Below are 72,089 nucleotides of genomic sequence, written 5' to 3'. Positions count from 1 at the left end.
TTACGAATAACACACAAAAATATCAAACAAAATTACTTGCTGAAAATGCCTTGTAACGCGTTTCTATCTTAAAAAAAATTAAGTTAAAGAAAAAACGAATTGCAAGTAAATATTGTACTTAGGAAATATGAAACTTCATGTTGTGATGGTATTATTTTATGTTTGATTATTTTACTGGATGTACTTAACGTAGATATCACGTGGTTTTAGGGAAAGTGCCAGGAAATTTGAAATAATTGAATCCAGCGCTAAGTGAAGGTTTTATGTCAAATTAAAATCATAATTTTTTTCTAAATTGGTGCCAATAATATGTACACGGTATCACAGTGAATGTTTATCTTCCCACAATATCTTATAACATGTGTTCAAGAGTCCGTCCAACTCGTTATAGCATATACCATTAGGTTATAATTCGAAACACTAAATCGTCCTTTGATAAACGTTTCTATATCTCGTTAAATATATTCTCATTAAGGAAAATCTACCATCAACAGGTTATGTTCTGTATGTACCCATAAACAGGAAATAATCCACAAGTGGAAAATGATATACGTGTAAGTGCTTCCTAATTTGATATAAACTATCCAAAAAAAAATTGAAATAATTTAAAGCCGCAAATACAATTAATGAAAATATACTAATTCATCAATATGTTGGATACCTAGTCCTGATGAATGTTACAAATGTTTAAAAAAAAAAATCCAATTCACAAAAGCGGACAAAGTTTTAAAAAGGGGTATATAATAAGGAACCTCAAAGTACGTCTCCCTGTCTATTAAGCTGTCTGTTAGCATTTTATATTATCTACAATACCCACATCGTTATTCTTTACAGGGTACACGATACGATAGGATACACGCACGATACGATAGGATAAACGCACGATACGATAGGATACACGCACGATAGGACAGGATACACGCACGATAGGATAAACGCAAAACACGATAAACGCAAAATACGATAAACGCAAAACACGATAGACCTGATAAACGATCTTCACGATAGGATAAACGCAAAATCTGATAGGATTGTTTCAAAATGCGAAACTTTTTTTGACAAGACGAAAAGTTGCATTTTTGATATACTGTAGTATGATAATTTTAATTACATACAAAGCCGCAAATCGAAATTATAAAACATTTTAAATTTATCATGATAAAACATTTGAAGTAATTATGCTTTGTAAAAAATACGTTTTTTGTCAATAAAATTGATCGTCATACAATTCAAACTGTAATTATTTTAAGATTAATTCCACTCCATGATGGAAATTAGGCGATTTTTTGTGTAATTATACAAATATCGAATTTCCTTCGAATCGTTAAATTTGAATTTTGAGTCCGTAGACAAGCGAAGTTTTACACCCAAGTGCAATAAATTCACGAAACGCTATAAATATATTCATTATTTTAACAAATAAAACCTTATGAAATTCATAACAAACATTGATTATTTTTACGGAAAAACATGTAAAAAAAAAAATGAAATATTTGGATTCAATATCTTTTGCCAGAAGTCTGCGAAGTATCCAAAATCGCCTTTAATAGTTTGTATTTAACAATTCAAATCTTCAGAAAAAAAAATACAAGTCATAATTTAGTGGGGAAAAATTATTGTTATAATTATTTAAGGTTAATGCTTTCTCCTCCAAGTTTTTAGGAATTTAATTTATATTTTATATAAATTAATTAATTTTTTTACGTTTTAAAATTGCTGAAATTGCCAGTTGCATTGAGACAGACCTTGCACTGGACTGTGATTAATTAATCTCTCCTATATATAAATATATATGTCACACATATCCCGTGCACATAGAAATTATTTATATATTCCAAGTACATACATTGTATATGTATATATGAGGAAGGAGATCGGCGAAAGAAATCGAATTTAACAAAATTAATAAACGTCACTAGATCTGTCATCATCTCTTATCCGAAAAAATATCGCATTTCCATTCTTTTGTATTTATTTTGGTATTTTTAATGTTATAGGCCTGCAAGATTAAGCTAGAAGGGAGCATGCAGTCGTATAAATTAAAAAAAAAATGTTACAGTGTACATGTACTAACATGAGTAGTATACAGTAGTAATATAATGCTTATATAATATTGTCCCTCGACAATAATAATGTCTTTAGCCATTTTTGTTTGCTTTTCAAAACATTTCTTTTTAGACCCCCCCCCCCCCCCGGCCGCCCCCAAAGAAATGATACTGCTTAGCGTGCTTGTGTTATAAGCATTTACAATAACAGAATTTGTATCTACTATAGATACTTGTAAACTAAGCTTACAATGTATGTGAATATATTTATTTGGTACTTAAACTTTGTATTAAATAAATAACATTGAATGGTTACGTACACTTTTTTACAACATATTAGAACACACACAAAAAATAAATAATGAATCAATTTCCACAATTTGACAAGTGGATTTTCGGATTGAATAATTGTCAATTATTGCTATTACATTTTGTAATTAGTGTTACAAAACTTATCTTATATAGGACGACATCGGCAAAATTGGACAAAACTTTGTAAATTATGAAAGTCATAACCCCCCCCCCCCCAAAAAAAAAATCCGATTCAAAAAGCCAATATATATATATATATATATATATATATATATATATATATATATATATATATATATATATATATATATATATATATATATATATATATATATATATATATATATATAAAATAAATAAATAGATAAACAAATAAATAAATAAATAAAAATATATATTGACTTCTTCAGTATAGTCACGTATTATATGCAATCGATAAACACGAATAAAATGAAATACAAGGTATTTACCAGTCTTGTGTATCACCGCAGAACCGGGCGATTTTTTTTTTTCATGTATGTTTGAGACGCCTTTACATGTAACAACGACAGACAACACAGAAATCCCTAAGATCCAGAAGTACCGCAAGCGCAGCTTTTTTTATTTGATCACACCAATCATGTTTATGACTGTAAACCTATAAAAATTACATAAGAAATATACAAATTAACTAAATCAACGGAGTTTGGAGGACAAACCTCGCCTATATTTTATTTGATTCAATTATTCAATTTTTAATCTGTAACGGACATGTACATTTACCAATTTTCTAAGTATAAAATCTTTAATTGTTAATTAAGTGTTGTTCATACAAATTATGAACAATATCCAGAAGATAAATACATGCATCTCATTGAAACCCAGTAGCGTTCAAGGTAAATACTTGACACCAGGTGAGAGCTGGAGTTCAGGTATGTCTACGTTGAATACACACGGGCCGGTCATGTAAGGGGGGGGGGGGGAGGGGGGTTCTCGACTTGACAAAACAGTGTACTGATTAGACAGGTAGGTGTCAGTTCTCTTGTCACGGGAGCGCTTCCACCTATCACTAAGTTACGGTATATATTACTTCATTTCCGCGCCGAAGTGGTAAGATGTATAATAAAAATTTGAGTGGTTTTGTTCATATATTTATTTATTTTTTTACATTTTCTAAATTCAGTAGTTAAATATGAATGGCAAACATATATAATATATACTTATCAGATGATGAATTGAATGGAGCATGTTCATTTATAATAAATTGTCATTAAACTTGTAGATACATCAGAGAAACGAATGAATAAAAATAATAATACAAAGGAACAACAAAACTTGCGCGCATAGACAAAATTTACGTCTCCGTTATTGATAAAAAGGATAGACTTAATAAAGATGCTGATATTTTTTTTATTCATAATTTATTTTTTGCACACATACCTAATGTTTTATGTTTCTATAATTATCAAAACAAAGTTCATAAAGGTCTTGCTTTTTTGACTCTGACTGTGTAAAGGGATTATAATATTTCTATCTTTGACAAAAATATTTCTTACATATCGACAAATTAAAAAAAAAATAACGACTCAAATAGTAGATCGATTATTTCATTTACAAAAATAGAATTTGACTTTCGATTTATGCTCTCTGCTTGGTCACGGTACTTGACGTTTATTTATTTATTTATTTATTTTCTTTATAAAATATACCAGAGTTAGAGTATTAATTTCTCTTTCTGTTCAACAGTTAGATTAATCCTAAATAAATTAACAAAACGAAAGATGAACTCGAGATATCTCGGGTGTTTCTTTTCAAGGAAAAGATAAAAAGCGAGGGTTTCCGAATGCACACGATAAACGCAAAACACGATACACGATAGAACCTGATAAACGATCTTCACGATAAACGCAAAACCTGATAAACGGAAACACGGTAGAAAACGCAAAACCTGATAAACGGAAAACACTATACGATAGGATACGATAGGATACACGCACGATACGACAGGATACACGCACGATACGATAGGATAAACGCACGATAGGACACGATAGAATTGTAAAGAATAACGATGCGGGTACTGTATCTATCTATCTATCTATCTATCTATCTATCTATCTATCTATCTATAGATATAGATATACTAGATGAAATCCCGCGCAAGCGCGGGGAATTTGCAGGTATGTTAAGGCTTCCCGTAGAATATCGCAGTGTACTCTGTGCCTTCACTTCTCTGAACTACATATGTATGACGTCATAATTAAAAATGACGTCAAGTCACTGCAAACTTGAGCTGTTCTGATGGGGAGAGTGTCATAAACTTTACACCTTATTTTCAGTCTGCATATAAAATTTCTGAAAGCTATTGTAAAATAAACGTGTTTTAATCGTATTTTTAAATCTTGTATGTCAGAATATATTAAAATACTTTGCTTTATTACTCTTGTTTAAAATTCAGCGAATTCAAAATATATACGAAAAATATACGTTTGACATTTACCCTTTTTAACGCCCAAGGAAAGAGGTAGATTTTGTAACATATATAAAAGAGCCTGGCGCAGGTGATTAATGAAGATTTATTTGAAATCTTTTGTGGAAATCTGAAAGAAGAGTTTCCCCTCTAACTGAATCTTGCTTGGGAAAAATGTGTGATGGCTCTATTTTAATACAGATGACGATATTGAGTGGAAAATACCCTCAAATTTGTCGGTATGTTGAATTAATTGCGAAATATTTTGTACCCAGGTAATAGTATAACTTTTCGCAAGCACATTTCGGGTTCACAAGGATACGACGAGTTTATTTATATGACAAAAAATTAATAATAATTCTGTTAATCAGCTGCGCCGAAGCGATTAATGTGAATCCTTTTTTAATATAATTGACGGCTTTCTGAATTTCTGAATATACATGATAGACCGGACGCAATCCATAGCGCTCCGGATTTCTTTGTTCACAACTGTTTACAAACTCCAAATTAAACATGTAACATTGTAAATATTTAGTGTTTGGTAGTTTAGTAGTAGTGCTAGTTGTTTTTGCTTCTCTATTTCCTTTGTTTTTATGACTTCTTAACTTTTTTTCTTTGTCCTGAGGAAGGGACAGGTCGTCCCGAAAATTTGACAATTATTATTGTCGTTGGTCATTTTTAGTGCTTTATATATATATATATATATATATATATATATATATATATATATATATATATATATATATATATATATATATATATATATATATATATATATATATATATATATATATATATATATATATTACCGCCTTTGTATGTCGATGCATGAAGTTTTTATGTTGATTAAAACAGAACATGCCCTTACAAATGTGGCTAACATTCATAAACTAAACTAGGTTTAATAATAGGATATACAGAAACTGTTTTATGTTTGATGTGCATACCCTAACAAACGAAAATACTATAGCAAACTATAGTTAACTATAGTTAACTATAGTATCTAGTATCAAAGAAAAAACTTTGGCACTTGTATTTACTCAAGTAAAAACTTTGGAACTTTCATTTACTATAGTGAAAGCTTTGGAACTTTGATTTAATATAGTAAACACTCTGGAACTTTGATTTTCTATAGTTTAAAAAATGGAACTTCTGATTAATTATAATGAAAACTTTGGAACTTTGATTAACTATAGTAAAAACTTTGAAACTTTATTTTACTATAGTAAAAACTTTGATATTTTGATTTACTGTAGTAAAACCCGTGTAATTATGTTTTGATTCCAATTCTTGACATTTAATGATATTTCAAAAATGCATGAAGCTTCAGAGAATGTTTTATAAACCCGATCCCTCCCCTAAAAGAATTAATGTGCAAGAAATGACATTTAATGTAAGGTTGTTTCTCGCACCGATAGATAAGCAACATTTATTTAAATGTATTTAAATCAATGCAGATGTAATGTAATTCTTTTGTTTGAGAAAAGAAAATTAATATACTATAAAATAAAATTTGTGTCATTTAGAACCAAAATACTTGCTCTGTCAACATCAGTAAACATGTATTTTTTAATTTATTAATGTAAATATTGCATTTGACTTCACTAATTTGTAAATTTAAATTAAAATGTACAACAACCCCCATCCAACCCCACCTCCAGCCCCCCAAAAAACGGTTAAATGAGCAAAGAATTATTAAAATACTTTTAAAAAGTTGATAAACTATTGGAAAACTTTGGAACTTTGATAAAGTATAGTGAATCATTAAAACTTTGATTTACTACAGTGAAAGCTTTGGAACTTTGATTTACAATTGTAAAAACTTTGGAACTTTGATTAAATATAGTGAAAGCTTTGGAACTTTGATTTAAGGAAGAGATTGCAAGGGTACATGAAAAAAATCCGCTCTATGAATTTTTCTCATTTTTACATATAATTTGCCTTACGTTAATGGTATCATAATATGAAAATTTCAACCATGGTCATCAGGGTTATAAGGAAGATATGGTTGCCATGGTAACCACCGTTTTTCAATGTTTTGATATTTATATAGTGAAATTTTAAGTATGCCATACAGGTATCAAAATTGAAATAAATTAAATAATTTTCACCAGATATTAAATAATATGCTTTATATTCATCGCAAATAAAAGTTGTATCGGAAACTATTGATAGATGTATTAATGCCACAGTTGCTTTGGGGAGTAATCATTGTAAATTTGCAGTAATATTTTCACCCCAAGAGCAGTTTTCAACGTCTTGACAAAAAATTGCCAAATGAATTTCCTAAAATTAATTTATTTTGTAACAATTATTATAAGTGACTTATGGTTAAAATATGAAGTGGGGTCATCGCATTCTTTTTTAAGCTACGTGCATTTCAATACCCCCCTTCCTAAAATATTAAAAGATTTCATAAATTTGAATCTGATGGTTTGTTGCTGAACCTTTAATATGCATAATCTGTTAAAAAACTATAGAAAATACGTATAGATTAATAAATATTTTTTCCAGAAAATCTTGTGGTGGTTGCTCAATTTATACGTAGGGCAGAATGATATAAGTATCATGTACACAAAAAACAACAATATACGTATTTTTTTTTATTTCCCCATCTCCAAAATATTCATTCCGTTATTATATCAATATAAGTATATACATTCTAAACCAGTGCACAGTGGTCTAAGGGCCAAATTGTTCATGCTCTGAACACTCATCGAGTTCTCTGCACTGTGACTTGGTATCGGAAGGGGGGGGGGGGGGGCAGTCACTTGAACACATTCGAATAGGTTATTTCAGAGAACTTGTACCTGCAATATATACCGTATATAAAAATCCTAGCTATTATCTTGTTTGACAAATTTTAGTGATTTGCTATTTAATATTTACATTTGCAAATATTTTTCCTTCAGATTCATTGCAAGTTAGAAAACAATATTCGTTTTCTCATGAACTAGGTAAGCCTACATATCTCCATTGTGACGTCATAATGCCACACTTGACGTCAAAACTATAGTGCAAACTGTTTTGTTTCCAAAATAATCGTAGAATGACATTTATAAATTTGCGCTTCATGCTCACGCGGTTCATGAAATATGCTGAGGTGAAGCGTCCTTGTTCATGTCCTCGTGAACTTTAAAAAAAAATTTAATTCATTTTTCAAATATATTCCCGTGAGCATGATGAGTTGAAATGTTTTTTTTTTTTTTTTTTTTTATAAATGTATATGCTCAAAATAATTTTCTCTCTCTGGTGCTCTGGTACACCTGGTACCTCCGTAGTACCTCGATTGTCAGAATTAACCTCTCTTAGTTTCGTCTGTCATTCTTACAAGCGTATTTTTTGCTAGATTTGTGAAAACTTGCAAAAAGAAACTTTTCTTTTCTGTCCGAAGAAGTGTGTTAATTTAAGTTTCCATTTTTCACCAAATACGACGCATAAAACATTTTACCATAACAAATGTTTACGCAATAATGTGCCGACGATTCAATGTTTACATGGTCGATGTAAGAGTTAAAAATCCTAGAGAAGATCTCACAGAGGAAAACAATTTCCTCTGAGATATTTTTAAAAATACGTTCATGTCCAGCATGCGACCTCAAACTGGTCTATACACGTTTATGTGAAAATCGCATTCGTTTATCTGTCCATCCATATAGGCCTATATTCATTATAATCACTGAGAAAATCACGACGTCTGAAGCTTCTAGGAAATGAATATCTATTCATAGATGTAGATCCTATCGGAAAGAAACCGATCTCAAATAAAATTCCAAAATTTTAAATAAAACTAGAGGACATAAAGATCCAGATATGAATTAAATTTATTCATGAAATAGATATCAGTGTTCAGAACTACGACAAAAGGTAGACGTGTCAAAAAAAAAAAAAAAAAAATCACAGGGATAAAAAAAATCTGCGTACGCTCACCAACACTCTGCAACATCACATATTTATCTTATTCTTTCTCTGTTTTATATTGGCACGAAGATCTTTTGTCATGGGCATAATCATAATCACGCTCCTTATTCAGCTGTTATTCCGGAAATGGTTACCGTAAATCTTCTTTTTTTAAACATCACATGAGTCGATCACGTGACGCCTTGCAATCGCTTCCTTAATATAGTGAAAACTTTGAAACTTTGGTTTACTATAGTAAAAACTTTGAAACTTTGATTTACTATAGTTAAACTATAGTAAACTGTAGTTATTTATAGTTAACTATTGTATTTTGTTAGGGTAGGCAGATTACAATTTTGCAAAAGCATAACATTATCTGACTTGCATGTATAGTTACTTTTATATCCTACATAAATTCTATTTCTTCTTCTCATCAAACTTAATCATTCCTTAAAAATTTTAATTTGTTTCGCTAAAAGCAATTTAAATAACATTCAATAACAATACATTTCTTTTACTTCTCCTACGAAACTCAAACAAATGGGAGTGCCTTCAAGCGCAGTTTAATACATGAAGGATGAAATACATTCATCAACTGCAGAAAACAATGAAAATTGCTTTATGCATTAACATTGAGTAAAATAAGCGTTTCGTAACTTTGTATATCTTTTATACAAGAAGACATCAATTCCTCCCAAAAGAACTGGAATTCGTGTCAACTTATCAAAACAACGAAATATTTCGTTGGAAATGAATTAAAGAATAAGTCTAACAGATTTTCCAAAGAAAAAAATCGTCTTAGTTAGAATTTTAATATCAAATTTTATCTACCTCTTTTACCATTTTAAAATGGTATACATGCAACAAAAAAAAAAAAAAAAAACAAAACAAAACAAAAAAGAAACAAAACATGATCATGCTCAGCTTTATTTATGTGTTTTGAATAAGCTATTTTACAATGAAAATGATTAACTTTCATGTAAATGATATATTTTTAGTATTCAGTTAACAAAAATCACATATTAGTCTTAGACATCCAAGGTTGAGGGGAAATTAATGTCAACATTCTCATACATCGTGCTGGTTCTGTGATAATTGACAGTTGTGTCGGTACCATTTGTGTCAGTCCTATTTCGCCGGTCATGGATGTAAACAACGACGTGAGCACACATTAACAAAATGTCCACACAGCCTAACGTCTTTATAAGGACAAGGAGAAAATCATTTACACAGGAAGTCTGTGAGCCTCTGACGAGAACATCTGTAGAAGCCTCTGATACAGAAACAGTATTATTGTCAATTAAACTGCTGTCCGTTACGTCGCTAATCGAAGAAATAGTTCTGCCAACTAAAGCTAAAATAAGCATGGTAAAGAAAAATAACAAATATTTATTCTTTTCTTAATTGCAATATTATGATTCTTTGTTACTTTCATGCAAATGAGAGAGAGAAAGAGAGAGAGAGAGAGGGAGGGAGAGGGAGGAATTTACTAAAAATTCCTATATATAAACTTAAAAATGATAATTACTTGATAAAAAATACTTTTACATATACGTAAAGGAAATTCTTCTATACTGAAAAGGTTGCGTCCATCCCAGTTATCAGATTTATTTTGGAATTACACAAGGAAAAGTAACTTCCACAACGCTTCATTCGCTCTAATTTTCAAAGAAAGTCATCCAAAAATACTTACATCTGAATTTTTTTTTATTTACTGAATACCGTTCACTGTAGCTCAGTCGGTAGAGCGCTCGCTCCGTGATCGGGAGGTTGTGAGTTCAAATCTCGGCCGCAACTGACCTAAGTTGATAGAAAATAGGTAAGAACTGTTCCTTCGCCTTGCGCTAGGCACTTTGAAGTGAAAGTTGCGGGTCCCTCGGATGAGACCTTAAAAACCGAGGCCCCGTGTCACGGCAGGCGTTGGCACGATAAAGATCCCTCACTGCTCAATGGCCCTGAGTGCCGAGTAAAGGTCAAAATTTGAAGCCCTTCACCGGTATATGGTGACGTCTCTATATGAGGGAAAAATTATCGAATGGGACGTAAAACAATCAATCAATATTTACTGAATACTTTCTCCTTTATTTCTTTTGAAAACATCGTCCCTTTATCAATCCATTAAACGCTAGACTGGTTAGAAACGGTTTATCATAGCTAAGCGTATGAATTTTTTTTAAGCAGTGCGATCTTCCATCAGTGAAACTTACCATTACGTACAGATCAATTATATAATATTTTACGTAGTTAAACTACTTTATAGGATGAGTAGCTGCTGAGAAAACTGCCACCCAAATTTGTTTTGTATGTTACGGACAGATAAACAGGTTGTTGATATTGGATTTGTACAAAAATGCATCCCACAGACACACAGACAGAAAGCTAGACGGACGGACAGACAGACAGAACACAAGGGTAAAACAGTGTACCCCCTCTCCTTCGGAGCGGGGGTAAAATAAACTCTGTATTAGTACATAAGCTGACAGTACCGACCAGACACAACCTTACACCAGAGCAAACCCGAAAAGCGAGTCCCGGGTTCGCTTTGCGCTCGCAGAGTTGGTGAATAGAGTGAATTACTGGAAAATAGTTGTGTTCTTTGAAAAATAACGTAACAATGTTTTATAAATTGAATACATATTTAAAATTGATACATATTAAAAAAAATTTACATCGGCTTCACGAAGAGTGCTTGAGGCTAGATTGAGCTTTTTTCGGAAATACTTGTAATTTTGCTGAAAATGCGTACTATAGCTAAAAATTCCCACTTCGCTTAAATTCTTTAACAAATAAAAAATAATGTTAGGAAGACCAGAATCAGCTCTCAGCACTTTTCAAAATATGCATGATATAAGCAATTGATATTCCATATTTCAGCTCAAATAGTCTAGTCTATCCCCTTGCACTTTGGAGGTTAATCAGGAATACACTTACCGTGTAAGCGATATTCTCATATTCTCTGTCGCTGTGCAGCTCCATAGCATATATTGATAATCTACATAATTGTTTTAAATACATTATTTCCTTTTAATTTTATTGATTAGATTTAAACAATGGCAATGGTTTTTATAATTATTTAAGTATTTTTGTAATTATTAAACCAATGGATCCACTCCTCTGGATCACTTGTACTGCGTCAAGTCAAGGGTGGTGACGTCATTTATGGCACAAGATTTGCTTCTAATAACTCGGCAGTATTGTTATCAAATGTTGAGTTTTTAAATGCTTTAAAAGATTGATGAACAAAATGAATGCAAGTTGTTATTTACGCATCATCAAGTGGTTAAATAATTTTTTGTCGCTTGTTAAATTATTAATGAGGTCATAATGAAACTTCCCATACGGTGCATCACAAATGTGAACTCAGGTCTTCCTTAACGTAGCTGAGTTTTTTTTTTTTAGTTTTCAACTTAGTTTTAGTTGCTTCCCCTTTTGCATGGATAATAGCCTTAGTGTCACTAAGTTTGCTCTGAATGAATTTTACCCAGAACTATTTTGAAAATGAGTACCATTCCCATTGAAATATCTTCCATTTGTCTTTTTTAGCCGTTGGCATGTTTTAACTAGTCTTATTATTCCACCATAAATTTTACATTCAATGGTTTAGATTTAGTTCACAAACACATGCTACATGCAATTCGAATACTTTTGAGTTGTATAGAGAAAGTGTTCAACACAAATATTTGAAGTGAAATTCTATTTTTGAATTGCCTTACCAGTGGTTACATCTCTACAACCAGTTGAAACGTCACACAAGTGTCTCTCACAGTCACATTCTAATTGACACCCTACTCCATATGAAGGATACGGACAAGACTGACTACAGTCTATTCCTTTGTATCCCGGCAAACATTCTGCAATTAATACTGCATGAATTAAGCTAAAACGATTCTGGTATATTGCAGACACCTTTTTACCTGTTTATAGTACGCTATATGTTTTTCTTTATACATCAAGAAAATATATTAAGCAGGTCTGAATTTCTCGAGGTTCCTCGGAATATAAATCATATACGGTACCAATTTTGATGCACCAGATGCGCATTTCGACAAATTGTGTCTCTTCAGTGATGCTCAAGCCGAAATCCAAAATATTTAAATAAAAAAGGACTTGGAAGAGCTGACAAAAGCTGCCAAAGATTAGAGACAAATACGTTGAAGGATCAGAGCTATGCATGAGGTAGATAATCCTTAAATTTGAAAGTCTTGTTCTTTCAAACGATATGAACGAATAAAAAAAAGGTTCATATAAGAGGGACACTTCTCACTTTTGTTGGAAGGAATGAAATGACACTTTATGTATACTGGTGATTATTTTTCATAAACAATACTAATTAAAAAGCATAGGAAGTTGATTTCCTTAATGGAAAACAAGTGATATATGCTTTATTATAAGATGAACATGCAAATAAGATTTTTGCTAATAAGCTCATCTAATTTCCTCTAGACAAGTTCTTCAAATGAAAGATGCGTGTACAGGAAACTACGGTTTAACATATGAAAGTAACAAATCAAAGACTACACCTTACAATAACTTGCATAAGGCGAATGATAAATTCCTATATTGTATCTACAAGTACAGAAAAGATAATTATTAGACTTACTTTCACATTTTTCAGTTTTGATGTTCCACTTGTAATTTGAACAACAGCCCCTGTAAACATATTATATATATATATATATATATATATATATATATATATATATATATATATATATATATATATATATATATATATATATATATATATATATATATATATATATATATATATATATATATATATATATAAATGTCTAAATGTCTACTATTTAACGTCAGCAAGTTAAACACTTAAAAACACTTAATATTTATATTTTTGATTATGAATTTTAAACAAAATTATGAATATAGATTTTTTTTAAACAGATGAACTTAAAACATAAAGCATACTTACTTTTCACATCTTGGTATTTCTGTTGACCATGAACAAAGAATGGTAAATGTAATATTAATAAATATTTTTATGATGGACATTGACTTAAGCTTCATCGAGTCTAATACTGTTTACACCAATACATGCTTTTATCAAACAGCGAGATATATATATATTTTTAATTGCCTGATTTCCTGATTTAGATTTCCTTTTCCGCTTGTGCAATGGGAAACATAATTGATGACCCAAAATTTAATACTATGTACACATGATAATCGAGCAGCAATGTCTCTCAGTGTGATGATAGACTAGATAATTTAAATATCCAGAGCCATCTGTAGTACTGAAAAGTAAAACTAAAAATAAATTGTGTCTTATTGTTAGTTAACAATGTCAAGTCTGTGGTGATTGATAGTATACAATAACTGTGATATATTTCAATAATATACCTGCACTGTATGTATTCTATGCTCTCTCTCTCTCTTTCTCTCTCTTGGCCATAAATAAAAAAAAATTAAACCTTAAATGTATCCCCAGCATCTTGTTCAGGAATATTTCCAAAAAAAGAAAGTAAGTCAATCTCATATACTTAGTATATTTTCAAATACATGCGTTTTTCAACTAGAAAAATCCGAATAACCAAGCATAAGTATCCCTAACAAAAAATACTATACTTAACTATAGTTTACTATAGTTAACTATAGCTTACCATAGTTAACTTTAGTTAACTATAGTGATAACTTTGACACTATGAAAACTTTGATTTACTATAGTGATAACTTTGACACTTTGATTTACTATAGTGATAACTTCGACACTTTGATTTACTAAAGTGATAACTATGAAAACTTTGATTTACTATAGTGATCACTATGAAAACTTTGATTTACTATGGTGAAAACTTTGATTTACTATAGTGATAACTTTGAAAACTTTGATTTACTATAGTGATAACTATGACACTATAGTGATCACTTTGAAAACTTTGATTTATCATAGTGATCACTTTGATTCACTATAGTTAACTATAGTTAACTATAGTAAACTATAGTTAACTATAGTATTTTTTTGTTAGGGATATGCGAGCTGTTCCTGCACTGCTAGGAAGCAGGTTCCACAGGTCGAGAGTTCAATCACGGGTTGGGCGGGAGTGAGTATCCTTGTAAAGTGAATTTCTTTGAACTTTAAATTTAACACCTTCAGGGGACATTAAAGGACTGAGGAAATTCTGCTTGGTCATACACACAATCTAACTTTCATCCATATTTTTGCAATTATTGGTGTCAGTTTAGTATAGTATCAGGAAACTCTTAAGCTTTGAAACTGGAAAACGGTACTTGATTTATAGTGTCATTGAAAGATTTAAAACTGTACACATTTATATTCCTGATATTTTACGGTGGCGGTACTGTGGTGTTGTGGAGCAAAGGGATGCGACTGTGGCGGGGCCGCCACCTTAAACGGCCGATGGAGAACTCTGTAATTTTGCCGATCTCTTTGTTGTAAGGGGTTATACTGGCGTTACCACAGTAAACATGAAGTTTGACCACCTTTATTAGACTAGGGCCTACCTCTATCATAGATGATTCTTCCTTATTAGCCATTTTTCCATTTAAGAGTGATAAATTCATACATAAGAAAATAAGATTGTCCAAAGTTTGAATTGATTTCTCCTACGTAAGTAAGTAGTTTTTTTGTTGATATTTGAGAGAAAATCTATATTGTACGTTTCATTATAACCTTAGACCCTAGAAATAACTAGAAATGGACCCTGCAACACCTAACAATTACATACCAATGGTATTTTCTGTTTCATGTGAAGTTCGCAAAGATACATCAAACATGTTTCCACAAGACCAAATTCTGTTATTAGCTTTCATGTTTTACAGCTGCTGTACTTTATCTGGCTGGGTCAACATTAATATGTACTTTATTAAGAATAATACGATTGATTGATTGATTGTTATTCTTTCACACTGAGTCGGCAATATCCCAGCCATATTTCGGCAGAAGAATAATACAGAAAATACACAGCTGATAGAATAATTACGGAAAATACACAACTGATAGAGAACACAAGGTTTGTTTAAAAAACAAAATACACCTCATTTTCTTACGTACAATATAAATTTAAACGCAGCAAATCTGAGCACATATTCCACTTGAATAAGAAGTTAATACAAGTTAGAATTCATCTATATCTATTGTCATGAAGGCTGTTCTTTTTTCTCAGCTCTATCGAATGAAGATGCACAACGACAACTGACATAAATGTACAATAATTAGGAACAATAAGCATTTTTTAAGCTATAATTGAAGGATATTATAAATTTACACGAAACATAAATTATTCTAGTTTCACAACACACAGAGATTCAAAAATTGCACCATTTTTCTACACATTTGCTATATTTAATGTACTTGTTCAATGAAAGGTATTAACAGATTACTTAAACTTACATCATCAAGAGATTTTAAAGTTGTATAATTTCCTTCACTTATATAAGTGCATGTACAAGGGGCCCAAGGGTATGATACAATGAGTATGATACAACAATGCAAAGGGACTCTAGAATGACAATTTCATAATTACATAATAAAGTATAATAAATTGATAAAAGAAGATATATATAAGTAAGAGAAATAACCTGGGATCATTTAAATACGTAATCTAGTAACAGAAGTATATATAGTGTTGACTATACTCTCATTTGTAATCATAACAAAATACAATAACATTTGAGCATGAAACACAACATACACTTAAAGGTGCTTGGACACAGATTTGAAGTTAATATTTTCTCAAATTTCATGACTTATATGTACATTGCTAGAGCATTTCATACTAAAATATAATAAAAATCTTATTTCATATCAAAGTTATTAAAACTTTGAATTTCTGGACGCGTTGGATTGACACATCCTTGTGCTTTCACATATTTTAATTTTATTCTTAATACTTAAGAAAAGTGGCAACTTTGTTGTGTATTAATGAAAAATATTAAAACTATAACCCAGAAAATTCAGAGTAGAAATGTTCAAAAGCAAAACCCATTCGCAGTATTGTAAGTCCGTGCTCAGTGGTGTGTGCAGAGTTTAACAATTGAACACACCCGGTGAATCGTAAACATTAACAATAACAGAGCTCGTGCCCAGTTTACAAAAACAGTTCACGTTTCACGGGTGTGTTCAATTTGTTAAACTCTGTACACATCACAGAGCAAGGACTGACAATACTGATGAGTTGGTTTTGCTTTCGAACATTTCTACTATGAATTTTCTGGATTACACATATGATAAATAGGGTTAACCCCTAACACCAGAATCCCTTACTCTGGACCCGTGAATTTCACGATTTTGAAAGAAGCACCCTTAATCATCAGGACCATTACTTAGTTTATCTGCTTAATACCAAGAGTTTTAAGATTTTCTAGAGTCTAGAAGAATTTCAGAGAATTAATGCATTTTCTCTATTAGCTACAAATCAGTAGCTGGTCGGAAAATATTAGGATGGACAACAGGGAGCTACAATGCCACTTATTTAAACAGGTGTACATTTACTGCACACAAAAAGTAGACTGACCGTTTCTCGATGTATTTCTATGTATATTTAAACTAAAATATAACTAAATGTCCGTTGCTAACATATTATTTTACCAATTCCAAAACAAAATATTCCCCATTACCATTGTTAATAGCTCTCCTGAGTGTGATATTGTGAGTTTTGAAAAATTTCGCCTACATTAGTTCTGCCATTTTGCCTAGTATTTGGTATAACTGCTTCGTGCACAAGATATAGAGGTCTAATATTTTTTAATCGAGTTTTTTTGTGCAATTGAGATAACAATAAGAAGAAATAAATCCAGAATTGAGCGCACTTTTTTGTGCGCTATAAATCTAAAGCTCTTTTTTTCCTTTTGGTGGTACATGTACTGTAGCTCTCTGGTCATTTTTTTTCTTTCGGAAAGCTACAGATCTGCAGCTATTTCGCTACATGATCAACAGACATTTCCATGAATACAAGAGTCCCTGACCCAGGGTGCCATGAATTTAACAACTCTGGAAGAGACACCCTTGCTTATGTAGAGGAAGTGTAACCGATTGAGACACTATCATTATATGATAAATAGCTCCCACCTTAAAAGTCTTACCTTGGTTTCAAGAATTTCAGTTTTGATACCTATTATATTCATGCCAACAGTTTGATCATCTGATGTCAAGGAATAAATACGTTTTTGGTAGATTGCATTGAATTTAATGGTTTTGGTACCATCCCTTGGGATAGAAGAGGGGAAAGGGGTTGGGGGGTTGGGGTTGGAACATTTTTGCATTCCTTCGCACCAAAAAACTGGGTACCAAAATTGGAGGATCAGTAGTTCCAGATAAAAAGCTGATATGTTCACATGTTAACGCATGGTGCTCAAAAGGACGACAACGCACAAAAATACATAACAAAAGACCCACATAAAAATTATCAGTATGACTTTTATCTTTTATAACTTTTATCTTTTTTAAAGTTTGTAAGATAACAAAATGATATCCTCATACTTTTGAAGTACACAGTACCTTCCAGGAGAAATATATGCATCTTTAATACATTGATTAATTGATGCAATCAAGTCATTTTAAAAATTTGTATTTCTTTTGTGAATCTCCGTTGTTTTTCAAACACCATAAGTATCCTTGCACAAAATTCTTTAAGTTGTTCATCAGCATGTCTTCTTTCTGTAAAAGAAACACAGGCATAGATACATTATCAATTCCAGTTTGATCCAGGTGTGAATTGACATGCCTAGAAACCTTAACCTGTTCAATGGTGGTCAATTCGATTTTTAAAGAATGAATTCATTTTCACTATATGACTGGTAGAGCCCCATCCTTTATCCAGAACCCCTCACCCTGTAACAGTGAATTTTACAATTTTGGTATACGGCTCAATGCTCATTATACATGTATTCATCATAACAGTTTGACTGCTTGATTTCCAGGACTAAAAGGCTGTCTAAGACTTGGACATGTATCACCAGAAAATACATATTCAATGCTTATTCGACACAATAGCACCTATATCTCTTTGAACAATAGTTTATGCCGATATTTAAATAGGTAGATATAAGGCTTTATAAAACTTTTATTTTTAATGTGGGCATAGAATTGAACGATTTTAAATAATTTTCAATACTTATTCATAAATATCGAAAACAATCGGAAATGATTTTCCAATGTTAAATACTTTTTTTCTCTATTTTTAAAACTCGGCATTCGTACTGAAATTCGTAGAAGCCCATAATGCATTGCAACTCTTTTAACTATTTGGTCAGTCGGTAAAGTAGACAGGTAGCTTATTTAAGGAGAGATTCTTGTCTGGTTTCTGTCTAGATGAAATATTCAAAGTATATTTGCTTATATGTCTTATATATTTAGATGTAAGGGATTTAAAAGATCATATTTTTTCCCTCATCACAATTGTACAACTTTCAATAGAAAAGGTAAACTGAGTTTGAAATCTAGCAGTGACTATATATTTGGCGGAATGGCGGCGTATGAAAATATCTCCTTTTCAAAATTACCATAGAACAATAAATTTAGGTAAAATTTTTAAACAATCTAAGACATATAGATGATTTAAAATGAAATTAAAATTAATAATATTGGACTAAAGTATTAAAATATATCAAATAAATATGATTTTCTTAACAAACTACAATTTTGTAAGCTTTTAAAAGCTTCCAAACTAAGTACAGATTTGAGCAGAAAATCCATAAAAAGTTTTTTTCTCTCTTAGTAAACGGTAAATACTTTTAATTTTTGTATCACTTTGTATCTTTATATGACTACGTTACCATATGTGAAAATAAGAAAAATTTAAATATACGAAGCATATAAAATTAACTAATATATCCTAAAATCTGGGGAAAATAAAGAAAATTCGCTTATTCGGATTAGCCAACATCTATTTTAGTTAAATTATTTATGTCAATTTGGTAGTATCATCTAATAGACCCTTTATAGTTATATTATTTTATGCAAAAAGAAAACCATTTAATCTTTTGAAATAGAAGTAGGCATGGTATGATTGGCAACAGTATTTTTTTATTCTTAAGGTCAAGGAAAAAGATAATGACCTTGACCTGATCTTGGTTTAAAATAAAATGGTCAAATTTAATCTAATTGATACCATCACTGAATGATAATGTCTTCTTGAATCTATGAAAGTTTCATTTTATTTATTTTTAAATACAGGAAATATGAGAAGAACCCCTCCTTAACATGCAAAACTTAATGCTGATGTCAGAAAATCTAGTGGTCTTGAACTGCTTAAACTTAATTAATTATTCATGCTAACTAATATAATTCAGATGAACACACTTACCTGAATTTTCAATTTTATGCAAGGGTTTCTTTTTCTTTTCTACTGTGTCTGAAAAAGGTGTTAAAAAAGGCCCATTGGCCACAACGCTCACAAAAGTTACTTAAGTCTTGCTGTTCGTCGTCAGATTTCTTTTATATATTCCCATGTAAAAAATTTATCCATTGTTGTTGCCCTACCTCAGAGTACAGGTCAAAACTTGAACAATTTAGAATTTACACTTCATCTGGAAGCTTTCAGCTAAGTTTCCTCTTTTCATGTCTTTGCTGTTCTTGAGAAGATTTTTAATGTTTTTTCTTTAATATATTTATTTCAATGTTAAACTTTGATTTTTCGATAATAGTCCCATCTTATCCCCGAGGATCATAATTTGAACAATTTACAATCTATCTACATGTATTTCTGGAAGCTTTCAAATAAGTTTCATCTTTCCTAGTCCCGAGGTTTCTTCAGATTTTTTTTTCAGATATTTCATTTATATTTCAATGTATATCTTTGATTATTTATTGTGGCCCCACCTTAATCCCAGGGGACATGGTTTGAACAATTTACACTTCCTCAGGAAGCTTCCACGGAGGTTTCAACTTTTCTGGTCCGTTGGTTCTTGAGAAGATTTTAAATAAAACATTGTGCTAATCAAATGTCCAGATCTTACGCCCCAGCGTCATTATTTGAACAATTTAGAATCTACACTTCCTCAGGAAGCTTACACACAAGTTTCACCTCTTCTAGCCAAATGATTCTTGATATGATTTTTAAAATATTTTTCTCATTTATATTTCTTATACATTTCAATAAAAACTCTCATCCCCTACTGTGGCCCTGTCCTAACCCAGGGGTCATGATTTGAAAAATTTAGAATCTGCACTTTCTCATGAAGCTTCTACTTAAAGTTTCACATTTTCTGGCCCAGTGGGTTTTGATGTCGCGCTGCTCACGCATCGCTAATCAAATAGAGCGCTGTGTGAATTAGTGCCATGTGTGAAAGATTTGTTTTATCACGTGATGTTTCTAATTTTAGCTTACTAGCTGACCAGGTATACGAGTGCGACCAGTGGACCAATGACAAACCGCTATTTGATAATTACATGTAATATGTATGTATTCTAACTTCGTGTACTATATTAGCGCTTATCCCCCCAAATGAAATATTTATTAGCTTCTACCTTTATGTGTGAGACGTAAGAGGTCCAACCCTACATGTAACGTTTGAAGTCACCGAGTTTCACGACGCGTTGATAATTATCTTTATTCTATCATAACACTGGGTACCTGGTAAGATTTATTTCTAATGATGTAAATACTTTTTAAATGAATTTCCATTATACGTAAAAGATTTTTATTGGCAGCGACGTGAATTTTCATGTTATATATTTTGTAACTTTGCTAAATGGACCATATATGTCTCTTGTTAATGTGTCTGTGTTGTGTTTTTTCATGTTTTCTAGGTTTTATTTGTTATCCTCATTAAAACTTCTGAAAACGAGAACTGAATCCAGCGTTATTTTCTTTAATGATGACTCTGTGACATTGGGAAGACTTAAAGTTTTCCTATACATTTCAATCTAAAACATTGATAACTTCTTGTGACCCCATCTTAGCCCCGGAGGTCATAATTTGAACAATTTATAACCAGCACTTCCTCGGAATGCTTACACATAAGTTTCAACTTTTGCGTCCCAGTCATTCTTGAAACTTTTAGTGACCCTATATATCCTATTTTGCCTTTTTTTATTATCTCCCCTTGGAAGCAAACTTGGTCCTTCATTTGAATCCCCTTTACCTACGGATGCTATGTGCCAACTTTGGTTAAAATTGGCCAAATGGTTCTTAAGAAGAAGTCGAAAATGTGAAAAGTTTACAGACGGATATACAATCATGTATAGGCGGACGCCGGACAACGAGTGATCAGAAATGTTCACTTGAGCTTTTAGCTCATGTGAGTTAAAAACTGTAGCATACAAGTCAAATTTGAAATTATTTTATTAAATCAGAAAATCTTAAATATCAAATACAGTAAAAGTAGATTTCGTTTAAATTGTGACCATCTATTTCGGCAGTATTTTGCCATATTATCTTAATTAAAAGTGAAAGTGACCTATTAATTATGTGCACCTTCTATCCAAGATGTGTCAGCTGACAAGGTCTGATTGTTCTAGACCTCATAGTACTAAAGTTATAAGCTGGGTATGAAAGAGCTAACGGACAAATGGAGAAAATATAGACAGAAATAAACGCCAAACAATAATACATCCCGTATAAAGACAAGCATACAACAAAGAGAGAAAATGTGATTTTTGTATGAACTATCATAAAAATTCTTGTATAATTCCGTTATTCAATTGACTTTTCCAGTTACATTATTTAGAGTGATTAACTATCATAGGTGAATAGCGAAAGTGAATAACTTCTTTCAGTAGAAATTAATAAATTGACAGAAGGGTACAGAATTTCAAAATCTGATAAAAACATGTTTTCTTATTTTAACTTTATATGCTTTGTTTTCCTTGTAGATGCCCAGGAGCAGAGAAGATTTGAAAATAAAATCCATTTTCACTATAGATTTAATAAAAAAACATCCTAATACCAGAGCCATTAACCCAGGTGCCAAGATATTCACAATTGTTGAAGAGGAACCTTGTTCCTCATAACCATGCACTAATTATGTTTCCTTAATAACAATGGACAGAGAAGAAGAATTTCAAAGAAATAATGCTTTTCTACTATATATTCAAGAGCCTCACCCTAACACCAAAACCCCTGAACCCCGGGGTTATGAATTTCAAACTTTTTGAAAAGGAATCCTTGCTCATCATGACCATGCAGTTAGTTTTTCTGTTAAATATCCAGGTGCAGTGAAGAAGATTTTCAAAAATGAAGGAAAAATAATAACGCATTACCACTAAATATTCAATAGACCCCCCCCCCCTCCCAACATAAACCCCTGACCCTAAGGACATAAATCTTAAAATTTTGGAAGAGGCATCCTTGCTCATTATAACTATATTCATGGTTTATCTACTAAATACCTAGGAGCAGAAAAGAAGATTTTCATGGAAATAATGCAATATCACTATATAATCAATAAAGCCCTGCAAAACCCCTCACCCCGAGGCCACAAATTTCATAATTTTGGAAGAGGCACACTTGATCATCATAACCATACAACTAGTTTATCTGCTTTATGTACAGAGGAGAGAAGATTTTCAAAGAACTAATGCATTTTCAGTATATGATCAATAGAGCCGCGCCCTAACACCAGAACCCCTGACCAAGGGTTCAAGATATTCACACTTTTTTCACACTTTTTGAAGAGGTGCCCTTGTTCATTATAAGTATAAACTTGGTTTAGCTGCCAAATAACTAGGAACAGGAAAGAAGATTTTCAAGGAAATGATGCATTTTTACTTTATAATCAATTAAGCCCCCCTCCTGCAGAACCCCTCATCCTGGGGCCACAAATTCACAATTTTAGAAGTACTCTTGATCATCATAACCATGCACCTAGTTTATCTGCTTTATATACGGGGGAGAGAAGATTTTCAAAGAATTAATGAATTTTCGCTATAAGATCAATAGAGACCCGCCCTTACACCAGAACATCTAACTCAGGGGCCAAGATATTCACAATTTTGAAAGAGGGGCCATTGCTCATCATAACTATAAATCTGGTTTATCTGCTAAATACCTAAGAGCAGAGAAGATTTTCAAAGAGACGATGCATTTTCACTACAAAATCAATAGAGCCGCCACCCCCCTCCCCGCAGAGGTGAAGATTAGGCCAAGGGGGGAGCAAACATGCTTTGGATAAGGTTTGGATAATGCTTTTGACAGGTAGACTAACGACGGACATACCGAACACTTTAAAGCTATAAAAAAAAAAAAAAAAAAAAAAAAAAAAAAAAAAATACGAGACTGATTGTGGATAAACATGATATATGTTATTTACGTTCAAATTAAAATTTTCACCGATTTTGAACTTGAATAACCTCATGTTTCTATAGTTATATTGACTTTAAACTGTGCCTGTTATTTAAATGCGGGGTCGGTTAATTAATTGGTTATTGTTTTACATTTCTAATATCTTTGAAACGTGATTGATTTAAATTGTGTAAATCAAAGGAATGTCCTTCCTTTACATAAAATAATAAAACAAATATAAAGATTTTTTTTTATTATTTTATTAGTCTGAATTTACAAAAAATACACCATATGTGACTTTAAGGCATTGGCAGAACAGGCTCTAATTTATATCAAGCAACAGATTTTCTGCTTTTTAAATGGTTCCTGACTCAGTGTACTTACTTAAGTACACTGGGTCAATGTAAAGATACATAATAAAGAAATCATTAAAATGGAAATCAAACAGTCTTAAAGAATGGGTTGAATTTAAAATGTAACAAAATGAACACTGAAACTGAAGAAGCTTCCAACCACAATATTACTCAAAGCTACTTATAATAAGAATATGTATGACCTGAATATTAGATTTATAAATGATCTTATAGATGATAATGGTTTCTTTTACAGTTATGAGGGTTATTGTGATATATATATCCAAATGTAAAGCTCAACGTCGTAGAATTTGCAGGTATAATACATGCTGTAAAAGCATGGATGAAAGCAATGAACATTAATGATACTATTGCAAAATTACCAAACCCAGTAATTTTGTCTAGCACTCATATTCTTTTAAAGTGTAAGAAAGCGAAACAGTTTTATGAAATAATCAATGTTAATGATGTTGAACTCACTGGGAAAACAAGATGGAATGATATTTTTGATTTGGGGTAAATTGAATGGAATGAATTTTTAAACTTCCTTTTAAAATTACAAAAAATAGTAAACTTCACTGGTTTCAATATAGAATTTTAAATAAAATTCTTGGTACAAACTCCTATCTATATAAAATTAGGAAAAGAGATGATAAATTATGTTCTTTTTGCAATGTGGAAGAAGAAACAATAATACATGTTCTATGGGAATGTGATAATGTACAAACTTTTCTTAACAGTTTTGAAGTATATTGTGAGCAAAAGATAGGGCTGCAACTTTCATCCACAAAGCAAAGTTTTATTTTGGGGTTTCTAGGAAAAAACAAAGATATTCATAAGTTGTTGGCCTTGTGGATAAAATACTATATTTATACAATGAGATGTTAATGAAAAAAATTAGATGTCAGACTTGCAACTTCACATATTAAACTTTTTTATGAAACTCAGAAATATTTATCATACAAAAATGGAGACAAAGAGGCATTTGATACCAACTGGAATCAATGGAATCAATTGTTTTATAAATCTGTTATATAAGAATCAGTCTTATTCATGTATTAAATGAAAATTGAAATACATGATAACATGCCAACTCTCTCCCCCCCCCCCCCCCTCTCTCTCTCTTAAAAATCACAGTCTGAAAAATGTTAAACTTTGTATTATATCATATTTTTCTCTCTCCCTCCCCTCTCTCTTTATATTATATTATATTATGATATAACAGATTGTGTATTAAATAAAGAATTAAAAAAAAATATAACTCAAATTATAACTAGAACATTAACCATTGGACAGGAGGTGGCCTACATAGAAGTAGCAGTATTATTTTAATCAATTCTTGCACTACATTTTTAGTCTTTTGAAAATTCATCAAATGGGTAGCTATTGAGACTATTTAATTTTGCTGGTACAAAATTGTTTGAATAAGATGACAAATAAAAATATGAATATTACCTGCAAACAGAAGTATACTGTCCTTTACGTCTTCTAACTGCAACAATTACTGCAAGAGTTCCGATCAAAATCACCAGACCAACAACGATTCCAATTATACATCCATCACCACAACTGTTATATTGCATATATTCTATTTCCATCCTATATTTAAAGATAAAAAGCAAGCAAGATCATAGGTACCCTTTGTATAAATCTACATTATATGCACCTGTTCATCATCAGTGAAAAATTAAAATGTGCAAAAGTGAGATGTTCATAATTAACTGTCATTGATGATAAGCATCAACTCATATCACATGCTTGATAACTGAGAGCTCTAAAGACCGTTGATACAACCCTTTGTTTTACATATAAATAATGACTAAGAAATATTGTAAGAAAAGAACATGTTTTGAAGTATTGTTGTTTCTTTTAATTATGCAAACACGCGCACACCCAACTCGCGAAATCTTCAACTTGATGAAGGCGGCCAGATAGTGGACGAAAAAGAAGACACAAAATACGTCCTTCTACCTAACTAAAGCATGTGCTTTCGTACACTTTTCGTTTCGTCCAAACCGTATAACGTTCGTGTAAAACCTGCAGTGTTCTATGCACAACGTGTAGCTTTTAACGCAAACTGTGCAGCGTTTCTTGTAGGCCTCTAAGCATATCATACAAATCTTGTAGTGAGTATTGAAAGAACATGAGAGAAACGTGCGAATTTCAAGCAAGAACACCTGATAAACATGCGACGTTCGTGCACGAATCATGTGAGAAACGTGTACGATTGATTTGGAAGTCATTTCATTTTAAATATAGTACTGATATGTTAAAATATAAAATTGGGTTTTTGTTACCAGATATATGATACTTGTTGTATTATAAAAGGGGAAATTACAAGAGGCCCATGGACCACACCTTTCACCTAAGTAAATGAGGCCCTTTTGTTCTTCATCAATTTGTTTAATTTGGCCCAGTGGTTCTTGAGGATAAAATGAAATGTGAAAAGTATGAGGACAACAACAAAAATGTCAACAGTAACGCCTGACAACAGATATATTCTGATCAGAAAAACCCTCTTGATCCTTCAGCTCAGAAGAATTGAGAAAAACCCTGTGAAAAACCCAATTCAAAGAATTGTGGTCCCCTGATTTAGGGGTCTTTGTTTTCGGGATGCAATTATTTATGGCATACTATACTGAATCGTCTTGTCTGTATGTACTGTCTTATTTGTCCATCATTATAAAAAAAGATTTAAAATTTCAAGTTTTTAAATTTAAAAGTCAAGATTTAATTTTCTTTAAACTACATCAAACTTCGAAATCAAAGCCATGAGGTCCAATATCATAGACATACTACAGGTCTTGTCACAAGTTATGCACATGTGACGTCTTGTCTCATCTGGAGCAAAAAATACTGCAAAAGTTTAAATTAAAAAAAGAAAATTAGATCAAAGTTCCAGAATGTTAAAAAGTTGTAAAAAGTTTTGCAGGTTAAATTCTAAGGGCATGAGGTCAAAAACTGTAGTTAACTTGAGCTGACCATGACAAATCCATTACACCAAAAGGGAAAGAAGACAGGCATTCTACTTTTAGAAGAGCAAAATGTACATGTATACTATCCAAACCTTTTTACAAGTTCGGCAGTGCATTACATTTTTGCCATTATTTGAGGTACTAGATCCAAATAATCTTTTTATGTCTCATTAAGGTTAGTTTTAGTTTTTGGGAGGGAGAAAACTGCCCCAAAATTAAACTGCGTAATGACATCAATAGTTACATAAAAAGTGCATATTGTACATGTTTTTATCTTATTGGCAATTGAAAGTTTGATGAACTTCCTATGAATAATAAAAAAAAATATGTAAATTATTTACAGTGTAATAAATACAAGTTCTTGAAATTAAATTTGAATTATCATTCATCATGTGTAGTTTTGAAGGGATGGGATGCATGTTTATGAATAAAGTTGCAAAGTTGTTAAGTTTTGTATTTTATTTTTGAAAAAGTAATGGTAATGGTAATGCATTACTTTGCTAAAGTAATGGTTATGTAATACATTACTTTAAGAAATTGCAGTAATGTTAATCTAATGCCCTAATTCTTGAAGTAATTGGTAATGTAATGCATTTATTTACAATGTAATTCGCCCCAAGCCTGATGCGAACACAAGACAGGACACAAAAAGACAATTACAATATGCCATAAATAATGGCACTTAATCCATTAAGACACAAAGCAGGGGATAATAATTCTTAATAATTATTGTTAATATTCGGAAGTTTTATTGACTACAGACAATAAGGGCTTCTAACAACTAAATTGTGACAAACAAAATGACTGAAGCTTTTCCTTCGTCAACTTCCCCTATTGATTTAGCATTATCCCGCTATCACCTATTGATTTAGCATTATCCCGCTATCACCTGCATATAGGGTCTACAGCTCCCGCCTTATTCAATACTCAAGAGTAGGATCAATTTTAAAGCAGGCAGGCTACAGATAGATAAGTTGATGTTACTATATATATATATATATATATATATATATATATATATATATATATATATATATATATATATATATATATATATATATATATATATACATCAAATATATATATATATATATATATATATATATATATATATATATATATATATATATATATATATATATATATATATATATATATATATATATATATATATATGATGTTACTATATATATATATATATATATATATATATATATATATATATATATATATATATATATATATATATATATATATATATATATATATATATATATATATATATACACATACATATTAGGGATGGCAATTTGTAATCGGTTAACAGGTTACTCGGCCGGAATTTATGCCCTCTTCACAGATTTGTTTTGTTTATAGATTTTTCTGAGGTCAATTACTGTTCATTATCTTCACCTTTTTCATTCAAATGAAAATCAAATCCTTTCTCATTCCAAAGATCTGACAATATTATTTTTTTAAAGTAAAACTTCAAGGTCATGCATGGGATCTACAATCATAATACGCTTGGAAAGGACTTGTCACTGGTAATGCACATATGAACACCCGATCTTCTTTCATTCAAAAATTATCACAAATTTTAAAATTTTTTGAAAAGTATGTCAAACTTCAAGGACAAGGGGTAACAAGAGGCCCATAGGCCACAACGCTCACCTGATTTACTTTGGCCCTGTTCTTCTCCAGATTTTCCCCTTGTAATAATATCTAATGTGGCCCTGCCCTACCCCCGGGGGATCATGATTTTAACAATTTAGAATCTACACAACCCCAGGATGCTTCCACATAAGTTTTAGCTATTCTGGCCCAGTGGTTCTTGAGAAGAAGATTTTTATAGATTTTTTATATATATTTCAGTGTATAACTTGAATTCCCGATTGTGGCCCCGCCCTACCCCCGGGGGTTATGATTTTAACAATTTAGAATCTACACTACCCAAGGATGCTTCCACATAAGTTTTAGCTATTCCAGCCCAGTGGTTCTTCTTCAGATTTTTAAAGATTTTTTCTATATATTTCAATATAAAACTTGAATTCCGCCCTACCCCCAGGGGTCATGATTTTAACAATTTGGAATCTACACTACCCAAGGATGCTTCCATAAAAGTTTCAGCATTTCTGGCCCAGTGGTTCTTAAGAAGATTTTTAAAGATTTTTTTCTATATATTTCAATGTAAAAATTGGATTCCCTATTGTGACCCAGCCCTACCCCCGGAGGTCATGATTTTAACAATTTAGAATTTACACTACCCAAGGATGCTTCCATACAAGTTTCCGCATTTCTGGCCCAGTGGTTCTTGAGAAGAAGATTTTTTAATGACCCCACCCTAATTTTGTCTTTTCTGGATTATCTCCCCTTGTAAGGGGGCTTTGCCCTTCGTTTTAACAATTTAAACTCTCCTTCACCCAAGGATGCTTTGTACCAAGTTTGGTTAAAATTGGCCCAGTGGTTTTTGAGAAGAAGTTGAAAATGTGAAAAGTTTACAGACGGACGGACGGACGGAGGGACGGACAGACAGACGGACAGACGGACAAAAGGTGATCAGAAAAGCTCACTTGAGCTTTCAGCTCAGGTGAGCTAAAAATCATAGTATATATGGGAGGATCTTGTAACAGGTGATGTAAATTCGATTTACGAAAGCCTTACCTTTTCTTATTCAAAAGTAATGACAAAGGTTAAAGTTTTTGAGACAGATTGTTAAGTATATGAGATTTAATGTCGCCTCACTTTCGCGAAATAGAGTAACAAAATATGTGAAACGTACTTTATTGTATTACAGCAATTTCTAAGGTTTTTAGATTAATACACCATAGATACATCTTAAGAAATGCGCTTCTTTTTCAATGTAAGAGCAATATTATAATACAAGATGTATTTCAAACGAAAATTCAGGCGCACATACCTTTTATGATGTACTAATTACGAAACAGTCTATATTTACTAATAAAACTGATTGATTAATTATTGTTAAACGAATACTACCTGATTTTAGAGTTGCTTAAATGAGAAAAGAGATATTGTTTCAATTTATTTTTTTTCAAATACCCCCCCCCCCCCCCCCCCGCTGTGTTGTTCAGAAAAGGTGCTAAGTCACTAAACATATTTTATTTATCTAAGAGGTGTTCACATATGTGTAAACACTTAAAGTTAAAATTTATTTGTTCATTACACTAAGGCACAGCCTTATAAAACATCAATACTAATTATTATATTGTTTTTATTGGATTGAAATATAAATTGCAATGCTTTGTCATCTTCGTGATACATGACACTATGCAACTTATTTGTTGGAAAAACATAGCTAATCAGACATTACAGAGCTCACCTCGACGAAAGTTGTCTTTAAGTAAGGCAAAGTCCCAAACTAATAATATAGAAGTGTGCATCCCTAGATGCAACATCTGTGCAATTTTGGTCAGATAGAGCTTACAGTTACTTGGGAATGGACTTATCTAAAAACTTTAAAGCAACTGTTCGTAACGAACCAAATCATGGTAACTAATATATTACAAATTTACGAAAGAATTTACATACAGAAAGGTTAATTTCAAAAAATAACGATATGTCCTACCAATGAAGATAAAATATAAATGCAAAGCCACAATATTACAACCGATGCAAAAGAGATTGCTACGGAAGCTCTGGAGGGACATTGACTTACTTCTTAGGTGTTTTGACTTAGTTCTTATGACTAAATTGTTAGTTATTGTTATTTTACAATTGTTATCACACATTTACTTTACCCAAAGCGTGGCGTATAAGATGGAGGCTAAATGTATATGTAATCTTAGAAAAGAAGAATGGATATTTTGATTTGGATTTATTATTAATGACAAGATAAAGTAGCAATGATGTTCATGTGTTCAATCAAAAAGCACACTGGAAGTTAAATGTAATATTTAAGTTATAACTGTTAAGTACCAAGAAATAACAAATGAGAATGAACAAATAAGAATTAAGTTATAACAGCTAAGTTACAAGATATAACAGATAAGAATTAAGTAATCACAATTTTACTGAACGTTCAAATACAATTATAATCAATCAAAAATCAAAGCTACATCTAAATTAGGACTAAATATATAATTTTAATAATAAATTTAAGCCAACTACATGTGTTCCATAGCTACGTTACACTTGGTATTAACTAGCAACAAAAAGCCATAACAAATAAGCTTTAACAAATAAGTAATAACAAGTAAGTCAGTGTCCCTCCAGGGCTTCCGTATTTACTTCTTCCTTTAGCCAGGTACATGTAAAAACTTTTTCTCCCCGTTTAAACCGGCTTTAGACATTTTTTTTGTCTTTGCCTGTTTACTGAGATTGTTTCTACATCAGCAATCTCTTTTGCATCGGTTGTAATTGTGGCTTTGCATATATTTTATCTTCATCGGTAGGACACGTCGCCATTTTTTGAAGCATTGACCTTTCTATGCGTGAATTCGTCGTTTGTGATACATTAGTTACCACTACCACTATCAATAATTACATATATATGCATGTGCAATGTACATATTGTTGCAATATGTGGGTGTTCCAGAAGCAGGGAGAAGCAGGACGTCTCTCACTTTTTCTCCTATCTCTAAACACCCCCACTTCAGCAATTTCAGCAAAATGCAAGTGCTGATTACAGAAAGAAGTGCAATGTATTAAATCATTTCTGGTACAACGCAGGTGAGTTAAGGTTAGATATAGGCAATGTAATTAAAATGCCAAAGGACTATATCTATTATACAGACAGAGGTAAAATTTAATGTCTAATACATACTTGGTACCCACGACATGAGATAGCAAGTACACATTATGACGTCATATTATGACAGCATTGTTCTGTACTACACAAGATTATAATTATATCAACAAAAATGCTTCGGCACAAGGGCATGCCATATTTTATTTAACTGAAACAGGCCATATTTAGAAGCAAAATATTCCAAAGTTTGCTGGTATTGCTGCACAAATATCAGCAGCTCAGTTGTATAATTTCTATTTGTATTGTTTTAAGTTGAATAAGGGTAAAAATGTACAGTCCGGTATAAGTTTCCTCACATTCCGATCAAATGAGAAAATGCCTAGGATTTGTGCAGCAGTTTTATTAATCTATAGAATATTCCTCTCAGCATTATACAATTTTTACGTAAAAATAAATAGGGTAATCCCTTGCGCCGAAGCTGTTTTGTTGATGTGTTTTATTACCTCCAGTAGTAAGATCAGTGACGTCATAATATGACGTCATCATGTGTACTGACTATAACATATCGTGGGTACTAAGTATGCATAAGAAAATAAATTAACACTTTCTCTGAATACTAAATATATCTCTTATGCATTTTTATTAGCTCATTTGCATAGAAACGCCTATACCTAGTCTTAACTCACATGCGAAAGAATACACCTTTGTTATTTCTAAAGAAATGGGCATGTCATGGTGGACATTCCTCGACAGACTGAAGCGTTTCATTCAAAAAAAAAATTCATTTGATTGCACATCATTGTAGCAATGCACAATGCATTTAGGTTTTAAAAAAAAAGATTAAAAATTTGAATCTAGCAACAAAATTAGGGTATCCGACCCATAATAGCCTCATATTCAATGAAATTGAATGCATAATAGATATATATGAACTGAATACTCAGTATATATAGACATAGTTTCCCTGTTTTAGTATCGATATGTAAGAGCGGTATGTGTCCTAATCTATGTCATTTTCCTGTCCTTGAATCCTCTTTGCTTCTAATGGAATTGAAATAGAACTCGTAAATTTACTTACTTTGTCACTGGTCATTTGCAAAATTACTTTGTTAAAAAACAATCTAGCAACAAAATTAGGGTATCCGACCCATAATAGCCTCATATTCAATGAAATTGAATGCATAATAGATATATATGAACTGAATACTCAGTATATATAGACAAAGTTTCCCTGTTTTAGTATCGATATGTAAGAGCGGTATGTGTCCTAATCTATGTCATTTTCCTGTCCTTGAATCCTCTTTGCTTCTAATGGAATTGAAATAGAACTCGTAAATTTACTTACTTTGTCACTGGTCATTTGCAAAATTACTTTGTTAAAAAACAATCTGATTGTACACACAGGTACTCTGAAGTTGACATAAAAAGATGCTCGAGTTTCTGATTGACAATATCTATGTGGTTTTTGGAGACCAGGTCTTCCAACAATCTTTTGGAATTCCCATGGGTACCAATGGCGCCCCGTTATAAGCAAACCTATATTTGTATTCATATGAAGCAGAATTTGTTCAAAGTCTTTTACGTGAAAAGAAGACAACAATTGCTGTGGCCTTCAACTCGACTTTTAGATATATCGACGACGTATTGTCCATTAACAATGGTTATTCAAATCTTATGTCGACACGATATATCCCGGTGAGCTTGAGAATAAAAGATACCACAGAGTCTGACACATCTGTTTCATATTTAGATATATTGTTTGAAAAAGACATTAATGGTAATCTTACAACAAAGCTCCATGATAAACGTGATGAATTTAACTTTTCAATCGTCAACTTCTCTTACTTACGCAGCAATATGCAGTTCGTTATCTCCAAATATTTCATCAGTAAAAATCAATTCTTTAAAATATTCACATAGCCTCCGTAAAATTACCGCACCCGTAAACTTTGCGGAAACGACCTGCAGTCGAAAAATTCTTATTCACGACGTCTCCGTAAATACCGCACCCGCAAACTTGGCGTAAACGTTCCGTAAAATCGGCGGTAAATTCCGGGACGTCATGACTATCTGTAAACGTTGCCGAAAGGCAGAAAATAGAAATAAACCACAATTACATAATTTATCAAGAAATATTGTACAAACACTTAAAAGTAAGTCAACTGTATTAAAAGATACAAAAAGTCTTTTGTTTGCAATCGATTCCCACAAATTCCTTCAATAATCTACAGAAGGGAGTGGAGATGGTAAAATTCCCAAACCTTTGCCCATAGAAAGCAGTGACAGTGGTTAAATAACTTCAACATACTAGCATTTTGCAGTGCAGGAACATAACATCGTTTTTCAATGCAGGGGAGGGGAGCCAAAAAATAATTGAGAAGCAAAACAAAAAAGTTCCTGAATGAAACAAGCAAAGATGCGCAAGATTTCAACGGAAAACTTTAATAAGCCAGAAAACAAACATAAAACAAGCATATAAAACAAACAAACTAAAAACCTCTTAAACACGCACATGAACCCCTAAACTGCCCACAGTCTAAAAACCTATGGTCGGTTCCTCTCTCTTTACAAAATGTGGGGAGAGGGGACCTCAGGCATTTAAATTTCCATTCCACATTAAAACGTTTTGGGAAGGGAGGACTATCCTTTTGTGTTTGATGCTACGCTGCATTCCTTTTCCGTAGTTATGCTCAGCATTTCAACAGTTTCCTAATTTCAATTCTGACATTTATTTTTTTTACATTTCCGGATTTTTTTTTTTCTTGGGGCGTAGTTTACGGCAATTTAATATTGAACAACCAGCTGCAGGTAAATCGAAATAGAATTTTAACAGGATATAAATAGAACGATATAAATGTAAATTATGCTTGCAGATAATGATTACATTACACTTACATGTACCTCGGCCGGCGTGAAATCGACATCATTTTTTTCAAAGCTTTTCAAAATGTTATATTTGGAATTCAAACATCTATTTCTTTTAGGATTTTAATCAGGAAAGTCTTTAGTACCGTTTTATGGCTGATAAAGTATTATTTATAAATCTCCGAAATAAAACTAAAACATGTAGGAAATGAAAGGTATACTATTTTTAAAAACTCCGGAATGAAATACAGCTAGATATAAAGTACCTACAGTGATTTTTATTAAGCATGCGCCATTTCTAAGCATACAATCAAAGGAACCTATCTCTGTAAGAAATTTTATTGTAAAGTCTTTTTCCCCCACTGTTATGCCTCATATACAACATGACAATTTTTTTTGGATCCGAGCATGGAACATTGGAGGATGCGTAGATATTTCAAATCCAAGACATACATTTATCCAACAATATCTTTTGCTTGCCGGAAAATATTATTGAAATATGTGACAAAATCACTAGAAGCGGTTCAGAATTTTAAATAAAAATGAAATTAAAAAGTTTGAAAGTAAAATAAATAGGTTAAAGCTAATTTGATAGTGGTAAGCATTAATTCCACATCTTAAAAGATTGATCCTGGTTTTTTTACCTCACTATTTTGAATATTTGCTTTACTTTGTTGTTTACAAAGTCGTCAAAAAATTCTACGAGATAGAAATCATGACCACAATATAAAAATTCGTGGCCTCGAAACAAAATTCATGAACACTTTTTGGCTACTTCATGGACGTACGCCGAAACTCAGTCTGTCAAACTTTGTATACTGCCGCTTGAGGGCCTTATCAAAAAAAAAAAAATATTTATTTGTTCGCACGAATTAACTAGAAATTCGTTCGGACAAATTAGATATTCGTTCGGACAAATTAGTTATTTGTTCGGACAAATTAATTATTTGTTCGGACGAATTAGAAATTTGCACAGATTATCTTGTCTTGAGATATCTATTACCTCCTTTATACAAGAGGATTCATCCCCTCACTGATATATATTAAAGGTAGGGTTAAATCTATTTTTTAGATTTAATGCATAAATGGCTGTTTGGACCAAGGACATACACACGTTGTAATAAGACTATTGATATTAAAGTCGGATAAGTCGATAGCAAATATCCGAAAATGCTGGTACAATATATATGAATTATCTATTAGACAAAGTCTGCTTTTCAGAAGGTACGTTATTCCGAAAGCCCAATAATCCACAGGGTCCCCTACTCCAAAATTTGCAGGGTAAATCAAATACATAGTGATTATCTAATTTATTAAACATGTTTGTAGAGGAAGTTTTCGTGCTCCTCAATATCTATGAGAGAAAAGAGGGTTACCCGACTCCAAATACCTGACACACTCATAAGCTTTGTCATAAATTAACATCATAAGTTTCTACCAGACCACCTTTTGCTGGTGGTGCCAAAATGATATCGCTTGGGTACCAGTGGTCAGTAATCACTTCTATGGAAAAAAAAATTCGAAATCCATCCCTCAAGTTTTTATGCCTACTGTATTATATTAAATAAACATCGGGCTCGGAACATCGAGCCTCTTGTCCCAAGGGTGTATAACTTTCAAGGGGGTATTACTAGCACAAAATATGAAGTTTTGTTATATGTAGATGTAATCGCTTGACACTATTTTCGCGGTTGTGCCACGATATATTATTCAATCACTTTTCGATGTTGTTTCATTCCACCTTTTCTTCATTTCAGCGCATTTTTTTTTCTTAATTAGTGAGTTTAATATGAGAATCAATACAAACATTTTCATTTTTGTAAAGTTTTCTAAATACACACTAAGGAATATTTAGAACTCAAATAAGGACATTTTTTCCGAACGAATTTCTAATTTGTCCAAACAAATACTTAATTCGTCCGAACAAATATTTCTAATTTGTCCGAACAAATATCCAATTTGTCCGAACGAATTTCTTATCGGTCCGAACAAAATATCCAATTCGTCCGAATAAATAAACATTTTTTTATCTTGCCCTTCAGCAGCAGCGTAGTATACGATAAGTTAAAAATGCATATTATACTTGTACGTATATCGCTTGATTTTGCCTGCTTGCACATATGCATGTTTATGAACAATATATTTCAATCACATAATTAAAAAAAAAAAAAAAAATTAGCCACCTATAGTTAAAAAGAAAACATTGTGCATAATTGAGATTCGTATAGATGCACTCAAGTAAGAAAAAACAGAGTTTAAATCTAATGATCGTAAAATATTAACTACTAACAATATACATGTACTTATTTTAAAAATAGATGCCGAGTATTGTGACAGGAAAGGCATAAAATAGAATATATGTTATTGCACAAATAAAACGAAATAAAATATTCATTTTGAAATATAACCTTTTTTCCTCCTCCCAAATTTTATGAAGGTTAAGATTTTCTAAAATTTGATCAATCATATGATATTTCAAAAATTAGAAAAATGCTAAACTTCATCGAAATGAATTTAACCATGTTGAGCAGAATATGCATGACACACACGTAATATGCATAGGAATCGTACTGATATGTATGAAAGGTACATAACAAATATCAAGCGGCCGCATATTTAAAATAAAATTTGGCATGTTTACACAAAGAATTAATTTTAATTTTATCTAGCAAGACCTAAAATCAGACATAGAGATTCTATGACGTCACAAATGACGTACAGTGTATTACGAGTAATATAACATCATGTACAAGGAACTGAAACCCCCCCTTTTTTATTTCAAAGATTCAATTCATAAACACTTGTTTTTTTGTTTTTTTTTTTGTAATATCCAAGAGTTTACCTCCACGATATAATCATAACACAAGGTATCTTACACCAAATGACATAGAGAATAACCCTCCCGAGACTCGCAGTAATTTTTTCTTTTTAAGGGAAAATAGAGTCGTAGTGAAAAAGAGTCAGCGACCATTTTCTTCTACAATTTATATTTCAAAAACCATAAATGGGGCATATTTTTTCTGTATAGACTGTGTCAAAAGATACCCACCGACTAGAAAAAATCGGTTTACACCACAATATGTCATGTGTTAGTCTCGGACATGAAGGAAGCAGAAAACTTGTAATTACTGTGTTGAAAATCAATCTTAGTGTTCAAAAATTAGATAAAATGTTCTTACAGTTTCATTGCTATAAATAACCTATATGTACATTATTTTCTGCTGTAATCTACATCTTCAGAAAAAGTGTTAACTTTTAGATTGGCATAACGATTCTTTTTTGGTTCATGCATGCATTTGTGTCATGCTGACGTACATGTATGTAAACATGAATAAAAACACAACACATTTAATAAAATAAAAAAAAAATATGTTCAGTCTAAATCAAATTTGAATCACAAATATTTATAAGTCGTTTAGTGCAGGTGCCCGTCGATTGTACTTAACTTGCGCAAACTTTACGTAAATTCCGCACAGTTTACGGGAGCTTCGTGAATAAGCCGTAAACCACCCGTAATCTTTCCGCAAACTTTGCGCAATCCTTCCGTAAACTCACCGCAACTGCGGAATTTACGGAGACTTTGTGAATAAGGTCCCTGGTATTAAATTAGTTTTTAATCCTTTTTTCTATTCCTAATGATTAAATATGTCTTTCCACCACAACAATCATTGATATTCTTAGTATTTGAATTTTCATTTTCAAAAATTTGCTTGTCCTCCTAGACCTCAATGCAATCTTCATTGATTAAATACTGCTTAGTAATAATTCTTTGAAAGATTACATTGGAAAATCCTAGTGTTTTACTCGAAAATGAAATTAATATCAGGGTATTTTATACATGATTGATATTTAAGGTTACAAATTTAGGTCCTAATATGGGTTGGATACTATAGATCACTAAATTTTATCGTCGACATATTATTTAAGCGAGATTGTTGTTAGGCATTTACAAGCGAAGCAAAATTTTCACGAATTTCGGTTATTGTTCTATACAACCTTTAATAGTAGAATTATACGCGAGAATTACATTTTCGCGAGCAGATAATCTCGCCCAATTACGTGAAAATAAAATTCTCGTGAGTAAAAATGATTTACAGTACCTTAAATTCAGCGTAATATTGACATCCGTACAACATATTTTGTGTCTATTTTCATTTTAGATTTACTAGCCCTAGAGGCTTTTTGCTGGTCTGACTTCTAAAATTGGTAGATCGGGGTGCCGAGTATTTGCACATCTCTTGAATAAATAAAAAAAAAGGGAAACTGGTAGACTCACCCTCCTACTACAGACACATTTTGAGTTGGTACATATACGGAAGTTTGCTCAGAGGGTGTTGTAGTTGGAATTTGCATTGTTGATTTCTTTGTTAGCTCATAGCAATCAGGATCTGCAATGAAATTAAATTCTTCTTTATTACTTGATCATATCTTATAATAATAATGCTGACTTGTATTTTTAAATTACCAATATTAAGAACTTTTTTTTAATCTTTTCAGGAACAAAATGTATTTGATATTGAGTACACAATGTACTTATAGGTAAAACGTACAGAGGATGGTTATGACCATTTGTGTATGGATACTTGTAACTGAAGTATATAAAACTGTTCCATCTTCACGTCATTAAAAAACAAGAGGCGCCTGGGTCATAATGCACAAATAAGACGCCTTTACGTACTTTTTTTTTTTATTATGCCTTCATATTGTGGACCAACCCTAGCCAAGGAGAATCATCAAGAAATCAACTTGAATACACACATCCCGGGTATGCTTAAATATCAATCTGACTAACATGGCCTGATGTTTTTCTTTCGGTATACATGCTTCAGGTAAAACTTGTTCCGAATTTTAGAGGCACTCCTATCTCAGGATCCATAATTTGAAAGAAAAAAAATCCTTAAATCAAGACAATTTTGGAATTTTTGAACATACTAAACACAATTGCCTCTGCTATTCTTAAAAGATTTATCTAATAAATTTTATATGAGGGGTTGTGAATCGGACACTTGGCCTCTGAACATACTGTTGTGCCATAAAAGATTTTTACAGGACACACATTCGAAGTTACTATTATCTTAAATTTTTGGTAAAGTATCATGACTTCCGTGTTACTAGAGCATTTAAGACTTTTATATAATAAAAGCATATTTAGAACTCCTTTTTCTGAAAAAATACTTCAACTACAAATTTTAGGACGCGTTTGCTTGACACACATCCTTGCTCTTTCACGAAGTAAAATTTATTCTGAATGTTTAAGAAAAGTGGAAAATCTGGTGTTGATTAATGAAAAATATTAAAACTTCAATCCAGAGAATCCAAAGAAGAAATGTGACAAAGCAAATTCAACACACCAGGCCAATGAAGTCAGTTAGTGTTTAGTGATGTGTACAGAGTTAACAAATTGAACACACCTGGTAAAACTTAAACATTAAAAAAACATAGCTCTTGTCCATGTTTACAAATATAGGTATTTGACGTAATGTTATGGAGAATGTTGTCACTGAATTTTAAGAATTTTCATGCAAGTTCAATTCATTAAACAAAAGTTCTCTTTGAATGAAAATAGAAATTTAAAATGGTAAACAAACAGCAATCAAGTGTATCAAGGCCTCTTTAATACATAATCCCATGACAAAAAATTGATGTCTCCTATTGTGGCCCCACCCAATCCCCTTTGGTCACAATTTTAACGAAATTTAATTTGCATTGCCAGAGGATGTTTGTATATTACTAATATACATACATACATACATACATACATATATATATATATATATATATATATATATATATATATATATATATATATATATATATATATATATATATATATATATATATATATATATAAAATATATATATATATATATATATATATATATATATATATATATATATATATATATATATATATATATATATATATATGTATGATGTTATAAAAAAAAATTATCGACGCTTTGATTTGAAAACTTTTACATAAGTTCCTTCTTTTCAGGCCCCTTGTTTCTTGCGGTTTTTAAATGACCCCACAAAATTTTCGTTATTTTTTAATTATCTATTGAAAATTGGCATGGTCATTCATTTGGACAAATTTGAATCCTTTCTCCCAAAGACGCTTTGTTTCAATATTAATTGATTGACTGATTGATTGTTGTTTAGCGCTGAGTCGGCAATATTTCAGCCATATTTCAGCAGTTTCAAGATTAATTTGGCAAAGTGGTTTCGGAAAAGAAATCAAAAATCTACACATCTGTTTCATATTTGGATATTTTACTTGAAAAAGACGTAAATGGTAATCTAACAACTAAGCTTTATGATAAACGTGATGCCTTTAACTTTTCAATCGTCAGCTTTCCATACTTATGCAGCAATATACCTTCATCACCTGCAAACGGGGTTTATATCTCTCAGTTTATTCGATACGCAAGACGGCAAGAGCATGCTCTACGTATGTACAATTTCTAAACCGAGGTAAATTTTTGACAAACAAGTTGATGAAACAAGAATATCAGCAGTCTCGTTTAAAGTCATCATTTCGTAAGTTCTATTGTCGATACAATGACCTTGTCAGCAAATACAAATTATCATTGAGTCAAATGCTGACTGACGTTTTTCATACAAATTGTTGGGCCATTATTTACACACTGAATTGTCGACGGATTTTTTTCGGATCATGACAAGGAGCACACGGCGAGTGTGACTGGTCGGCAGGGGATGCTCACTCCTCCATGGCACCTGATCCCACCTCTGATGTTTTGGATGTCCGTGTTTGCTCTGCTCCTATTTTGTAATGTTTAATAGACTTTTGAGCTTGAATACTGTTCGTTATCTCCATATATTTCATGTTCAAATATCTGGTAAAAATACCCTTGTTTATTAATACTTTTACTTGGTTTGCCTCTGATATTCTCAGGAGCAAAGAAGATTTTCAAAAAGAAATAATGCATTTTCACTACAGATTTAACACAGTCCAACCCTAACACCAGAACCCATGACCCGGGTCATGAATTTCACAAATTTGGAACAGGTCCCTCATCATAAAAACTATGCACTTAGTTAAAGATTTTCAAAGAAGTAACACATTTTTACTAGTATATTATAAATAACTAGAACACCTCACCCTGGGACCACAAGTTTTAAAAACTATGGAAGAAGCACCCTTGCTCTTAATAACTATGCACTTTGTTTATCTGATCAATACTAAGAGCAGACAAGATTATTTAACAGAATTAATGCATTTTCACTCTCTTTTCATTAGAGTCACACCCTTACACCAGAACAGCTGACCCAGTGCCATGAAACTCATAATCTGGATAAGGCACCCTTGCTCATCATAAATATTAACTTTGTATCTTACCTTTATAAACAGTAGCAGAAAATAATATTTTCAAAGAAATAATGCTTTTTCACTATATACGCAATAGAGTCACCCTTTCACCTGAGCACCCGACCCAGGGGCCATGAAATTCACAATTTTGGAAGAGGTACCCTTGCTGATTTTAACTATGCACTTGGTTTGTTTAAATAATATACCCAGGATTGGGAAAGGAGATTTTCAAACAATTAATGCATTTTCAATATATAATCAATGGAGCCCGACCCTAACACCAGAATCCCCAACGCAGGGCAATGAAATTCACGATTTTAAAACAGGCACACACTTATCATAACTATGAACTTAGTTTGTTTCTTGAATACCCAGAAGCAAAGAAGATTTTCAAACAATTAATGCATTTTCACTATATACCATAGTTAATAGAGTCCCGACTTAACAACAGTACTCCTCACCCAAGGGCCATGAAATTCACAACTTTGGAAGAGGCACCCTTGCTGATTATAACCATGTACCTAGTTAGTTAAATACCTATGAGCAGAGAAAAAGATTTTCAAACAATTAATGCATTTTCATTGTATAATCAATAAAGCTTCGCCCTAATACAAGAACCCCTTACCCAGGGGCAATTTTGGAAGAGACACCCTTGCTCATCATAACTATGTACCTGAGTAGTTTGTTTAATAAAAGGAGCAGAGAAGATTATCAAACAATTAATGTATTTTCACTATATAATCAATGGAGCCCCACCCTCATACCAGAACCCCTGACCAGTGGCCATGAATTTCACAATTTTGGAAGAGGCACCTTTTCTTATCATAAGTATGCTCCTAGTTTGTTTTTTTTTTTTTTAATACACATGAGCAGAGAAGAAGATTTTGGAAAGAAATAATGCATTTAAATATATGATCTATATAGCCCTAACTTTGCTCCAGAACCCCTGCCCCTGGAGCCATGAAATTTCAAATTTTTTTTTTGGCCTAGCATCAGAACCCCTGCCCCTTGGGCCATAAATGTCACATTTTTTTGTCATTAAAAAGTGAATGTTCATCGAAGCTTGGTACTTCCATTATGATACATACATTTAATTTTATATATATATATATATATATATATATATATATATATATATATATATATATATTTCACGTTTTTTAAACGATTTTCACGGGGATATTTATAGTGCCAACGCCTGCCGTGACACGGGACCTCGGTTTTAAAGGTCCCATCCGAAGGACCCGCACTTTTTACTTCAAAGTGCCGAGCGCATAGCGAAGGAACAGTTGCAACCCATTTTTTTTATCGACTTACGTCAGTCACGGTCGAGATTCGAACTCACGACCTCCCGATCACAGAGCGAGCGCTCTACCGATTGAGCTACCGTGAACGGTTATAATAGATATAATATCATCCCAAAGCTGATAATTGCGTGTAATTGTGTTAAACTCTTTATTAAACTTGAAAAATCTAACGGTTGAACACCGATTCCATGTAATATCTGTTCTATGCAAACATTTACACGTTATCTGTATCGTAAAATAAAATCCAGATTCTCCTCATAATTTTAAAATACAATGAACATGCAGACTTTTTTCCTCTAATTATTTAGTTTAATATTAGATATTCAATCAGGCTCCTATCTTACAATGGTACAGCTATTTGGAACTTTTCACTCGTTATTGTTACCGCGTCGTGATTGAGTGAAGATTTAGACTTTTTTCTACATTATAGATGACCTATATTAAAATAATAAATTGAACAGTATTTACTTATTCATGTATTGCCAACATTAAAGGCTTGAAGATTCCGTCTGAAGCATACGGAAAGAAAGAATGAAGTAAAAAAAAGTGATTTGTATGAGCATTATCCGCGAATTTACTAATTCTTAAAAAATGTGAATATTACTAAATCCATGAAAATTGATGCCCACGAATTATTGGTGAAATCACAGTAAATATGGAAACAACAGTTAAGCTATCTTGACGTTTCAAGGATAAATTTGTTACTCCCCAAACTGCGCCCTGAGTCAAAAAGAGGCCAAAAGGCCTTAACACTCACCCAGAGTATGATACATCACCGTAAAACATGGTAGAGGATCCACAGAACTATAGGACAAAAACAAAATAATCTGATAGATGAAGTATGTTGCCCAGAAGCAAGAGAAAAAGAATAATCAGGGATCAACAAAATAATTACTTTAATACTCAGTAACAATTTTTTTTTAAGTAGACCTATTTACTTGCCTACATTGCCTCCATTTGTCGCTATCGCCATGTAGACTAAACAAACTAAAATTGATTGGGTTCTCTTGTAAACCCAACTCATTCTTTGTTACACTGACCTCTCTTGGTCTTTGAAGAACATTTAATGTTCAAAGATAAGGTGTATTTTTAATCTCATTTTTATATATTACTTACGTCTAACTGACCATTAAAAACTATCAAAGTACTTTTCATATCTTGTAGTTTAAAAATTCTTGCATAATTCTCTTATTCAACTGACCTTTTACTTATATTATTTACAGTGATTTATTATCACAGGTGAAAAGCAAAGGGGAATAACTTCTGCAGTAGAATACAAATAAACACAGCCCTGACCAGCACCAGAACACTTGACAAAGTGGTCCAGAATTTCAAAAAACATGGTAAAAAAAGCCTTGCTTATAATTACAACTTTGTATCTTGTTCGCCTCCTAGACTCATGAACAGAAAATAAGATTGTCTAAGCATTAATGCACGTTTAGTATATAATCAAAAAAATCCCGCCCTAACACCACAACCACCGAACCAAGGGGTCATCAAATTCACAATTTTGTAAGAGGCACACTTGCTTATCATAAGTATCCCCTTTGCTTCTTTCCTTAACACCCACAAGAAAAGAAGAAGGTTTTCAAAGAAATAATGCATTTTCATTATATAATCAATAGAGCAACCCCCCCCCCCCCCCCCCCACACACACACACACCAGAACTCCTGCCCCTGGGGCCAAAAGTTTCACAATTTTGAAATAGGCATCCTTGTTCATCACAAACATGCAATCAGTTTGTCTGCAAATACCCAGGGGCCGAGAAGAAGATTAAAAAAAAATATCTGCATTTCCACTACATGATCATAAGAGCCTCACCCTACTCCTGAACCCCTGACCCTGGGCCATGAATTTCATGATTTGTAGAGGGCTCATTGCTTTTTACAATCATGCCAACAGTTTGACTGCTTGATTTCCAGTAGAAAAGAAGATTTTTAAAGACAGTACTGATTTTTATGGTTTTAGTCTCATCCCTCAGGCCACAGGGAAGCAGGGACCAGGAAATTCACAATTTTTGTAACCCTTAATACCATATACCATAATTGGCTGAAATTGGATCAGTGGTTCAAGAGAGGAAGCTGAAAGTGTTTAAAAGTCTACGAATGACGGACGATGCATGACAAAGGACAAAAACGGATAGCAATAGGTCATCTGAGTGACTCAGATGACCTAAAAATACATTTGTGAATATTTTTGTACACTTACATTTGTACGCCTCTGTAGAATGATATCTAGTAGGACATGATTTATGGGTGAAACTGGAACAATCTGTGTCATAATTCTCCTGGACAATGTTGCCAAGGTAGCTGTACTCTGTACAATGACCTGAAAAACAACATTAAGGGGTGTAACCATAATATAGAAGTGTACTCCAATTTAAGAAAAAAAATTCGCGACACCTTTTTTCATGAGATAATTAAGCGAGACAATTCAAATTTTCACTAATATTTGTAATGGTGTAGGTTATCTTTAAAAACACAAAACTGTACATAAGAGATTGAAATTTCAAGAGCATACCGTCTCGTGTATAATGCCAAGAAAAGTACAAATAAAAATTGATTCACAATGCTCAGGTAGGGTGTAATGAATAACCGGTATACCCCGTTAGGAAAAATAAATGATTTTGCAGCTAGTACACAAAACATATTCCTGCATATATCAGGATACATTACATTTTCAGAATTTTTTTCCCTGTTCACACGGGAACTTTAATTCAAAGTAAATGTAAGTTACAGTGAATTAAATTTGACGGAGAATTTAATGTAAATTAGTTTAATTCGTATTAATCAAATTTTGGCGCATGCGTAATAGTAAGATTGACACATGCAATATATGTCGGTGGTCAGATATAAGTACTTATCCTATTTTTGAGTGCAAAACAAAGAAAAATTAAGTTTATATCACTAAAAACGTGGAAAGATACTACTGTTTACCCAACCTCTGTTGATTTTTCGATGAAATCCTGGCTTACGATTGGTTGAAGTCTGTCAACTGGAGGGGATGTATTACTTATACCTAGTCGCTTGAAAATAAATACATGGTCGATACGGAGTTATCGTTCTTTTGTAATGTTACTCGAGTTCACGAGGTTTGCCGAGTGTCTCTTAACAATTTAACAGTTAACTAATGTAAGTAGTTCGAGATAAAACCTTTTTCTCCCTTTCTGAAAGTCTTCAAAATTTTCAGTACGTTATTAAAGCTCGAAACACTTGCAAATCATTATGTTACACAACGTTCCGTCATAATAGGCATTCTATGAGTGATGAAACATATACAGTGTGAAAAATAATTTTACAAACCACAGACAATGCATAAATACTTTATCAGTGGGGTACATTCGTTACATAATTTTGTAGTGACAGGGTAGGGGATGATACCTGGTTATTAAATTTCATACAGGTCTGGCGAGGCTACGTACAGTACATGATCTTTTAGTAATTATGAGTAGTACATGTTGTTCAATTATTTTAATCATCACACTTCATTTAATTCAAATCAGAAGGCAATAATGTGTATTCTCAAAACACATGGGTCATAGGTTTTGATTACCAGTGTGTTACTAACTTTACCACGTGTATTTGTTACATGCATTATAATTTGTATTAGTTTTAATTTTATCGAGATTTTGACTTTTAAAAACTCATTCAAAATTCGAACTTGCTGAAAATAGGGAAGGTTTTATATTTCGTCAACCTACATAAACACATTCATTACCGTCCAGTGGTTTTTCGCTGCGATGTGTTATCCCTTCGTAAAAAAAATCTTGGGAAAATAAGGGTTTACATGCACTCATCGTTATATCATATACATGTACAATGTACAATGTAGAAACGTTTATAGCAAAGACTCTTAATAACGGCACTTGTTTTTATTAATCGTCAATTAATAACGGCACTTGTTTTTATTAATCGTCAATTAATAAATAAATCCAACCATTTTATATAAACCTACCCAGTTTCTCGTGAGGTGAATACTATAACACTGATTAATGTCGGTCTAGTTATGCTACTGATTAAATGGATAAAGACAAGAGAGGTAACTTTTCTAATTTCTTATAAAACAATTCCGCAAACTGAACAAACCACGACCGTGTCAAAGGAGAGAAAAAGGTAAAAAATGCAACCCGTGAATTTAAACCCCTATACATCATCCGCAGATCTAGAGGGAGATCGGGGGGGGGGGGGGGTCCGGACCTCCCCCCCCCCTGGAAGTTATTAAAAGTATATAATGAAGCAAATAAAAAATGACCTTGAACCCCCCTCCCTAGAAAACGTGGACCCTATTCTCTTTAGAGAATCTTTGGGTACAACCATATTTGACCTTCTGACCTTGACCTTGGAGTTCGACCCACATTTGCAAAATTTTATGAGACTTTAACAGTTGGTGCTTGGGCTTTCAAACTTCACATGTGTATCCCTGTGACAAGACCTTCCTTCGGATACCAACAAATTTTACCCTTTTTCCTTGACCTTGGAGTTTGACCTACTTTTGAAAATCATTAACCTTGGCCATAACTTTTGAACAGTTGGTGCTAGGGCTTTCATACTACACATTTGTATTTCTTGTGACAAGACCTTTTTTTGGATACCAACAACTTTGACCATTTGACCTTGACCTAGCAGATTGACCTACTTTTTAAACTTTAACCTTGGCCATAACTTTTGAACAGTTGGTGCTAGGGCTTCCATTTTTAATATGTCTATTCCTTATCACAAGACCTTTCTTTGGATACAAACCACTTTGACCCTTCGACCTTGACCTAGGATTTTGACCTACTTTTGAAAAACTTTAACCCTGGCCATAACTTTTAAAATAGTTGGTGTTAGGGCTTTCATACTTCACATATTTAATCCTTTTGACAAGACCTTCCTTTGGATTCCAACAACTTTGACCCTTTGACCTTGACCTTGGATTTTGACCTACTTTCAAAAAACTTTAACTTTGGCCAGAACTTTTAAACAGTTGGTGCTAGGGCTTTTATACTTTACATGTGCAGTCCTTGTTACAAGAATTTCCTTTGGATTCCAACAATTTTAGCATTGACCTTGACCTTTTGACCTACTTTTAAAAAACTTTAACCTTGGCCATAACATGTGAACGTTTGGTTCTAGGACTTTCACATTTCACGAACATGTGAATCACTACTGACAAGACCTTCCCTTCGGGCCCCATTTGACCTTAAGCTTGACGTTTTACTTACTTTTTAAAAACTTTAACCTTCGACCTAATTTTTGAAACAGTTGGCGCTAGGGCTTTCAAATTTCACAGGTATATTCCTCGAGACAAGACCTTTCTTTGGCTACCAACATTTTTGATCTTTTTGAAGTGGATGGAAATATATCAGAAAATCTTAGACGACAATTTATGCCCAGTATTAGTCCGTCATTTTCCGACTGAAATTATATGCACCTGTACAGCGTGCACGTTCAAAGCAGGATTATTTGCACAGAAACGGCATTACAACGATGAGCTGGCCAGCTCAAAGTCAAGACGTGAAAGACGTGAAATCAAGCGCATCTGGAGAGTATCTCAAGAGCTTGATCAGGACCATTCCGAGACGGTTACTAAGTCTAATACGCTAAAAGGGTCGCCTTACAAAGTACTAGGTAAGTTATTTTTTTGTGCGAATGTAAACATTTTGTACGAATATATATTGCATCACGCTGTACCTGCAAAATTTAAAAAGTAGTTCATTGTTACTGACGTTTTTTAATATAATTTGTTTTAAGTCCCAAGATGCATCAACTTACAAGGTCTAATGATTCTAAACGTCCCAGTTATTACTCATTATCTGAAATAATGAACTAAAATGTTCTGAAATTGATAAGCAATAAAATTCAGAAAGTAGGTCATGGTTACCTATTTTTTACTTGACACAATTAAAGACCCAAGTTACATCAACTCACAAGTTTGATGATCGTAGGCTTCAAAATGTCCAAGATATGCATCAAAATCAATTTGAAAATAAATACCTGCAAAACTAAAAAAAAAAGTGACCGTGACCTACTTTTTTGTCAACATGACTTGAGGTCCTAAGATGCATCAACTTACAAGATTTGATGATCCTAGTCCTTATACTGGGCAAAATATTAAAGTTTTAACAAAGCATAATTTTAGGTCATCTTTGAAGTGACCTTAGGACCACACCCTTTGCCCAAGGGTGATGCCTTGAACAATGTTTATTTAATCTACAATATATCTTTATCTCTATACATATTTTTGGTGATTATCTGCCCAGTGATTCCTGAGAAGAAGATTTTTTAGCAACCACTCTTTAAAATTTTATTTTCCTTATTATCTCCCCTTGTTTAAGGGTCACATCCCTATCTTCAACAAAAATGAAAGGCCTTGGGCCATGCATACTCTTTGAAAAATTTGCCAAAAATTGTTCAAAGGGTTCTTGAAATATGAACCATATTCAAATAGTTTACAAATACACAACATAAATGGCCAAAGCATAAGCTATTTGAGCCTTTGGCTGAAAATGTGTATTCCAATTATGTCATACATTATAAATTCTCAATTTAAAACTGGTGGTTTGAACCTGTATGTACATGGCATATGCATCAATTACATGTATGTTTGAAGCTCAAATACTGATACTCTCTTAAGTTCCTATTCTTACTGTGTGTATTGAATATATATATATATATATATATATATATATATATATATATATATATATATATATATATATATATATATATATATATATATATATATATATATATATACATATTCCCTATATACATTCCCTAGTCAATCTTTAAAAGAGCATAGACAGTAATGCCTCTTAATATTTCTATGGGGAATAAATTCCAGGACAAGTTCACATTATCAATCGTTCAATATGAATAGACATGCACTATTCTAGCACTTATTTTATACATTCTTTCGCCCATATAAGACATTCAATTTTACTAGAAATTGATTACCTTTATATACACATACATGATCTAAAGATAGAGCATTCATGTGCAAGACAATCTGAGCTTTATCTACTTAATCAATATACACTTGAAAAAGTTCTTTTTAAAGTGTTTTCTTTTTCTATTTTAAAAGTTTCCCACATCAGTTTTTAAAAATACAAGTACTCGTGGTCTGTGGTCTACATTACTCATCATTTCAATTTAAATGCTTGATGTATTTAACAAAACGTTCACCATATTAAGTTTTCACCTCTGGTAAGAAATGTTTTTAATGTAAAATGCTCAATAAGAAGCTATATATACTAAATCTTTAAACTTACACTTTTGCACTATAACAATTAACCTATAGATTTGCTGCTTTTTATAGCACAGAGGATAAGATGCCCATGAAGGTGCCTTGATTTTGAATTGGGAAATATCCATTTTCATGACTATTGATATGCCTTTTTTTATTTTGCAACTTGACGAGAACATTCTTTTTACATAATCCACATACCCAAAACAATGTACTTCCCATATGCGCACACTTCTAGTGTTTGATTCACAAATGGATTAATGACACAGTGGTAGACAAACACCTTGTCAGGTTCACTACACTGGCTGGCTAAAGCTGAACAGTTTTTTCTTTCAGATGCTTCCATCCATTCTGCCTCACGGGTTGGACAGTTTGAAACAATATTCATAGTTTGTCTTGAAACAAGACATGCATCAGTGTTACATTTCACTTCCTATTAATGAAAAAAAATTTTTTTTTGAATTTCTTACATAAATAAGGACTTCATCTAAAATGACATAAGAATAACCCAAACTTTTTAATGCTTTATATATATGGATTACACCTTCAAGAACACTGTGCATGTACACAAAGAATGCATAAATACATGTAAAATTTTGTTTAGTAGATTTTTTTCAAAGCATCTTGATTAGTTCATGTCTAAAATGATATAAGTATAACACTTAATTGAACTCTGTGCCCAAGCTTTTCCAAAATGACATTGTATTTAAGTTTCCACAAGGCTTATACAGTAAAACAAGCTTATAGCGAACACGTTTGTGAAAGAATTGACAGCGTGGTGATTTTTTCATCCCCGTGATTTAATAACAAGTATATTGTACACTTATCAGATATACGCTAATACAGCAAAGCAAAATTGTCCATCCCTGGCACTTCCTTGTATTGATTTACTGCACGTAAATGTGCAGTATTTATTTTTGAATTCTTCAAAGTGCTGGGGGTGGGGAAGGAGAGGGAGAGAGGGGTATATACACTCTGAAGATACTTTTGACTGTCTAGTTGCCTTTATTTATTTATCACTTTTTTAAGGTAAATTTAAAGAAAACATACCCTGGAAATCTCTCACCTTTCTTCTGTTAATTTTGATGAAAATGAAATGAATAGACAGAAATCTAGCTTGCATACATTATATCGAGAATAAAATTTCAGTTTCAAATTTCAAAACAGAATGAAAGCTAGGGTTAAAAAAATCATGGCACAACACCAATGTTTAATAAGATATACTGCTGACATTTTTTTTTAATTTAGTATGTTTCAGTACACTCCTTGAATTAGATATACAGATACAGATATAGAGCTGTAATTTAAACCCCTCTTGATACCAAGTGTTTATCATGTATACATTTGCATAAGTGTCATCCACTTCAGAACTTGGCAAAATTTCAATTTCTGAAACTCTTAATAGGCTTTAAAGATCTCAATGTCCTTTAGAACATATGCATTTACAATTAATCTATACAAACACTGTAGGTATCATGAGTATCCCTTTCAGTCGATCAGGTAGAAATTCAATAGGAAGAATTTTTAATGGCAACATAGAACATTGAAACATACTCTAGATAATTTTACGAGGCCATCTTGAAAAAAAGGGAAAAAACTGTACTCCAAAGAAGTCTTCAATATTCATGCAGTTATGAATCCCCCCTTTTTATCAAAATGACATTGATGCAATCATATTCCTTTCATATAAAATGACTTTACTTCCAGAAAAACTTCAACATTGCTTATTAAAGTACATATACATAATTATATAGTTATCCATTATTATGGTCTACTCAAAAGGGTATTATGGTTATTTTAGACACCAAATTATGCTACTAGGAGACTAGATATTATTTTCTGATCAGTTCAATGGCTAGATAACAAATGTCAATCACCAAGAACAAAGACTTTTAAAAAGATTTAAATGCTTATATACAAAAACTATAATTTAATCTCTAAAATGAATTTGAACAAAACAAACAATTTAACATGACTTTAAATGTCAAGCGAAATAGCAAATCAAATTCATATCACTGAATTTTGAGGAGGTGTAAGTATAAAGTGCAATGTACTTATCATGTCAAGTATATGTATGGAAACTCTGCAGTACCAGAATTTTTGAGTTAGTATTAAATTATATAGATTGGATGCTTAAGTGTGTAATTGAATGCCAAACCCTAATGCACCCATTGCCAGCAGATAATGTTACAGTGTACATTACAATTTATAAAAGAAATGCTGGTACATGAACATAAAATGCAGATGCAAATTTTCATTCAAATGTAATGTCTGGCATTTGACATGAAAAAAAAAGGAAGAATACATGATTAAACATACCTTCAGTATTAGAATGATCATCAAAGCTTTTAATGACACTGCAATTAAAAACTCCAATTAAATTTATTTAATATAAAATGTTTGATTACTTTTGAATTTAGGCCACTATTTAAAATATCTCTGTTTGATGACCCACAATGCTCAAGTTTGGAGGGGGTCTTTGCTTAATTTTAAAATCTTAAATTTGATAAACAAAATAGAAAAACTTTCATTTACCATAGAGAAGAAAAGTTACTAACATTTTTATTAAGTGTTTTCTTGTGTTTTCTTGATATCTTTTTTTATAAAAAGGTTTGTGCAAATCAGAATGACATCTTTTCTTTTTTTTACTTGTAATGATAGAAAAACTAAATCTTCATAACACGAGTAAAATTTGTTTTCTTTAGTCCCCCCCCCCCCCCCCGGAAAATTCTAAATTAATATCAAAGAATTCATAGGCAAGACAGACAATCCAGTTTTTAAGGCTGTCCGTTAAAACTAAAGGGAAGATGCATATTCATCATTTTTTCCCCATTAAAATACCTATATACCCCGAAAAGTACGCTAACAGCTTATAAACTGGTAAAGAGAAAGTAGGGTGCATAACATTAATCAGTCATGAAATAGGTAAATATTCCTCTCCTCTGAACTCGAAATTAAAACCTGTTATTACATTTGACTTTTAATGAAATTTGCCCTTTCATTTTCCTCTTTTCCGAGTTTTGTGAACGGTGATGGACGTCCGTGGCTTCAGTCTCTACCATCGGCTCATACAGTCTGAGAGAGAAACGAACGACAACTCTGCATAGGAGATTGCTGTGGCTTAACATTAACTTTTTCATTGGTCAAAATTGAGGTGACCTTGACCGAATGGATAAAAATAGGAAAAAATATCTTATAAATTTCTGAATATTCATCTAGATTATTAACTATAAAAATTTCTACAGGATTTTTTTTTATTGACATCTCTAATGAAAGATCAACATCGTTTTTTATTCTTCTGTTTAATGCAGAGTTCCCGCTACGGAAGACAACCACTCCCCCCCCCCCCCCCCCGGTTTCTTAAATTACTAAGTACAGAAACAAAAAAAAAATACCTTGGACCCCCCTCCCAAGAAACAGGGACATCTCTTTAGGAGAGCCATATGAATCTGACTGAAGAAAATTGACTAAGGAGTGACGCGCGTCTCTACGTACCGGCATTCCTACGTGTGCCAGGATAGGGTTAGTGTCTATATATATATATATATATATATATATATATATATATATATATATATATATATATATATATATATATATATATAATGTATTTGTAAAAGGTTCTTTGATATACAGCTGAATCCTCATCCACTGTGGAATATAAGATTTCAGATAAGCAATTGATTAGTTAATTATCTACTCAAATATATCACTTTTACCTCATCGTGCAATAGTTGTGATACTCCTAATTAGTATGAAGTGCAACGGGTCTGCATTAAACTGGACATTATATAACATGATGAAGTTAAAGGAGGAAATCTCTTCGCGATTGACTGCGCTTCCGCGGAGCTTTTACGGCGTGTCAGGAGTTGTCACCTCGCGTTCACGGTTCTCACTGTGCTTGCTGCGTTCACAATACGTCCACAATACGTTCACTATGGACACCCCTACCAATGTGTTTGGATGATATTCTTTATCGTTGTTAAGTGTAGCATAACATCCGAGGGCGCGATTTGACCTCTAACGAGACCAGCCTTGAGACTGTACGAGATCTGCACCAGTTCCTGTAAGATTTAGACAGGAACTGGATGTGTGGTTTTGGATTTATGCGTTTAACGTAAGTATAGCTCATTTTATTTATCTTTAATCACTTTAACATTCTTTTGCACATAAAAATTGATTTATTAAGTCTTTATTTCTCGCATTCTATCGCCTCAAACACTTGAAGTGAGAAACGTTAAATCAGATACAATTAGAGTTATCGTCCTTTGTTTACATGCCTCCACGTGGTGGAAGAAGAAAAATCTTTTTGAGCTATAAAAATATATAAGGCTTTTCAATGTTTTTAAAATATTATACTAAAATAATTGATAATGTTCTTGGTGTTCTGAAATATTTTACCACAGTATTGAAAAAGGGAAAACTGATTCAATGTGCAGAAAATGTTATAGTCTGTTTTAAATTTTTGCAACAGCTGATACACACAGTTATACTGGTAAATGCAATTTCTCAGTTGATTGCATGTAATATGAATAACAGTGTAAAAAAAATGCTTAAATGAATACAAAATGAGTGTTACATTAAAAATTGCAAGAAGTGGCCAATGTTAACATCTCTGTCAAGTGATCTGCTGGTGAACACACAAATAAACACTGGTCTCTCTCTCTCTCAGAAATTAAATAAATGAATGAAAAATTATATAGTAATATTTTAGTTGCTTAGCGAAAGCTTACTCCAGACTATGCCCACTTGTCCACATGATATTCAGCAGAGAGACATCATAATGCAGTGAACATTATACATTTATTGACTCATGATTGTGTTCTCAGGCAAAATGCATTTTGTCGACCCTCGAACCAAACTGTTTGTCTGAGGCCATTAGGCTGAAGGCAGACAGTTTGGTTTGATGGTCGACGAAATGCATTCTGCCTGAGAACACAGTCAATAATTATAATGTTTTTTTTTATACCCTTTATTTCATTAACATACATGTAACTTATTCTGGCTTCTATGATGTAATTTTCCTTTACCCGCACTGCAGTTTAACTTGGTCTATTTCGTCTCTGTCAAACACCAACGAATGCAAATAAGAGTTATCTTACATATCAGTCGAATATCTAATCGATAGGTCCAATATCTCACTGCAGTCAAACATCGATTTTCGACAGACTGCTCAGCAAAACATTGAAAATGTTAGACTTTTTTAGGATGAATTTATATAGTATATAATTTCTAAAGGTATATAACAAAAATGTGATAAAGCCTGGTAAACTCAAAACTAGATCATAATGACTCTCATATTTTAAAGAATTAAAGATTCATATTCTATTTAATTCATGTATTATTGTTATCAAATTTATTTCTAAACCTGAAACATTTTGCAGACATTGTGCTTTCAATATATAATGATTTTCTAGTTTCTTTGTTGAGGGGTAAGGTTTAATATTCTGGAAATTCCATATCCCATCTATATCTAATACCATATTAATTAATTAGCTATGCACCAAAATATTTTGAATATTTACAATAAATTAGATATTTGCATGTACGGTAATCAGCAGCAGACATTAAATGTGAACAAAGTATTATGAAGAGAATATGATTACTTGAATGTAAAAGATGTTTCTCACAGCTGTTACATGTACAATTTGCATTACATGTATTACTTATCATTATCTGAGTTTTCATTAAAATAATTGACTTTTACAGGCACAAATGCAGGATTTTCCATTAGTAAGAGAGGCACTTTTAGCAAGGGAGGGGTCTTGGGACAACTTATATCCCCAGAGGGTCAAGGACAGTGTTAGGTGGGGGTAAAGCCCCTGAAGCTCACGAGAATAAGCAATTAGAGAACCTTATTTTGACACATAAATGACTCTAATTTTACCTTTATTAGATCATTTGATATGAAAGTGAAAACTATATGTGTAAAACATATCTGAAACACTTTTTTTTTGTTTTAGAGGGGGCTAGTGCCCCCACCTGAATCTGTGTGCTTGTATGCATTTTAAGATTTTAGTGATAAATGCACTTGAACTTCGGTATCTGGAACACTGATATGTAGAACACCATGGATATGTCAAAGTAATTTGGAAGTCCCAACTACTTATTCTTTAAGTTTTTTCTCGGTCTTATCAAGTTCATTATAACGAGGTTTGACTGTATACCCGTACGAAATTTTAGTCACGTATTTTCAAAAAATATCCAGGCGTATTATATCTTAAAATCCTGGTGGATTCTCCATTAAAATGAATACATAAAAGCAGACGTATAAAGTGAAATACAGGCGTACAAGAGGCGTATTCCTACCGTATTTTTAGCCGAAATATGCAAATGAGTACGCCTGGAAATTTTAACAATAGAATTACACCCAGATATCAAGCATATCTGTAAAAAAAAAATACGCCCGTAAAATAAATACACCCGTAAAATGAATACGCCCGTATAAAAAATACGCCTGCCTTAAATATTCATTTCAAATTAAATATTATCAGAGCTATGGGGACTACAACCAACATAAATATAAAAGTACAAAGTACTTTAGTACATAGATTACTAGGAGTCTAAGATCATATAAATACATACAAAAAAGATCAGACAAATTAAGCTTACAATCATACACAATTTTTATTTTATTAATACTTTTCAGAATGCTTAAATGTGAATGAGAAATGATTAAAAATCAGAATCGAACATTTACGGTTTCAAATCACAGTCACATCACATGTTAGATTTACATTAACTTTTCCTGTTTCACAGTATTTTAACCTACAAGATTGACAATTATTAGTTTAGTCAGCAGTAATGCAACATTCCAATAATCACAGTGAAATCATTTTATTGAGAATCATGCCGATTAATCCTGCCATTCTCTGTACTCCTTATTTGGCACAAAAGATGCAATTCACAAGCAGTTTTGCCATTCACATTTCCTATTATATTCTCCAATCGCATTTTCATAGAAATATTCACAAAAAGATGTTTTTCATGTTTTATAACTCCTGGCATTGAAAATACAATTCATTCCTGATGCTACACTCAACAGCTGCAGTTCAATGGCATGCATCTATGGAAAATGCTGCAATTCTGGTCATTTGACTCTCACAAGCTCTTTTCTTCACTTAAATTCAAGTATTTATGGACTATTTCATCATTCAATTGATCGCCCAACTGATTTATCCTATGGATTATGATCTGGAAAAAGAAAAACATAAGAACATACTCAATGTCATACTGACCCATTTCAATCATGAACATCTGGCTCTGCAAATCAAGCAAATGCATCTGTCTTATTTTTTTTAAGTAAAAAAATCTAATGTTATGCAATGTATTTCAAAATAATCACCTCTTCTTCACCATCTGTACTTCGTTGCCGCTTTCTCCAATCTCTTTGTTCCTGGCATGGCCTTCTTGGTGGTTTAAAATTGGCGCAAATACTTGAATGTAAATAATGCTGTTGTTTATAACCCCCTTGTTACCTAAACGGTTTTATCATTTCTGAGAGATCTAATCAGTACATTATGTAAATTTGATAAAAAAAATTCTGTATTGTTAAAGAATACAAGAACAAAAATTCATTTATGTTTACACAAGATGTTTATACTTTTATTTTAAAGATTAGGGTGGATAATAGAACTGCTCTAGAGAAACCGGATATAAACTGATAAGCCGTTCTTAGAAAGGTCTACAACATTACAGATAAGTCGTTCCTAAACATGCTCAACACATCTGTAAGTAATTAGCCTAATCCCAACTGGTTAGACTAGGGAAGAGAAAGTAGATGGTAATGTAATATTATCTGAATATACCATCTATATTTTGTTTTATTATAGAGACATTGATCATGCAATTACTGATTGAAAAATTATTTTTAGCATCAGCTATAGTGCTTTGTTAAAACTAATGACTTAAATATTCATTTAATTAAATGCTATTTTATATTAAGCCACTAAAACATTAATGAAAGAATATACTAAGTTTGTTAGAAATAAAATCATCTTAGTTAAGAGAAATAATATAAAACATTTTTTTTTATTTGGGAATCAATGGCACAGTAATCTAAGATTAAATAGTATAATTTACTAAAATTAATTGCTTTAATAAATACAATGAATACAACAAAAGGCAATATTGTAATGTAATCAATGTTTACATGTGGAGTAAATACTTTTTGGGGGTTAATTTTAATACATGTGTCACAAAAGCAACTCAATAGTTACATAAAAGAGAATGAAGTTGCCCTTACCAAAATAAAAGCCTTCTGGCACACAGTTGCTGCAAATTTACTGCAAAGTTGCCGCAACCTTGCGGCAAATATGTGCGGCAAACTTGCCGCAAGTAAATTTTTCGTATGCAAATTTTTTTCTGGCACACAGTTTGCGGCATATTTGCGGCAAAGTTCTGTGGCACATTTGCGGCAAACAATTCGAATCCTTACATTATGCAGTTCGCTACAAGTTTGTGGCACACTCTTGTGGCACATTTCTGGCATATAGTTAACTGCAAGTTTGTGGCACACTTTTGTGGCACATTACTGGCATACACAATGCCATAAGCTAACATACCTTATACTTAAACAAATTAATTTTAAAATAACATAATTAAACATGACAGCTAATAAAAAATGAACATTTAAGCAATTTTAAAAAATTATTTATGAAAATTTCAAGGTAAAGGTATATAACACTAACAATAAACTCAATGTTTAAAAAAGACTTGCACAGCACGAGAACAAAATTTGTTTGTTGAACATTTACACTGTATACATCAGAGAAAGAAACAGAACAAAAATAAATTAATACATTCACAACCTTTGGTGCATAGAAATCACTGATTATGACACAGATTTAAATTGATCGTCCTGTAAAATGAATACAGGATTTCTGGTTAACAACAACCATTACACATTTTACAACAAAGAAAAGATTCACCTCTTACAATGAATTTCAAGTGCACATATCAATGCAATAGTGCTGTACAAAATGAATAAAAATCACAGAGTATTTTAAAATATAAACTTGTTAAATTCTGACTTCCTAATCCTCAACTTTTTTGATTGTATACACTCAGAAGAAAGATCATGAGGGAAAAAATCATATACAAACTGTGATCTGTGAGAACTTATTAAAATATTAAATGAGTAATGATATTCAATTCTTATTCTAGCACAATGCATGTATAATACAATCAGAACTGTTTTAGCAGCCACTTGAAATCAATGTCCACTCATGACCAGCAGTAACTTTCAATTCCCCCAGACAACATATACTATATATTTAATTGGAATAAATGGCCACTTGTCCAACCCGGTCAGCAGCCACTCAAATCCTCACCCACAACATTATTTACACTGTAAAAGGCGGCTATTTTGTCCAGTGCCGTGCTTTTATCACTTTTTTTTTATTTACAAAAAAGCGTTCGCTTGAAGAATCCATGTCATGATGAAAGAGTGTCCTTAGCCGTTGCATTTGCCGTGAATTTTTATTAACTACTTTCTTGGTACTTCAAGTTCACTCATTTCAACTAACTCCTCATAATTAGGAAGGGCTTCCTTTCCAACATCAAGTATCTGTTCAAAAGATAGAGAGAAATTACTTACATTGCATTCATTGAAACCAAAATTTATTTAAGCAATGAATTTAACCTAATTTTGACCTTAAAGTGATTCCACATTTGTATCTTGTTTTGTGTCACGTCATGGCATTATACAGGTCTGGTACAATCACTAGATTTAGCTATGTAGCTTGAATTACCTACATAGCTTTATTTACCTACCTGAGGTAGCTTTATTTAGCTACTAAATCAAACGTATTTCTTAAATTAGCATTTTTCTCAGGAAGTGCAGAAAATTGCACTTTGATGCAGTAATAATTTTCTCATCTGAAAATAATTCATGAAAAAATCACTCTTAGAGATATATCTTTTTCTGCACAATTGCAATCAAATTTCTGAAAGTTTTGGGGCTATATACAAAAGTTAACTTGTGACCAAACAGTTACTTCCAGAATGAAATAACAAAGAAAAAAGTGTTCAAATGCAGCAATGTTTAAACTATCTCTGCTCTGGACTGCCGTTTAAATAATCCCTAGAATAAATATTAGTAGACATTTACTTCTGACTTTTTATCTTTTCAAAATAAAAAGCAAAATTGTAAAAAGTTGCCTTGAAATAGCTAAATAAAGCTACCTGAGGTAGCTAAATAAAGCTACGGTAGTTAATTCTAGAGCTCTACATAGCTAAATGTACTACTGGACCTGTTATAGGACAAATTGACAAACAAGGATTCATATACAACAATTGCATTATTTTAAAAACCACATGCTTCTCTGATACATTACATAGAATTTTGTGTATTTTGTGACATAAACATTTAAATATGGACCCAATGATTAACTGTGATTTATTTAGTAACACAATTACTTTTAGTCCATGTTCTCAGCTCGCAGAATCTTTGCCTGATAAATGCCCGTACGTCTGAATATGGAGCAAGACATATCGCCGACTGCAGGTTCTTCATCCCATCCAATCCCGAATGCTCATCATTTATCTATTCTAAGTGGAGTGCTTACTGATTCATCATACGGATTTAAATATAAATCCATCTGGATAAAACAAAACATAAAAATATACTGACCCATTTCGATATGAACAGGGACCTATACACTAACAACTGGCTCTGCAAATGCAGCCAAGTCTTATTTTTTTCTTATGTAAAAAAGAACTCAGTGTTATGCAATGTACTTCAAAATAATCACCTCTTTTCTTCATCCAAGTATTGTTGCCACTTTCTCCTTTCTCTTTGTTCATGCCATGACCTGGTGGTTTAAATTTGGCGCAAACATTCGGATGTAAATAATGCTGTTGTTTAAAACTCCCTAGTTACCTAAACGGTTTTATATTTCTGAAAGATCTAATCAGTAGAATGTGTAAATTTGATGAAAAAGGAATTCTTTATTGTTATAGAATATAATGATAAAAAATCACTTTAGATTACACAAGATGAATTAACTATACGAATTACTCGTATTTTAAAGATTAGGGTAGATAATAGAACAGCTGTGAATAAACCGGACGTAAACTGATAGGCCATTCTTAGAAAGGTCTACAACATTAAAGACAAGTCGTTCCTAAACATTGTTTGCTAAGAACATCTGCAAGTAATTAGACCTAGGGAAGTGAAAGTATATATCATCTAATAATTTGTTTTCTAAGAGAGACAGTTATTTTTAGCAACAACCAGTGCTTTGTTAAAACTATAAGGGCTTCATTTCTATATTTTAGCAAATCATGAAAAATGGGGGGGGGGGGGGCACAATGTTTGCATGGTTAATTTGATTGGTATAATTTACTTATGTTAATTGCTTTTAATTTTCAAACACTTATAATACACTTGTATTTGAAATGTAGACAAGTAGAATTTTTTTTTTCTAATTTAAAAATTAAAAAAAAAAATTGCCTCTGAAATTAATTACAGGTATCATGATCTGTATTACAAATACAATGCTTGGGAAAATTTACAAGTTGAGAAAAAGTACAAATTAATTAATTACCGGTAGTTGATAAGTGTTTATTAGTACCACTGGTGTATTACTATAGGATAGAAAACACTTCTGCATAAATGTGTACATTTATAATGTACAGTTCTATATATAGAAACAACAAAGGTGAAAAAATAATCAATGTTTATACACATGGAATAAATAAATTTTTGATAGTTTATCACAAAAATGTCTCTTATAATATATGCAACTAAGTACTTAAAAGAGAAGTTGACGAAATAAAAATTTTCACTATCTCACCAAAATGGACTTCTAAATCAGAAAGTCTACCTAAGGATTTACAAAATTACGCCTTCTGCAATTTTCTAGATTTATTTCCCTGTGTGAAAGAGACTAAGTAAAAAATATGCACAGATTTGAATTTTACACCAGGAGAAGAGGAGATATATACCTGACAAAAATATGTGCATGCCTGAAAATGAACATTTTTTTCATTAAAATACATGTCTCTTGTGTACCATGATTTGCAAAAAATGCATGCATTGTAATTATGCCTCTGAATTTCGTACAGGTTAAGTAATGAATTTTAAGAAATCTTTACGGCACACTTTTGCTACATAATCATTTTAAAAGTTAAAAGAAACATTTCTGGTACACTTCTGGCACACTATTTAAATAAAAGGAATCTAAGGAAAAATTGTGGTGTACTTCTGGCACACATGTGCATCAGATCATTCATGTGCCGCTAGAAATACATAATGTGCCTCTAGCAGCACACAATGAACCGCAAGTGGCATACTGTGTGCTGCTAGCTGCATTTACTGCACACTTCTGGCATACTGTTCTGGTACATAGATTTGTTTGCAGCAAACTTGCTGCAAACTTGCCGCAAACTTGCAGCAAACATTTCATTTTGGTAAGGGTGTCTAAGTAAAATTTTTATCTAGCTCTCTTTATAATAAGGACTTAGTCAGAAAATCCACCAGGATTTCCAAAAATACGCCTTTTGAAAGTTTTTATTTCCCTATGCGAAAGAGACTAAGAAAAAAATATGCCTGGATTAAGAATTTACGCCAGGAGAAAAGGAAGCGTATTTCTGGCAAAAATACGTGTAAGCCTGAAAATGAACCGTATTTTTAAGAATACGTCTCTTGTACGCCAGGATTTGCAAAAAGTCCAGGCGTAATACGCCTCTAAATTTCATACGGGAATGTAACTATGTGCTTGTAGTTATTTAAGTAAATAAAAAGGAAAATAATCTTTTACACAGCAATGAAGAGCACATGTAGATTACGACCAATAGATTATTTTTAATATGTTCAAATCCTGTATAACAATACATGCACATGTACAATTTTATAAAATTTGTTTAAAAAACTATCATCTCTGAAGTTAACTTTAACAAAACTATAAATATAAATGTAGACTTTTCTTAAATTGTGTAAGCTGTTTTGTAGCATTATATACTTGCTGCACTACAACAAGTAAAACTTGTACACTGAGAAACTAATTTCAAAGGGTTCAGCTGTGATGATTAATAAAATCAGCACCAATTTACTTCTGACATATTAGCTATTATGCAAATCTGTACACATGCAAGCTAGCTGTTTTTCTGGTACTGATTTTTCATGTGCTTAATTTCACAGATTTTTTTAAGGTCTAGATCTAGTAAATGAAAGATTCCCTTTAGAAATGAATTCAAATCTTTTAATGATCCTTTACAACTATAGTTCGGTAAATTAAGGTGTATTGGAACAAAACTTTTAGGTAAACTCAGCTAGCGATAATTGATATACCGGTATTTCAAACTGCCATTTTCAATGAAAAATGAAGAAAATCAGGTATTAGTATGGAAGTTTCCTTTTCCACCTCAGACCAAAGAAATGTATCAAGATTGCTGATATGCAGTCTCTCAGAAAACGTTTTCTTTTCCCCATATTTTCATCACCTCTGCTTTAAAATGATATTAAACTGCATGTATATATAGGTATAATGGTTAATTTTGACATGATTCAAATTGAATCCATGAAAATGCTTCATTTACTACATATAGTTATTATAGCCATAAAGTAGAGAAAAAATTATGATGTCATAATGGATCTAGCATCAAAAAGACATTATTTTTATTAGATCTTGACTGTCAAGTTATATCAAAGGGTTTTATGCAATGTTGTACAACTTTTGCTCTCATGTTGATAACATTTTAACATTGAGCATAATTAACTTTCAGGTCTCTTCAGCAATGTTATTTCACAGAGTTCTGGAGCTGCACCTCGATCGCACCATACCTCTGTCCTGAAACACAGTTGTGGTTCATAGATTTAGACAATCGGTCATCTACAAGATGCCTCAGCACAAGTCAGATATAACTGTTAAGAAAACCCTTAGTTCAAGTGACGTATCCCACTCACATCAGATACAGAGGTAATTTCAATGTACATATAAGAGATTTGTTAAAAGTAAAGTCCCTTAGGGCCAGAGACTCAAGGGAGTCTCTGATTGGAATTTGTCTGTTGTGTATTAGTGTACCGGTATTCATTGTGAGTATTGTTGCCCTTGTTGTCATCTTTGTAATTCTTCCTCAGATCCACCAGGCCAATTTCAACCAACTTGGCACAATTATAGTATTCTTGAATGAAGAGGATTAATTAAAGTTCAAATAAAGAGCAATGCTCCATGAAAGGGAAATACTAATAATAAATAAGTATGATTGGGTTACTTCAGAATCTTCTTTTCAATAAGACAGACTTGCAGACATGAAAGCTCTCTGATATACATGTAGCACTGATTTGTTAACATCATTGTCCTGGAGGGTTATGAGGGAAGGGAAATGTGGTAGGGCCACAATAGAGATACAATTTTTACATTTTATTTTACATGGGAAAATCTGTAAGAACTCCAGGGCCATGATTAGAATGATATAAAATATATACAAGCATTTTTAGGTAGTGCAGATTGAAGATTGTTCAAAGCAAGACCATAGGGGAAGGGTGGACTATAATAGAGGGTAAAAAAATAAAATATTTCATGATAAAAAAAGGGGGCAGGGCCAAGGTGATTCAGGTGAGCCATGGGCCTTGTGTAATTATTAATCCTTTTTGTTTTAAATTTGACAGATATATTATTACTTAAAATGTTTAAACAATTATCATTATGTTAGATTTTTCTCTTTTCAAATCTTTTCAAGTCTCTCTAAATCTCTAAATGTAATTAAAAGAAGATAATATATATAGTTTGAGAAAAATCCAGTTTTTTAGTACATGTACAGTAAAGTACTGGTAGTGTGTACCAGCATATCTAATGAAAAATTTAAAGTGCACAAAGCACAAATGAATATTTTAAATGTAAATGCTTTCTGTCACTTCATAGCTTTTTAATCCAGACAATTACAAAATTAACTACTGTCAACAATTGCTTAATAAAGTTCATAAACATGACCTTCATTAACTTGAATTAATTCCTTTATGTTTTTTTTTTTTTTTTTTTTTTTTTTTTTTGTATGTTGTTTAACGTCCCTCGAGAGAATTTTTCACTCATATGGAGACGCCACCACTTGCCGGTGGAGAGCTGCAAATTTTGTCCTATACTCGGCACTTACAGCCATTGAGCTGTGAGGGATCTTTTTCGTGCCAGCACCTACTATGACACGGTACCTCGGTTTATGTGGTTTCATCCAAAGGACCGGTCTCCACGTCCCACAGTGGGATTCAAACCCACGACGTAAGGATCAACTCCTTACTTTGCGACTCTAGAGCAGACGCTCTACCACTGCGCCACGTGGGCGACAATTCCTTAATGTAGTAATCATAGCATTATAAAGTAAAGTATTATAATACACACTATTTCAAATGCCTAAATATTTTTCTCAATTTTTTTTTTTTTTTTTAGGTATTTATGACAGTTAAAGAACCTTTGAAATCAGTGTGGATGTGGCTATTAAAACTACTTGAAGGATGAGGAAAGGAGCCCTTTAAAAGGTACTTGTTAAGTTTGACAGGGTAATCATGGTAAAATTGTGGATTAGTTGTAAATATATGGAATGATAATGCATACATAGATAAAGATTCAATACATGCATTATTTAATTAATGCATCCCCTCTGTCCACAAAGAAATTTTAAAATCTTTTTTTAAGAAGTTGATTGGATGAAATGATGGATTAATTGGCAGAATGCTTCACTTTTTGCTCATTTAAATCCATAATGAACATTTTAAATGTATGTGTAGAGGATGTTCAGTGTTTTTTAATTGGATGTGGGATTTATTTCTCAAATGGGGCAGGATGGCTTAAGATTTTGAATGATATCTGCATTTTTCTTCAAGAATTTAAGTGATAATTAGTGAATTTGAAATTCTTGGTTAAGTGCCATGGCTGAGGTCATAAATCAACCAACTTGAACATGTTGAAAGGAAAATAATCTCAGAAGAATGGTTAGACTAAATGGCCACAGTTACAATCTAAATTAGACTAATATGCAAAAACTTGCAGATTCAGATAATTAAATTTGTTACTTCTTTAGGTCAGAGTCTTCCAAAAATAGAAGTCATAATATTAGGTACGATTATTTTCTTTGTGAAAAATATATGTAGACAATGTCAAATCAGTATGTTAGGGTGGATACATGAATGATTTGTGAATAAAAAAATGTGGAATTCCTCCCATTTCTTGGTCTTTTGGTTTAAATTTATGGTCATATTTCTTCTTCATTTGATATGTCTCAGATGAGCATCATGGTCCATAGGCCTATTGTGCAGATATTAAGCTACTAGATTTGAGAAATACAAGAACAGACTGATGTGACAAATGTATAATCTTTGAATTGTTAAAGATTTTGTTTGTTTGTTTATTTGTTTGTTTTTAATCTAGATCACGCATTTATGAAAGAAGACAGCATCAGCACTGCCTTAAGATTCCAGTTGAGACCTTTATTTGTGTACACAGTCAGAAGATTAAAAAAGGACAATAGCAGAATGAAACACATGCTAGCAGACACTGATCTAATTGAATCCAGAATATGGTGATCAATTTTGAATGATTTTATCCTCTGGTTGAAATGATATTGATCAATTTTATAAGTGGTTGACAATGAAATCTAAATACATGTATTTTGTTTACATGGCTTATTAACTCTGTAAAATTTGCAATGTTTTTGGTTTTTTTGCTCTCTCATTGAATGTACATGTATTGTAATAGCTGTTACCTAGTGCATGGTTTTTAGTATCCTGCTAGCATATGAGGATAGTGAAGGGGGTTACTTGATTAATCTCAAGAAGTTTATTTATTGTTCCTGTTATCTATTTTTTCATATCATTACTATTTCTTCATTTGCTTCTTATTAATAGAAAACATCATGTGATATTTTTATTTTTCATTAATGCACCTTAATTAACTACTGTGACAGTCAAAAAAATCAAACACTTTCATAAGAAGGAGTGGCACATTTTAATTCTGTGATTTTAAATATATTTGCCTGTTTTAGTACTGTATGTCTTTACCATCAGCAAACATAGCTAGTGCTAATTGTAACGGGAACCGTTACAGATGTTCCCCAAACGGCTCCCCAATCGCTTATGATGCCCCATTCCCCACAAGCTTCAATAAATTAGACAATACATTTGTAATATAGATGGACACTTTATTTTTAAGGGTATTTCATTGGAAAACTACTCCGATATAGCCATATGGGTATTAGCCAATCAAATTTCAGCGCATATGCTTGCACATGTTTTCTACATTTTTCACATTAATTTTCTTATAGTGTCTCACAAAACATACATTTGTGTTAAATATTAAAGAATCTCATTGAAAAATAAGAGAGATGTAACCCTATAAGTATTAGCCAATCAGAATTCAGCATACGCGCATGCATGGCCTTGCATACAATTTTGATAGTATCATATTGTAGGAGCTCTATGTGCCTATCCATGTCGTAAATTTCACCCTGTTTTGTTGAAAACCAAGGGAGTTATAGACATTTAAAGTTTCAACCAATCAGATTGCAGCACACCTGCATGCGCGTGTTTTCAAGAAATTTCCTATATAACATGTTGTAGCACCTTATAATATATACTTATATTCTAAATTTCAAAGTATTTTGTCAAAAACCAAGGAAATTATTGAGATTTTTGTATCAGCCAATCAGAGAAGAGCGCACGTGCATGCGCGTGAGTTCACGCTAATTTGACCATGTAATCTTGTCTAGACTACTAATATATCTTTATATGTTGAGTTTCAAAGCAATTCATCAAGAAATATAAAAGTTACGGCTTCATCAAGTATATCAGTCATTTCACTCATTGCACGCGCGCGCACGTGCATGCATGTGCGCGCAAAATGACCTTCGTTCCGAACACCTACACAACATGCCTATTAACCCTAAAAAGGTTTGATGTCAATCGGATGAGTGTTTCTATGAGAACACTCCCAGACAAAAAAGTACCGGAGAAGAAAGTAGAAAAAAACAATAATAATATTCATATCTATTCTTCAGAATTGTTTAGCAACTCATAAAAGAGTGAAATCTATCAATTTCAAACAATTTCCGGTCTTTTTTATTCACTTCCGGTATGACCGGAAGTATTCAAAATGACTTTTAACTCTTCACTGAGTGTGGAGGAATCATCCCTCAAAGTTTCGAGGAAAAATGAGCATTTTTTCGACTACTTCCGGTTCGGAAGAAATAACTTCCGGTGGAAATAATATGACTCGAAACAGTATATTTGCCTCTATTAAAAACATTTCAATAAGAAAAAAATAAAAATTTGCATATTTTTAAACTACTTCCGGTGGACAACGGACGTCACGGCAACAAAACCTATACAGGTTTCTCAAATCTACGAGTCACAATCTATCATCCCTGAAAATTTCAAGACTCAATTTTTATCCGTTTTTGAGAACACTCGCGGACAAAATGCCATTTTAAAAATTGAAAATTGGCCATATCTCGCGACCGGAAGTGAAGACGACAAAATAAAAAAACGCATAAAGTTCAGATAATTTGCCATCATTGCTGAAAGTTTCGTGAAAATCTATTGAGGCGTTCTTGAGAAATCGTCTGCACAAAATCGGTAAGAAAAATAATAATAACTAGAAACTCATTACTAGTAATGAGAAGGTCTTCCGTTATACTACTTCCTGTTTGCATGAACATGTCTTTTCCAACGTCGGTATTAGCCTAAAACTTATGTAAAAAAAATAACTTAAAAAACTACTTTTTTGCTTCGTTTCCTGTCACGACCGGAAGTAATGACGACACACGATTTTTACACGAAGCAAATGAACTGATGACTGACTATAAGTCCTGAAAGTTTTAGACTTCAGTCTTTTACTGTTGCCGAACAATTGTGAGAAAATTTTTTTTCCGGTGGAATCTAACATATTTCAAATCAGTGAAAGGGAAGCAAGAAAGCGAGGAAAGTTTTAATTTTAAAAAGAAAAGTTGAAATTTTCGATTTCTTCGATCACTTCCTGTGATGCCCGGAAGTGACGGCTGACGCTTTTAACCCTATGTGTTTTGCCTTCTCACCAAGTTTTATTACTCCTATCAATTTGGTGTCTTACTTTCATGCCGTTTCCGAGATCTCGCTGAAATAACTTTTCATTTTTAGGACAAGAAAACACGAGACCGGAAGTGAACTTTACTAAGATATTTCAGGTCACTCTAGACATCTGCAGTCTCAATAACATATATAAAAATCATTTAAAGAACTCTATCTATAAGCGATATGTTGCGGAAAATTCAAAACCCCTATTATGTAGTTTTTCTCTTATAACCGGAAGTAGTCGTTTTTTGTTTCCAATGGGACCAACACATATCGTAACTGTAAAAAAGATACAATTATATGATGCAAGTCTTATTCCAAAAGAGAAAATTTGAAATTTTTAATTTCTTTGTTCACTTCCTGTGACGACCGGAAGTGACGACTGACGCTCTTACCCCAAATGGTTTTGTCTACTCCTCAAGGTCTAATACTCCATTAAGTTTGGTGTCTAAATCTCTTACAGTTTCTGAGATCTCACTCGGACAATTTCTCATTTTGCGGACATTTAATCGCGCGACCGGAAGTGAATTTTACAAAGATATTTGACGTTACTCTAGACATTTGCAGTCTTAATAACATATTCAAAAATCAGTTCAAATACCTTATATATAAAAAATATTTATGGGAAAGTAAAATAATCAAATTATGCAGTTTTTCGCTTATAGCCGGAAGTTGACGTTTTTGTTTCCGGTGGGGACAACATATTTTGAATCTACAAATAAGATGCAACAATGTGATGAAAGAAAAAAATCAAAAAAGGAAAGTTGAAAATTTCGATTTCTTCAATCTCTCCCTGTGACGACCGGAAGTGACGGCTAACGGATATAAACATATTCTGCAAACATACTTGTCATGATCTATAATCCCTGAAAGGTTGAGGTCTTAATCTTTTACCGTTTCTGAGATATCGACCGGAAGTGACGGCTAACGGATATAAACATATTCTGCAAACATACTTGTCATGATCTATAATCCCTGAAAGGTTGAGGTCTTAATCTTTTACCGTTTCTGAGATATCGTCCGGACATGATATCTTTTGAAAAAACGGAAATTGGACATATTTGACGACCGGAAGTGAATTTTGCAAAATCCTGAAAAATGTTTTTAGATTATTTTATTTGTCATAATCCCTGAAAGTTTCAAGAAAATCCATTGAGACATCTCTGAGAAATCGCTTGGACAAAAAACGGGAAAAAAAATAATAATAATAACTAGAGCAAAGCTCGTTGCTTGAGCAACAAGCAGGTCTTCCGTCCAATTCAGCGAATGAAATGTAGGACAGAAATACAAATTAGTATGTAAAAAAAAGAACAGTTCTGAAAACATTCGACTTATAATGATGTGAGACGTCTTCAGGAACTTTTATCATTCAATTACAAGGAGATATTTGTAAAAAGAGGTCGCTGGTTTCTACTTCCGGTTAGACCAGAAGTGGCGTCGATCGACCAAAAAAAAAATAAAGTCGTACGTCTCCAATGACTTTAACCATTCAATTTCCTGTCAATACCTACAAAAATAAGCCTTTTCTGACTACTTCCGGTTTGACCGGAAGTGACGTCGATCGACCAAAACTGAGTTTGGATGCTTCCGATGACTCAAAACACACAATAACGCGTCCAAACTTCAAAAATATGCATTTTCTGACTACTTCCTGTTTTACCGGAAGTGACGTCATTAGACGACTTTTGATGATCCCACCAGCTGCCACTTGTTATTTTAAACATTTTTGGTTCAATAATGTATCACAAATTTTCGCTCGTTTTTGATATACTGAGGAAAAACTTTCATCCCCTCTAGATCCCTTATTTTAGGGGCCAGCCCCTTTTTGTTGATATTGGATGAAAGATCTTGTAGTTTTGCACAAATTATGTTCTACATGTTTTAACAAATTTTTTACAGGTAAAAAGCTATTGTAGAAAAAGCACTGAAAATTCTGAAATTTTCGATATGCCTTTTTTCGGACCATAGCGAGCGCCGACGTGCAGCATTTCCGGTAAAAATGAAATGCCTTATGCATATCTGCAAACATAGGTTTATCATACCTGAAAGTTTCATGATTCTATCTAGAGCCATTCATGAGAAAATTTTCGGACAACCTGACCCTTCAAAAATCATTAAATCGACAACATCTCCGGACCGGAAGTGACATCATCAAAACAGAAAAAAACGCATAAGGTTCAAGTGATGATTCATAAGTCCTGAAAGTTTCACGGAAATCCATTGAGCCGTTTTCGAGAAATAGCGTGCACAAAATCGGTAAGAAAAAAAACAATAATAATAATAACTAGATGAGATCTCGTTGCGAGCAACGAGTGGGTCTTCCGTCCGATTTTTCGATAAGATGAGATATGATTTTGACTATAATCTTTGTTAAA

The 72,089-nt window shown here is 32.4% G+C and overlaps 1 protein-coding gene and 1 long non-coding RNA gene across 2 annotated transcripts; one reads left to right on the top strand and one right to left on the bottom strand.

Moving 5' to 3' along the window:
- Positions 1-15,802: 15,802 nt before the first annotated feature.
- LOC133200434 (uncharacterized) lies at positions 15,803-53,691 on the bottom strand. The gene is made up of 8 exons (XM_061336234.1): positions 53,647-53,691; positions 52,995-53,032; positions 50,877-51,108; positions 45,657-45,776; positions 39,087-39,198; positions 25,718-25,861; positions 19,992-20,039; positions 15,803-18,343 (listed from the first exon to the last, which is right to left on the bottom strand). The coding sequence occupies exons 1-7, from the start codon at positions 53,675-53,677 to the stop codon at positions 20,006-20,008; spliced, it is 711 nt and encodes a 236-aa protein (XP_061192218.1). The 5' UTR covers positions 53,678-53,691; the 3' UTR covers positions 15,803-18,343; positions 19,992-20,005.
- Positions 53,692-54,643: 952 nt separating this feature from the next.
- On the top strand, positions 54,644-67,668 carry LOC133200439 (uncharacterized). Its single transcript, XR_009722942.1, has 4 exons — positions 54,644-54,792; positions 64,404-64,597; positions 66,062-66,150; positions 67,040-67,668. It is a non-coding gene; the product is annotated as an uncharacterized LOC133200439 (long non-coding RNA).
- Positions 67,669-72,089: the final 4,421 nt, after the last annotated feature.

Source organism: Saccostrea echinata, unplaced genomic scaffold (genome assembly GCF_033153115.1).
Source record: "Saccostrea echinata isolate AGI-Se365-2 ecotype Australia unplaced genomic scaffold, CSIRO_AGI_Sech_v1 ptg000040l, whole genome shotgun sequence".
NCBI classification, from domain to species: domain Eukaryota; kingdom Metazoa; phylum Mollusca; class Bivalvia; order Ostreida; family Ostreidae; genus Saccostrea; species Saccostrea echinata.
This window is presented reverse-complemented; position numbering and strand designations above follow the sequence as displayed.

Excerpts from the sequence above, each read along its gene's own strand:
- LOC133200434 (XM_061336234.1), bottom strand. The coding sequence starts at position 53,677 with ATGAAAGGGCAAATTTCATTAAAAGTCAAAT. Across the intron at positions 51,109-52,994 it reads TGATCATTCTAATACTGAAG|GAAGTGAAATGTAACACTGA; the intron begins GTATGTTTAATC and ends TTTCATTAATAG. Across the intron at positions 20,040-25,717 it reads CAGTATACTTCTGTTTGCAG|ACACAGTAGAAAAGAAAAAG; the intron begins GTAATATTCATA and ends CACCTTTTTCAG.